We start from the raw sequence: 55,387 nt of genomic DNA, 5'->3' as shown, positions 1-55,387 counted from the left end.
CAGCCGCTCAAAAACAGCTTCATCCACACGGGCCATGGAGACACCAACCCGCAGCAGTGCTGGGGGTTTCCCGATAAAATCGACGAGTAAGAACCSCGCCGCCTTCTCCGCGTCCCCCCGCGGCTGCGCCCGCCCGCTATCCCCCCTCGCCTCCTCTCGCTAACGGGGCCGCAGGGCCGCGCTCGAGCGAGGCCGTCGCGCTCCTGCGAGCCTCTCCGGCCGCCGCCGCGGGCTTTTGGCGCGGGAGAGCGGCCCCCGGGCTCGTCCTCAGGGTGCACCGAGGCCCCTGCGCTGACTCCTCGGCTCGCGGACCGGGGTGGTGGTGGGGAGCCGGGGCGCAGCCTGGCCGCCTGCTTTTAATTGCCTGTGTCCTTTTAGAAAGCCAAAACAAATCAAATCCTGCAGAAAGAACCTTTCCGCCCCCCCCAACCCTGCGCTCCACGCGTTTGGGGTAGGAGGGCTGTTTTGGGGGTGGGAGAACACGATTTCAAAGCCTGGAAAGACCCCGTTGGGCAGAGCCAGCACCTCCGCCCAGCTCGGAGGGTCCCTTGGGACATAGATCCGCTTGGGACCCCAGCCCTGGGGTGTCCCCCCAGCTCTGCCAGTGCCCTTGGTCCCAGCCTGCCCCCCCCCCCATGGATCCCCCTGGCATCCTGTGCTGTGGGCTGTCTCCTCCCCGCCCCGGGGCGGCTGTGCCCACGGCCCTGGGCGCGCTTGCCGAGCCGCCGCGCGCACGGAGCCGGCTCGTGCCCCGGCAGGCCTCCCCGCGCCCCGCTGCGTGGGCACGGGCCCCGGGTACGTGCCGTGCGGGCCGGGGAGAACGCACCGAGCTCGGCACGTGCCCAGGCCCCGGGGCCGCCACGGCCCCCGTCAGCTCCCCATCTCGCCTCGGCGGGCTTGCGACGGCTCGCCCGGGCCTCCCGCCGCGCTGCGCCCCGGCACCGCTCCCCGGCCGCGGCGCGGAGCACCGGGGTGCCGTACCCCGGGCACGGCGTCCTGGCCCAGCGCCCGGGGTGTTGCACCCCAATGCAGCGCCCCGGCGCAGCGCTCTGGGTACGGCACGCAGGGCACGGCCCTGCGCTGGACCTGGAGCAGGGCCGGGGGATGCCGGGGCAGCCCCAGGGTCCGCACAGCAGAGCCCCGACGGCGGAAGGCCCCTGGGGCGCAGCGCCCCGTCCCCTGGAGCCCACCAGTCCCGGGGTCGGTGCTCGCCGCGGGTTGTGCCTCCTCTTGCCCCCGCCTGGGCCTGCCCACCGGGCCTGTGGTGCTTGGCAGAGGGATCTCTGGGGCCTTCTGCGCCTCATCCTTTGCCCCATCCCATGGGTGAGGGGCCAGGACACGGTTCTCCCGGGAGCCGTCTGCCGGAGGCAGCGGCAAGCGGCCCGTGGGTGTGAGCGCGCGTTGGGCGTCCGGGGGCAAGGGGGCCGTGCACAGTGCTGGTGCCCAGCCTGTCTCTCCTCTCCGCCGGCAGGCTGTACCTGGGAAATCCCATGGACCCTCCCGACGTTCTAGGTGTGGACTTGACTGCTGCCAGACCCACTCAGCTTCCAGGAAGGGCTAAAAGTAAGTGATTTTCTCYCCCTTCGTCTCTAGCCCACTAGCTACACGGGGCTGCGCTAAGCTCAGTCTCCTCTCTGCACCAGGGGCTGTGCCATGATGCCTGGGTGAGGGGCAGGACTAGCCTGCACTGATTTGCTGTCCCATCTGTCCTTTCTGCTCTGTCTCTTGCTGCCACTCGCTTTTYGGAGACCCGGGGGCACGGGCTTTTGGAGGGGCTGGGGTGCCGGGGTGCCGGCAGGACTGGCTGTGCTGTCACCCAGCCTAGCAGCRTCCCCCAGCTCGGGCCCCTCGCGGGCTTGGCCAGCGCAGCAACCTCCACCTCGTTGTCACTCGTAGCGCTGGGACAGGCCCCTCGTCCCCTCCAAGCCTCCCTGGTGAGGGCTCCCCATCACGGGGGACCTCAGCTAACCAGCGCGSTCAGAGCCGCAGGCTCCCAGGGAGGACAAGGAGTTTAGACACCACAGATGTGCTTCCAGCCCCCAAACACGCAAAMCGGGGGGCTGCCAACAGCATCTGCCCCACGCCCACGTCTCCCACCAGGCCCCCGCAGCCGAGGCCGGTGGAGGGACGAAGCATGCGCCGCTCTCACACTAAGCGCCTTGGCTCCTCGCTTGCTTCGCGCACTAACCCCGCGTCTCCCCTCCTCTCGGGCTCTCTCTTCTCCYGCAGGGCAGCCGCCTCCGCGCCCGCCTCAGCCTGCCATCCTGCTTACGAGTAAGTGGGGCTGTTCTGGGAGCCGCCAGCCCTGCTCGTGCCCCCTCTGTTCTCTCTTAGCTCCTTTCTTCCAAGGTACTCGGGGTGTGCTGTGTGCTTCTCGCCCGGGGCGGCCCGCTCCCCGCTCCGCTCCGCTCGGCACCGCGCGGGAGACGTGGCCAGGCCCCCGACGGATGATGGCACCATCTTGCTCTCCCTAGGGACATGTCCGCTGCCGAGTGCCAAACCCAGGGCAAGGCCCAAGTGAGGTGGTCCCTTCATTAGGTTTGGCCTCAGGGAGATGGTGCCACCCTTGCTACATGCCAAATCTCACTGCAGACATATCCAAGCTCTTGGCCCTCCTCAAACATCTCCCGTGGAGGGACCGATGGGGACTAACTGCTCCAAGGTGTTACCTGCTGCCGGTACTAACCCAGGTGCCATGTGGGGCTGAGTTGCCCCTAGGCCMGGGCATGGCTGTGGCATGAGCATGCACCGAGGGCGAGGGGGCAATCAGTGGCTGTGTGTGATGTGGATGGAGAGGCGTGGAGCCGAGCTAAGTGGGGGCCTGGGTCCCCCAAGCCGTGGCACGAAAGGTAGAGGTAGCCCTGGGGCAGATCCTGCCCCAGGAGCAGCAGGGCAGGAAGGTGGCAGCCTTACAGCCAAGGGGGCGAAGATGAGAGCAGAGCAAGGAGATGCCCAGGTGGACGTGCTGTGGGGCTGGACGAGTGTTCTGCTTGCTTTAAAGATTGTAATCGGGGTCTTGGGGGCGGAGATGCTCCCCCACACCCATCATGCCCCCAGTGCTAGAGTCACCTCTGAGGAGGACYGTGCCCTCCTGCCACTTCAAGGGAGGCAGGGCACATGGGATGGGGATCCTGAGGGGTTACAGGGCCTGGCGGCACTCTCACCASGCTCTCTGTCACGTCCTAGAGCCCTCCTACGACCCCGTCAGCGAGGAAGACGACGGGCTGTCCGCAGGCCTCCGGAAGCTCTGCCTGAAGAAGCCGGGCCCAGGGAAGGGACTGCGGCTGGCGAAGCCCTCRGCCCGAGTGTCGGGCACCAAGGTGGGCGAGCGACAGCCCGGCCAGCCACCGAGCGAGGGTCCGGCAGGCGGCGAGGTGACGCTGATTGACTTCGGGGAGGAGGTACCCCCGCTGAGCCCCTCGCCCGTGGGGGAGCTCACCGCTCCCTCGCTCGCCAAGCTGGCCATGGAGGCCTTCTCACTGCTGGACAAGACCCCACCGCAGAGTCCCACGCGGGCCCTGCCCCGGCCCCTCCACCCCACACCCGTGGTGGACTGGGATGCTCGGCCTTTGCCCCCGCCGCCGGCCTACGATGAYGTGGCGCAGGATGAGGATGACTTTGAGGTGTGCTCCATCAACAGCCCCCCGGGGCGGCGAGGCAGCCGTGCAGGACTGTCCAAAGCTCGGGAGCGAGGCGAGACCAACTACGGCTTTGTAGACGAGGGCGAGAGGGCTGTGGTGCTGGAGGACAACCTSTTTCTGCCCCCTAAGGAGGTCAAGCAGCCCAGCCTGACACAGACCACTGARATCTTTGAGGAGCTGCAGCAGGAGTGCATGAAGAGGCTGAACGTGCCCCTGGGGCCAGCTGCCTTTGCCCCCGCAGCCCCTGCTGAAGACAAGCCCCARATCCCACCTCGCGTCCCCATCCCGCCCCGGCCCCTCCGCAGGAATGAGCCTGGGCGCTGGTCAGGGGAGCTGTCGCCAGCTTCAGGAGGCGAGGAGGATCGGCCACCCCAGATCCCACCCCGGGACCCGCTGTCGCAGCCCACCTCCCGGACGCCCAGCCCCATGGCTCTGCAGGTGGGCTCTCCCCAGCAGCGTGCCACGCTCTGCTCCTACCTCTCCACCTCGCCAGGGAAGCCCATGCCTACCACGCAGAGCTTTGCCCTTGACCCCAAATATGCCACCCCCAAGGTCATCCAGGCACAGGGCAAGGACTGCCCCAAGGGGCCCTGTATCCTGCCCATTGTGAAGGATGGGCAGAAAGTCAGCAGCACCCATTACTACCTGCTGCCTGAGCGCCCTGCCTACCTGGACAAGTATGAAAAGTTTTTCAAGGAGGCCAAAAGCCCCGAGGATGTGCCAGCATCCCGCGTGGTCACCACGGCCACTGTCCGGCCCATGGTGCAGCAGCAGCCAGACTACAAGGCCAACTTCTCCTCTAACAACAGCAATCCTGGCCCCAAGTGCCTGGTGAAAGCTTCCTGCAGCCTCCAGAAGATTGTGTACGATGGGCCAGATGGCTACCGCCCCTCCGAGAAGATCCGTCTGGTAAGCGGCTTCCCTGGGGCTCCCCTGGTCATGTGGGGCAGGGTAGGTTCTGTCCAGGTGGCATAAGTCTACAGTCATGCTTATGCCGCAGACTCACTGCACTGCCTTGGCCAGAGCTGTCCCCACTCTGTGCCTCAACTTTCCCCTCATCTGACACCAAGGGGMACTGACTACAAGAGCTCTGCAAAGAGACCACGGTGCAGACGTGTCACTGCAATGCCCAGATGGGGATCGGACACCCTTTTAATCTGTGTTAGCCCTGCCCCAGAGCAGGCTGTGAGCCATGGCCCCAGCTCCAGGCTGATRCAGAAGGCTGGCCACCACAGCCAGCCTCAGGGCAGTGGCTGTGGTCCCCTTGGGCTTAGAGGRTGAACAGTGCTGGGTTTGTCCCAGGTTGAGGCAGGAGGGGTTGAAGACCATGGGGACGAGGAGGGCAGGGGGTGGGGGCAGCTCCAGCTGGGCTGCAGAGAGGACAAGAGCTCGCCCCTGTCCCAGGCARGACAGGCACACTGGGATGTGCTGGAGAGGGCAAGAGGGTAGGGCCAAAGGCATGGGGGGGACCCCAGAGTCCTGCACTGACCCCCTGCTTCAGCCATGAGGTCTTTGCTGCCTTGGGCAGCTGAGTGTGCTGGTGGGGCAGTGGGTGCCCTGGCTACATGCCAGCGCGGTCATGGCCTATGRTGACATGAGCCTTGTGCAGGTGCAGGACATGGTGCATGGTGTGACAACAGAGGAGTGCCAGACGGCCCTGCAGAACCACGGCTGGAACGTCCAGCGTGCCATCCAGTACCTGAAGGTATGCACCATGGCACCCACCCCCACCACCCTGGAGAGGGCTGGGCAGCCCCTGCCAGCCCACAGTCTCTCATCTGTGCTCTGCCATGTCCTCTTGCAGGTGGAGCAACTCTTTTGCCTGGGGCTGAAGTCCCGCGTTGAGTGCCACCGGGTGCTKGAGATGTTTGACTGGAACCTGGCACAGGCCAGCTCCCACCTCCTGGATCCCTACAGCATGGCCCGGCAAAAGTAGGTGTCCAGTCCCAGGAGGTGCCGGGAGCAAGGCGAATGTTTTGGGGAGGGTCTGTCATCCCAGCAAGGTGTGGTGGCCTGGAGCCGCTCTTGGGCAGCCAGCTCCATCACCCCTCCAGAGCTCACATCCTGTCCTCTCCTTGCAGGCGGTGACAGCAGGGCCTGGGTAAGCTACGTCGGATCTGGAGCGGGCACCTCGCCATGGGACCACTGCGTGCTGTGGCCACCCCTATCTACACAACTTGCTGCTGGACTCTCGCTTGGGGGACAGGGGTCCTCCAAAATAGAGCCTGTGTAGGGCTCGGGACTTGCAGTGACCCCCATGCCAGGGTGACCCTGCCCTGGCTTTGGAGATGCTCTCTGTCCCTCAGCCCATTGTTGAATTGTTTTTGTAAAGAGAAATGTAATTTTAATATATACATTATATATATATATATATATATATATATATGAAATATATATATATAAAAATATATAAAAAATATTCTATGGAGAGGAGGAGGATGCCTGTGCCCATCTCCTGCGTTCGTCTCTGCCAGCACGTGGAGATGTGAGAGTCCCGAGTCCCCACAGCTCCTAGTGCCAGGCCACCACAGATTGTGGCTTCATCYGCACTGGCTCTCATGTGCATGTGTYCAGGRCCATCTTTCTGGTGCCTTGGGGCTTCCTTCTTCCTAGGAGGATGCAASTCTGCGGGACCTGGCAGAGGGATACAGAGACGATAAGAACAGCATTTCCCAGCCTCAGCTAAGTCCTGGCCCGGTGATCAGGTACCTGCACCCGTCAGCCCCCTGCACACTGTGGTCCTCTCGCGTCCCATGGCTGAGGGGCAGCACCCCAGGGCGGGCAGCAGGACTTGGGCACCTGCTGGTGAGCCTTGGGGGAGGTATAGCCAAGGGGCAGTCCTCCGTCCCACCCCACCTGGCAGGGCAGCCAGGGTCCCGGGGGTGCAGCGAGCTCCCGGCTGCCGCAGGGGTCGGCAGAGCCCATGCCATTGCACGGCGGGAGCCCTCTCGCCGGGCGAAGACGTGCCCCGGGGGAGCCCCGTTGCGGCGCTGGCTGCGAGGGAGGGGATGCCCGGGGGTCGCCGCGTGCCTGGCGGGTTGAGTGCTGCCCAGCCAAGCCCCGGGCTCGCGTGATGCCCTGCGGGCAGCTGAATTGCCATGAGCGCCCGACCCTCGCGCTCGCTTTGATGGCTCCGTCGCGGCCCAAGTGTCTCCCACTCTGGGGCTGCTTGAATTTGTTGCACGCTGTGTCGCAGACCCAGGACCGAGGCCTGGACACCCTTGTACCCCCTGCCAGCAGCCCTCGCTTGGCCCCAGCTGTGCCCCCTTGCAGGGCAGACGTCCCGGCACAGCCCCGGCGCCTCCCCCCGCGCGCGCGGGGTTCCTGCCCGGGACGAGGCGCCCCAACGCCCCGCGGCAGACGGGGCTGGAGCCGCCGCGTGACTCATGCCCRGGCAGGGAGTGGCGAGACCTGCATCTCGCCGCCACCCACGCGCGTGGCAGAGTTGTGCAACCGGATACCACCGCGAAGCCGGAGCCAGGCGCCCGCGGCGGGAGCGGCCGGGCGGTGGGGGCCGGCACCCGGCGGGAGGCACCGTGCGAGGCGGCAGCCATAGCGCAGCCAAAGCGGSGTTCAAACCCCCTTCACCACGCTGGGCCGAGGGCCTGGCCTGCGGTCTGGCTCCCCGAGGTGCCACCTTTCGGGGTCGCCACGCAGGTGGCCTCTGTGCAAGGGAAAAAGGACCTTGGTACCCAAACTCGCTGGGCCCAGAAGTCCCTAAATCCAGCAGGCTCCAGGGCTGCATGTTCACCCAAGCAGAGCAAGCTGCAGTACGCTGCAGAGAGCCTGCAGGACCCGTGTGGTCTCCATGAGGGGCTGGCATATCTCCAGATGCCAGGCAAAAACTAGCGTTGCTGGGGAGCGATCCCAGACGGGTCGGGAATGTCAGCTGGGGCTGGAGCATGGCGGCAGCCGTGTAGCACCATGAGATCCGTTGCTGAGCTGCTGGGCCTGGGCACGCCGGTGTCGCTGGGGCGGCATCAGCGAAAGCACCCCGGGCTTTGCCCCAGGCTCCGCCGTTTCCAGCCATCCCCGTGCCCCAGGCACATGCGGAGGCTGAAGCCTCGGAGGAGAGGCTGCCACGCGGGGGGCTCCAGTGCGTGCGCACGGTAAGTCACCCGGCGAGCAGGGCTACCCAGTCTCCATGGCGCGTCCCTCCCCGTGGCTGATCGCAGCCCGGAGTCGGCGCCAGCTGCTCGTGGCCACGTCACCCGCGTGCCGTGCACACCCGGAGCGCTGTGCAGCTCCCGTCTCCAGGCCCCCCTCCCTGGGGAGGGTAGTAAGTCCTTTATGAGCCCAGGGACGGGGAGGTTTGGTGGTGCTGCCATGGGCATGGCTGTGCTTGGAGTCTGGTAGGGTACTTAGGCTCTCCTGGGATGCCTCAGCGCTCCCTGCCTCGGTTTCCCCATGCACGGTGCAGCWGTCGTGACAGTCGCCTCTGTCAGGTGGCTGCCAGGCAGGATGGCTGTAGCCAGAGCAAGGAAGATGCAACGCTTTAAGTGACTTTTCCCACCTCCMCTTAAAGCGACCCTGGAGCTGGAGAAGCAAACATTGGCTTGCCAGAACTGCTCCGGGAGGGCCTTTGAGCACCAYGGTGAGTCTCTCCATCCTTTCCCCTTTTTAAGGTGACCTGCAAAGCAGAGGAAGGCCCAGCCCCCAGGTGCCTGTGTAAGAACAACGTGTGCACGCGCACGCACACACACCCTCCGCCTGGACTGGCGTGGGCGTTTGCAATGGGACGCACTCCGATGGCGCAGATAACCCCCCCCCAAGCCCGCACGAAATGGCTCCACCAAGGTGATCAGCTGTTAATGCAACGATGTCTGCAGCGCGCTCCGGGAAGCGCTGTCGGGGCAGAGCCGAACACGGCGACGTCTCTGCACCACCCGGGCCGAGATGCCCCTGAGGACGGGAAAGGTTAAGCCCAAGGACCCCGAGCCCCTCCCCAGGGACCCCGAGGCGGCAGGGAGCGAAGCGGGAGCRTTGCTCGCTTCCTTGTTCCTCCTTGGCGGCGGGCCCGCCGGGGCCGGGGGTTATCAGCCGCGCGGCCGTGCGTGGCCGGGACCCGTGGGCGTTGGGGCTGGCGCCCGAGCCCGGGGCCGGGCTGATCCACCTCCTCCCGGAGATGCTGGGGACCCGGGACCCCGCTGGCCGTCGCGCCTGCAGCCTCTGCGGCAGGGAGCTTTACACCACCCCCCCCCCCCGCGCCCCCGGTACGGAAAAGGGGGTTATCGTCGCTGAAGACGAACCCCRACCTCAGGGTGCTGAGCGCGGGGTCCCTGCGGAGGGGCTCGGTGACGGCAGGGGGGTCCGTCCTCGACCGCATCCCCCCCCCGCACGGCTGGGGCTCGCGGCCCCGACCTCCAGCGCGGTGCGAGCAGGGCCAGCAGGACCCCGGCACCGCGGTGCACCGGCAGCACCGAGCTCCCGCCGGCGGGCGGGCGGGCGCTCCGCGCRCTCGGGGCTTGTGCTCCTTGGCGCGGAAAACCTGGAAACCCGGCAATTTGGGAAAGGCCCAAAACCGCCAGGGGCGAAAGCGGTCGCAAGGCAACGGCGGCGGCTCCCGGCAGCGAGGGGTGCGAGGAGCGGCCAGGCCGGGGGGCAGCGTCCCCGCGGGTCCCCCGGGGGCTCGGGCACCCTCGCGAGGGACGCGCGGCACGAGGCGTCCCCTGCGGGGCGGCCGCCGCCGGAGGAGAAGGAGGAGGAGGAGGAGGAGGAGGAGGAGGTCCTGGGGAGGGGAGTGTTTCGGCGCAGGTAGCCCGCTTTGCCTCGCCTCACCTCGCCGGACCGGCAGAGCCGCCAGCCTCGTCGCGGCGGCCGGAGGAGGCACCGTCGACGACGCCGGGAGCCCCTCGGCACCATGCGACGCCGGGTCCCGCCGTGGGGCTGGCTGCTCTGGGGGCTCTGGGCGCTGCCGGGTAAGTGCCAGGGCGGTTACGGGCGACGGGCTGCGATCCTCCCCCCCGGCCGCCGCCGGGGCCGTCGTTTCGGTGACGGGTTGCCAGAGCAGCAAACAGAGGCGCCGGCCGGCCCCGCTCCCTCCCGGCACCCAGGGCTCTCCCCGCAGCAGCCCCGCGCTCCCGCCGTGCCGGGGGCATCGGCACGGGGCGCAGAGAGCCAGCTGGGGGGCACGGGCACGGGCACGGGCACGGGCACGGGAACGGGGACGGGGACACGGACGGCCGCCCCTGCGCTCGCCCTGCCTCGAGGCGCCCCGGGGCGCTGTGTGGCAGGGACGGCCCCAGGGCTCGGGGACGCGTCCCGCTCCCCGCGGGCGGGCAGGCCCCGGGCGGCCCGGCGGCGGTCGGGGAAGGAGGGCAGCCCGCCGGAGAGGGGCACGAGGGGCGGCCGCGTCTCGGCCGAGCGGGGAGCGCTTCCCCGGAGGCGCTGCCTCTGTCCCGGCTCGTCGCCGGACGCGGCGGCGGCAACGGCGGCTTCTCCCTGCTTGGCCCTCGCTAACGTGCCCCGGCAGCAGCCCCCGTCTCCGCGGGGCCAGCGGGGGGTCCGGGCAGCCCCTCCGCCAGCGGGTCGGCAGAGCAGCCCCTGGCACAGCCCGGYGGCCTCTCCCCGGCGGCCGAAGGCGCCAGCGCCGAGCTACGTCCAGACGCGTCCCCCGCCAYGGCCAAACTGGGAATATGCGAGGCGTTCCCCGAGGCAGCGGTGATCCAGCCCGGGCAGCCGCCTCCCTCCAGCCGGACCAGCTCTGGAGGTGGCCGGGGCTCAGGTGACGCCGCCCCCRTCCCAGGTAACGCCAGCTCGGGGCTGGCGGCAGGTTCGTCCCTGCCCACCGGGGACACGGCTGSTGTTACTCCAGGAAGGGTGATCCTGTCTCTCCTCGCAGGTGACKTGGTGGCGCAGGGTGCAGGAGCGGCGGTCCCAGCTGGGACCAGCAAGGCGGAGAAGGTGCCTCCCAGTACAGCGGCAGCCCCTGGGCTCGCTGAGGGTAGGGCAGCACGAGACAGCCCCCAGGCAAGCGCAGGGGTTTCCTCTGCGAGTGCCGCCAGCCCCCCGACCGGCGTCCCTGCGGCTCCCACCACCACTCGGCACGGGCGCCCTCCGTCCCCTGCGCCGACGGGGCACACGTCAGCTCCTGCCGTGGGGAGCAGCGGTGCCGGGCCGGCCACAGCCATGTCATCGCCAGGTCTAGGCATCCCCTCTGAAGAGCGGACGGGCACACTGCCACCCTCGAACAGCGGCACTGATCTTGAGCAGGCCCCGGAGGCACCTAGAGCAGCTCTGGGGAGCGTGGCTGGAGTGCAGGCCCCGGCGACAGCTGTCCGTATGCTAGAGGGAATCATAGTGAAGCCAAGYGCAGGTGCTACAGGCCCACTGAAAGGGGCCTTCCCAAAACCAGGTGGAGGCACRTCCCCCCCGATTGCACAAACCCTCRTCGWTGACCCAGTGCTGGGGTCAAAAGCGTCTTCCTTGGTCCCTGGCGAAGTCTCCGATGCCAATGGTTTGGTCCAGCTGGGTGATGTTATCGCTATGGAAGGGGCACTGGGGACAACGCAGACCACGGCACTGTCTCATATCAAATCAGGCATGGGGTTTTCACCTTCTGCTATCAGCAGGAGCGCTGCAGCATCCCACACAGCTGCTGAGCTCCTGTCCCAGGAGATCGCTTCGGAGCTGGACAAGGGCGCCTCCCCTCCCACCGCAGGGGCCGGCGTCTCGCTTGCTTCCTCTCTGTACACGGGCATTGCCGTGGGGCCAACTGCAGGCCCACCTGGTGGTGCTGCTAACCCCCCGACGCCAGCAGCCCCCGTCGCATCCCCTCATGCWGTGGCAGGAGGAGTAGAGGGGGTGACGCCACCATTTCCAGACCCTCTAAGTGCTCCCTCAGTGAGGGCCGCCTTCTCTCCTGTCAGCAGGACTACAAAGCCAGGGACAACTGCCTTACCTGCAGCCGACCGTGATGCCTCCCAGAAGTTCCCGACACACCCCACTCAGCCACCTCCAGCCATTTCTCCTGCAAGCCTTGGTGGTGCCACAGTGGAGCKGGTAGCAAGTGCCTCCCCTGTCCCATCAACCACGGAGTCAAGCRAAGGAGCGCCATCACCTGCCAGCARTGACACAGACCCTGGCCAAGGGACAACGCACTCATACTCACATGGGACAAATGTAACTGCTGGAGACAGGCCACCTAGAGCCAGCACCCCGCTCTGTGCCACTACACCAACTCTGGACACAGCAGCCACAGCCACTGGTGGGCACCTCATTGACTCAGCTGTCAACTTCTCTTCCTCCAGTGTGGAAGTAACTACTGTAAAGCATGTCCCTACTGGGTCATTTCCAGCCCCAGAAAAGGCTGCCACTGAGCTGGTCTCCAGTACAAGTAAGCCCATCTCCAGAGCAGCAACAGGCACTGCTTCCCTGAGGACCGCAAATACCCCAATGGGGATGGGCATGGCACCACTTCCCAGCACCGCTGGAAGTGCCCCGGCTACTGGTGCAGCATTTCCCAGTGATCCCAGTACCATCACTGGGCCGATGAGCATCCTCTCCACTGAGCCACATGGTGGTCCCTCTCCTGGGCCCTTCACAGGCATGGCGTCCTCCCTCGGAGACCCTGTTGGGGATCTGCCCACCACAATGGCCTTTACAGGCCCCGGTGCCACCTCAGTGGAAGCAGCTGCAGGTGAATCCTCTTCGGCAAGACTCAGCACAGMGACATCCTTGCTCCTCGCTGGAAACAGTGCTGGAAAAGCACAGATAGATGTGTCCTCTGAAGCCACTGCAGCACCATCTTCCCTCAGCAGGTACGGCAAGAAGACCAGCCCAGCTACAGACCTGTCCTCCTTCATTACCACGAGTCCAATCAGTGAAGTAGGTCCAGCCTTTGGAAATACCCCTGCTGAGGAAGGTCTGAGTGCATCTCCCGAAGCGGCGAGACATTCCCCTGGACCAGACACTGCRATGCCCTGGGATGCCAGCCCCATGCCTGCTCTGCATGACACATCTCCCGGCCTTGACAGTGGCCACCTGGAGCCAGCTGTGGGATCACCACTGCCAGCAGTCAGCATCRCGCGTGACCCTGCACCATCCAAAGTGCCCAGAAATGGACCTGTGAGTGAATCAGCACTCCATGGGCCTTCGCTGCTCCTCACGCCATCCTCAGGCACGACTGCTCTCATTTTAGTCACCAGCAGCAGCAACCCAGACCTAGGCTCTTCTCCAGCCAAAACCAAGGTCTCCGTCGGACTCTCCTCCCCACCCAGAGATGTCACTTTTAACCCACCCACAGCCACAGCTGCTCTGGGTATGGACGCTGTGATGCCACAGGTGCCTCAACATTTCTCAGCCCCAAATGCAGATGTTACCAGCGAGCCAGTTCCATACGCATACATGCAACACCGCAATGCCACCAGCCCTCCACCCACCTCCAGTAGTTCCACTGTCCCCACCGGTGGGGAGACCTGGTCACGCCTGGCTGAAGAAGACCTGGCAGGGGAGTCCCAAGGTCTGAGCACAGATGAACCAGGTGCAGGAGCTGCTGCCCCAGTCCCCAGCCCTGGGAAGCAACATGATCCCACGGTGTCCCCTCCAGCCTCCAGCAGTATTGTTCCCACCACCATTCTGCAAACAACAGCAACAGTTTCTGAACCCACGGAAGGCATAACTGCAGCAGCAACAACCATCGACCTTGTGGGAGCAGTCAGCATGCTGGAGACAGCCAGACCCAGTAGTGCAGCTGCAGCATCACGTGCAGGTGACCTCCGTCTCCTGAATGACAGTCCCACCACAGGGCCACCCCTGGAGGTGTCCCCATCCAGCATCGCTGTGAGGACAGCAACAGCCTCATCACTGCCAGCACGTGGCAATCCAGCCACCCTGCAGCCAGCGCTGGGTAGCGATGCCCACCAAGCCCTGCACAGCGTCTCCCCCAGCCCCAGCAGCAGCGTCACTGCAGCACCGCATGCCAAGTCCCCTGATGTGGGCCTGGAAGGTGACCTGGGGRCTGGCATGACCCACCTCCCACCCCGCACTGCCCTGACGCAGAGAGCAGCTGGCTCCCTGTCCCTGAGCTCTGGAAGTGCCGTGACTGAGCTGGCCATGGGCCCTTCTGCTCACGCAGTCACAGCCACCCCAGAAACAGGTTGGGATTCAACCTCAGCCAAGAGAAGGTTGTTTCTCATCACCAACGACTACGTCACCCACCTGAGTATGAGCCAGGAGGCATCTCTCCAGGGCCACCTTGGGGCTGAGCCGACTCCAGATGTGCCAGCTATTGCCCATGGTACCTGGCCAGCTTCCAGACATGCACTCACCAGTACTGAACCACCACCAGAGCCATCCACCGAGGGGGATGATGCTCCCCCAACCAGGTCGCCAACAAGCTTTCGTCTCCTGGCTCCCAGAGGCAGTCGTGCTGCTCTGCCATCCTCGTTAGATGCCGGCCCAGCATCAGACACAGCCAGTCTCCTCCTCGGCACCACTGCTGCTCAGACACCCCCGCTCGCATCGCTGCCTGTCACCAAAAATGCAGCTGCAGAGGGAACCAGGAGCAGATCACAGCCAGCAGGAGACGGCAGCACCATGCAGACAGCTGTGGGCTCAAACCCAGTTGAAAATGCAACAGCAGACGCCTGGACGAGCAGGACAGACAGCGTAAACACCTCTCCTGGGCCAGCTCTGCACGCATCGAACCCCTCCAGAGCCAGCRTCACCCCTCAGCCACGCACAGCCTTGTCAGACCAGAGTGACAGCACTGCTGAGCCGACAGCGGACACGTCCTCCCCGGCCACCAGGGATGGGGCGGTGGGGCCAGCCCCAGGACAGCCCCCATCCATCACTGCTGGGGCTGAGCTAGGTGCCCACCACACGCCTCCGGCGGTACCATCTGCCCCGGGCAGCAAGAGCATCAYGGCAGGGGCCACGGTGGGTCCGTCCTCACCAGTGGTGCCCAGCTCCACCCCGGAACTGGCCAGAGCATCTTCCCCAGTGCTCGGTCCCAGTACGGCTGAGCTGGGGGGCGGCACATCCTCTCCCGTTCCTGGCAGCACCAGGCCAGTGGCGACGGCATTCTCTGGCATTGCCAGTGACAGCATCACCGGGACGGCAGCGGGGGTAAGCAATAGTGGTCTCAGCATGGCCGCATCCTCCTCTGCTGCCCTGGCTCCTGCCCTGCGTCTCAGCAGCAGGGCCAGTGCAGAGCTTATCACGGCAGCAACCTCCTCGCACGGCCSCCATGGCACCTCTCAGCCACCGACAGAGCCCATCAAAAGCACCAGTGAACCCTCCACAAGGTCTTCCAGCCCAGGCACCGACCGAGCCCAGCACAAGCCCTTGGCCAGGGTGTCCTTTCCAAGTGCGGTTAGCACACGTGCAGGAGAAAGCACAGCCACGTCCTGGGCAGGTGCCAGCAGTACCACGGCCCCAATGGAGACTGCCGYGTCCTCCCCGGGCCCCTCCGAGAGCAGGGCTGCTGGTGCAGCATCCCCCTCCAGCAGCAAGGACATCGCTGTGCCCATCACCGGCACCTCTGACACAGAGAGGAAGAGCAGCACRACACCCCCATCAGCTGATGACGCAGCCCCCATGCCAGCCACCGGTGTGCCCCTCACAGCCCCCGAGCGCACCGCCACGCTTCCACTGACCGACACCGCGCTCCCGCTCCGCAGCCCGTCGCCAAACCTCAGCACAGTGCCGCCGGAGCAAACGCCTTCCCTGCTCGCCCCTGACTTTACTGCTTGGCCAGCAAGGGGCACGGCAGCCCCTGGGGAGTCACCGTCACGCACGGTGCCATCGAGCACCGGCTCKATGGCCACTGGGGCAACTGCAGGCGCAACTGTGCTGGCCACGGCTAGCAGCGCAGCCCAGCCAGCACTGGRCACCTCGTCCCCGCTTACGAACAGGTTAACGTCCGCAACAAGCGCCACGACCTGGAGTTATGCTCCTATGGAGGACGCAGCTGGTCCGTCCTCTCCAGGGACTGGCAGTCTCCCAGCTGGACCACTGCAACAGCTGACGACCCCCGCAAACAGTGTCTCTGAGGCCGATCGAGCAGGTGGCACCTCACCCACCCGACCCACCACCACCAGGCTGCCACTGGGCACAGTCCCCTCCAGTCACACTGTCATACCAATCGGCCCACCCAGAGGGGAGATGTCCACGGCTACCGCAGCCAGCAGGACAGCTGAGACATCAACTGCCAGAGCAGGGTTTGCCATGGCAAAGGCTGCCAGCACCAGCAATGCCCTGTCCCCTGCTTCAGAGCAACCCGTCACAAATAACCAGGCAGATGGTCATGCACTATCCAGCCCTGGTGGTGTTGACATAGGGGACGAAGGTGTGAGCCCAACTCCCGTGGCTGTCAGTGGGCTCACTGCTTCCCCAGCTGCACGTGGTGCTGCTGAGAAGGAGACAACTATGAAGGTGCCTGACGATACAGCAGTTGGGAACAGCACAGGCCTGGCGCCTGCTCCACTCACACGCACAGCTATAGCCAAGCCCACCACCACCATGCTTGCAACAGTCGGTGAAGACACCACAACTGCATCACAGACCGCCCCGGCTTTGCCTGTCTTCACCCCCTCACTGAGTGAAGCAACCACAACCAAATCAGCGTTAATCACAGACAGCGTCCCAGCTCCAACAGCTGCCAGGGCGGCCCCTGGGAGGAATGAGGTGGCAGCCAGCCTGCCTTCCTCGGTCACCAGCAGCACCCCAGTGCCAGAGGGGCCAGTCCCAGGCCAGACTACAGCCGAGCCAGCGACTGCAGCAGTGGGAGCAAGAGACGTAACTGCAACCATCTCCCGAGCCTCCAGCACTGCACCAGCAGCTGAAACACTACTGGCCGCTCTCAGTGGGACAGCAGCAAGCCCCCACCTCAGTCCCAGCACGACTAGCAGTGGATTGGGATCGTCTGTCTTATCTCCCGCTATGCGCACTACAACGAGGCCAACCAATGGGTCCTTGGAGGTGCCTGGCCCCAGCCACGCCATCACGGTGCCCAGGATGCCTTTCCCCAGCAAGCGCAATGCAACAGAGGAGCCGACGACTGGGCCATCTTCCATACTGAATAACGGYGCAACCGCGGGGTCAGCAGCCTCCCTGGCAGTCAGATATGCTACATCCGAGACAGCAACAGGCACCTCCTCTCCCACAGCCTTCAGCAACCCTGCAGCAGGACAGGCACCAAGCACGTCGCCTCCCATTGCCCAGACATCCCTGRGGCAACCTATCTTGGAGGAGAAAACAGCTGAACCTTCCAGGAGCAGCCCAACCATCATCGTTCACGATGTCCCAGGCAGGCCAACAAGCCRCATTTCCTCTCCTGCGTTCACCACCATGACCAGCCCCACAGACACACAACTGGGAAATGTCACGGCTCTACCCAGCTCTCCCAGTGTCCTGGCTGAGCTGGCACTAATACCGACTTCCCCTGGGCATGGRACAATAGATAGCACCAGCACGAGTCCCCTTCATGTCCCCAGTGATGACACAGCCAACGAGCTGACCGCAGCGACCTCCCCCACAGTCCTAGACAGCAATGCAGTGGGGGCAGCTAAGGYTGAACCCCAATCTGGGGTGCTTCCCACACTTGCAAGAGGCCTCACCACCCTGCAGGAAGGTTTGGGGCCTTTCTCTGTCTTTGGCACCCATACAGCTGTGCCTGTCCTTGCAGCAGGTGGCCAGGCTGGATTGCAGCCTGCCTTTGCCTCCACGTCCATCCCTCCTGCCTCTGCCACCAGCCCAGAGCCAGGCACCACGGACAAAACCAGCCCCTCACCGTTTCTGCTCGTGTCAGCAGGATCTGGAAATGGAGTGGCCAAAACAGGGCTTGCAGAAAATGTCMCCCCAGCGGCTCGCACCACCATGGCCGCCTCACCACGCAGCAGGCTGCCCATCCCACTTGCGAGCCCAGCCCAGCCAACCGTGACACAGGCCAGCCCAGCTGAGGAGGGAGGAGGCCTCCTGGGAGGTGGCACTGCCACGGCACCAGGGAACCCACCGGCAGCCACCAGCCCCACTGCCACCACAGCTCCGACTTCTGGGACACAGAAAGAACCAGCCACAGCACCAAGAGCTTCTACCCACGCTATCTCTAGCCACAGAAATCCCATGCTTACACCTTTGCCTGAGCCCCGACCCACCCCAGGGCTTAGCAGTAAGTAGATTTTCTTCTTTCCTCCTAAGGCAGTGAACACGAAGGAGGTTGCTGGCCCAGCTGAGCTGCTGTGATTGCAGAGCTGGGGATGGCTCATCTGCGACAGGGGTCAGGCTGGGGGATTAACGGGAAAAGGTGAAATAGGGAACGTGAGAGCAGGTCATCTTACCCAACTCGTACGTGGAGCATGCCGCTTCCCCGTGGCTGGACAGCTCAAGTGCCCGGCGGGAGGGACCCCTTCGAATCTCGCAGATCAGCAGGGAAGAGCAGGAATCCTTGGCAGGGGGTTGCACACACACACACCCCTGGCTGCATATAAAGCCCCTCCCAAGCCGAGGTCTCCTCTCCCTCCGTGCTCAGCACAGTCCATGTGCTCACAGCCAGTCAAACCTAAAACCCCGCGGCCAGGTTTGTTGCCCCATCTCTCCCGTGTGTGTATTTTTGTCTTACCTTTCACAGCTCAGGTGAGGAAAATCATTTAAGTACCTGCCCGCAGCTTTGCCCGAATCCTGAATCGGGAAGGCAGGTTTCTTTGTAGGACGAGTGTCCGGAGGCAAAGACAATCTCCCTGCGCTATGGTGACGCTAGACGTGGTGGGACTGTGCCAGGACTGTCTCGCCCTCCCTGCAGGCAGYGGCACAAAAAGGCAAACCTGCCTTGGAGGTGCAAAAGGTGGAGCAGATTTAATTATTTTTTATTTTCTATTAATCACCTGCTTGTGTTAGTTCCAGCTGTGTCGCTATACCCATACGGCRCAGAGGAAAACGACAGAGGATACGTCGAAAGGAAGGTGGATTTTAATTCCCCRCTGTTCAAACCAGAGATCGGATTCCCTTTTGGGAAAACACTCCATGACTCTCTCTACGTGAGTTTCCGTGGCTGCAGCGAACACACATGATAGATAGTTTGTGCGGGAGAAAAAAAAAACAGCAAAATTGGAACAGAAGCCTAATGTAATACGGAGGTTAATTTTTCACAGTTTAAAATGGCTGGTTTCTGCCCATCCATGTGCAGGGTATAAATAAAAGCCATATTGCTGGGCAAGCACCACCTGGGGAGGCTGGTGGCAAGAAATAATGAATTATTTTGTTTAGTTTACAGATAATGGACAAATCATTTTCCCGCCTACGGAAAACTATGTCCCCTCCAACCCTAACCCACCTCCCCAGGGGTTCAGTGGCCATGAGAGTTTGCCGATGGTGGCTGCGTTTTGGGAYGATGCAGATTTTTCCCAGGGTGACGGCACCACGTGGTACCAGGTAGGGGCYGTTAGTGACCTCCCCAGGAGAGCTCGCCTCCGACCTCCAAAGCAATCCCCTCCTTTCTAAACTCCTTCTCTTCAAAACTCGCAGGAATACCTCACCCTTGGATCTACCCGAAATGCCCTCGTCCATGATGTGGAAGTGAAGATCGAGAGATACGTGAAAATTTCATACACAGCGAAATGGACCCTGAAGGTGACCTGGGAGGAGGCTCCAGCATACCCATCCCAGCAGGACGACAGTCAAGTGAGAGAAGGGGGTCAGGCTGGAGGGGCCACGACCGTGGGGATCCTACCAGTTGGGGGGGGGTCCTGACTGCACCCAGTCAGGGCAGGCTGACAGGGCACTGCGGGTTTCTCTAGACAAACACATATCAAGTGGTCCTCACCACCGATGGGAACCAGGCCTTCGCCCTGCTCCTGTACCAAGACGGTGGCATGCGGTGGGATTACACCAAGCTCGCAGCAAGGAACGTGCTCATCGGCTTTTCCAGGTGCCATGTGTGTGCACACATATGTGTGCATGCACGTGTGTCTGCACATGTGGGCATGCATGTGTGTGCATGTGAGCACACGTGTGTGTTCACTGCTGGGTGTGAGTAGAGGTGCCTGTCACTCGTAGCTCGGAGTTACACTCTCTAGACTGTTCCTCTTGCTTTCAACCATGGCCCTGTGGTCTGTTATGGTTCTGTGGGCTAGCAAGAAGGATCYATGCTGGGCTGTAGCACCATCCCCTTTCCCCTTCATGCTCAACGGGGAGATGCAGCCCATGGGGTGAAGAAAGGAGGGAAAGAGATGTAGGGCTGTGTCAGGAGCATAATCTAAGACTTCCTCTCTTCACACAGTGGTGATGGATATGCCCAAAATAATGAGCTGACTGAAAAGCCACCAGCTGTTAAATACCGTCCTGACCAGTACAGAGGCTACGACATTGGTACGGCACAGTGGAGGGAGGCCCTTGGTCCAGTGCTGGGTGGGCTGGAGAGGAKATGCATGCCCACAGGTGTCTGCCCAGGAGCATTCCCCCGGCACGTTTCCCTGCAGGGCGATGGACAGCAAAGCCTGTGCAAAGAAATAGCAGATGAGAGCAAGTTAGATCTGAAAGCGGAGATGAGCAGATACAACTGCAGAGCGCAGGTCCCTGCTTTCCTTCGGCCGAGGCTTTCCACTGCTGCCCCAGTGCAGGCAGCGTGGGCTCTAGAGGGAGCCTGGAGATCTCCCGTGAGAGCTTAATGGCAGGGGACAGTCTTCCAGGCCAAGTGCCCAGTCCCTCCTCTCCGGAAGGCGCACCGCCTCAGCCGGCTGAGGCTGCAGGGTTTTGCCAGTTGCTGTAGGACGTTGTCTACGTTGTTCACCATTGGCTGTGTTATTTGCTGGTTGCTTCCCCAGATCTGCGTGGGCTCTGGATCTACAAGCTGGACAGTCATCCCCGRGTGAACTACAGGCTGCGCTGCCTTGCGTGGTTGGTGACACAGCCAGATCCAGCCAGCTGGAACAGAGACCTGCCACCCTGCCCCTGCTCRCGGCCCCAGGCAGAGCTGGACCCCCGCTACCGGCGGAGCAGAGGTGCTGAGTACCCCTGCTTGGGGAGAGGAGGGTCAGGGAAGAGGCAACCAGAAACCTGGAAGAGGGAGATCCTAACCCACCATTGCATGGACTGCATCCCTCTGGTCAAGCCACTGTAGTGTCCCAACCCCTACGAGCTCAAAGGCACCCAGCACCTTCCCARATTAGGCCCCTTCGCCCATCACTTCACTGCCCTTCCAGCCCATCTGGGGAGGGCTGAGGCCAGTGGATGAATGCCGTGGTGTGGGATAGGGCTGGGGCTCTCCTCCYGCTCTCAGGGCCCTGGATCAGCTCCCAGGGCAGCTGGTGACACCTCAAACCCTTTCAGGCCTGGTAGATGCCTCTGTGACCATGCTGCGCACCTCGTCCCCAAACCAGGCTGGAGCTGGGGTCCGGTGTCTCTACCGGGATGACAGTTTGCTCGAAGGTTGGCAGGAGAGGGTATGGAGCCTTCCCCTCCACCCCACCACCRGTAAGTGAGCACTGTGGCTCTCTTTCCTCAAAATACGACGAGCCATGAGAGCGGCTGCAGCCCCCAGCACACTCCTGGCAGTGAGGCCCATGTCTGTGGCAGGCCCTGTGTCCGAGAGCACCAGCAGCACCAGCAGCACCCAGCCACCTTCCTCTGCAGATGAAGAGCTGGAGGCCTTCGACTGGTGCTGCCAGCAAGTGGAGAAACCCTCGTTCTGCACCAGGTTTGCCGAGAAGAGACCAAGGGCCAGCTGTGAGGGATATGTGCCACCCACCCCTGGTGAGTCCCTAGGGCTGCCTGCACTGTCTCCTTGCTGTACCAGGACTGTTCCTGGCCCCAACCTCACTAGGCCAGGAACACTGGTGCCGTACGAGTGACACGGCTGTGCAAAGTCCCCACCGCGACCCCAGCTTTCCATGCTCAGCTCAGGACCACGGTCTGCTCTTCTCTGTTCAATGATGCCAGTAATTGCTTTTCTTCCTCCCTGAAAAATTACTTCATCCCCTTGCAACCTCAGCCAGCGCCTTCGGAGACCCCCACATTACCACCCTGGATGGGCTCACATACACCTTCAATGGGCTTGGCGACTTTGTCCTCCTGCTGGCCAGTGATGCCCGGACCAGTTTTACCTTGCAAGGGCGCACCGCCCAGACTGGCACAGCCCCGGCCACCAACTTTGTGGCTTTCGCTGCCCAGTATGTCTCCACCACCAACACAACAGTGAGTAGCAGCCACCCGCCCATACGTTCGAGCACCTAACGGGAGAAACCCAGCAGACAGATTGGATAGTGCATCTGCACCACCTAGAAATGACTGGGGCCCGCAAAGCACCCCCTCTCCTCTTTGTGCCACCTCCCATGAGRAGCCCCAGCAACATGCTAAGTGCAGGGCTAGAAAGAAGAAAAAAGCTGACTCTAGCTCCTCGTGCCTGCTGTCAAGCCTTGGCCTGTAGCTCTACAGAAACACTATTTGCTTTCATTGCATAATCTTCACCCTGAACTCCAGTCTCCTCTGTGCTATTTGCACAGTTGCATACTCTCCCTTTCTTTGCTCCTCACATCTAGAGGATGTCAGTAAGTCAAATCCCCTGGTGTCATAAGAAGTAGCCCTGAGCAATTGAAGGATAGGGCTCAGACCCTGGAGCCCRCCATGGCAGCTACCCACGCTGCCATGTCCAGCACAGCAAGCACGACCTCCAGGGCTGAGCTCCTCTGCAGGGTTCAAGGAAGACAGGGTCCAGCATGCATGTCCCCTGCAACATCTGGGGATGGGATGTCTCAGAGAGGATGAGTAGATGGCCCGACTGGGATATCCTCTGTGGTTTGCAGGTCGAGTGGACCCTGGGAAGGCAAGGCAACATCCAAGTCCTGCTGAACCATGAGATCATCCAGTTTTCCTACTCCAGAGGTGAGCAGGGCATAGTGTCCTCTACCAACCAACTGTACTGCCCACGTCCTGCAAGTGGATCTCTCAGGGCAGCCTGGGGCCCTTTCTGTTAGAAACAGTGTGACTGCGCAAGGAGCTGAGGGCAGCCCTCAGCAGAGTCCACATGGGAGCTGGGGCCAGGTTGATCTCTGCAGGGGGCAGAGCTTTCTGCCTGCAAGGGGACTGTGTCTGTGCACGAGAAATGACATCTCCATTACTGAGTGGGCTCTGCTCACTCCCGCAGGCACAAGAATATCCCCAGCAGCAGCTGGGCCCCCAGGCCCTTCTCCATCTATCTTGGGCTAGCAAGTGGCTGGAGCGGGGGCTCAGTGAGGACGAAGGGTGTCACTATCCCCTAGAAATCAGSCCTATCCTTAGCACAAAAGGAAACACCTTGAGCCCCATCAAATCCCTCCTGCCTGTACACTGTCGCTGACTTGGCTAAGGTGGATGAGGAGTCCTCTGCTCCCCAAATTCCAAGGTTTGTTTCAGGCCCCCGACTCCAGCCCTCACCTTGCGTGGTCTTTCCTCTCTGTGTTCATCTTTACTTGCAGACATGGATGCTGAGGTGTATTACAGCCCGGGAGTCCTGGTGGTCAATTCTTCCTCCATCACAGCCRTCTTTGACAAGGCCGTCGCCGTCTCCATCTCGGCCACCTCTGGGATCCTCAGTGTGGTCTGCAGCCTRCCCAATGAGTACCTCAACAGCACCAAGGGCCTGCTGGGTGAGGGGTCTGACTGGCACTCGTGCAAAGGCTGCAGGGTGAGGTCGGTGCTGTACAGGCCRGGGACCAGCCCATCCCCAAGGCTCGGGGCTGCCTGCCCAGGGCATAGTTACCTCAAGCTAGTGACCCTGTTTCCTATCAGGAGGGGTGACAGGGAGGTATCAGGGGCTGGAGGAGCCTGGAGCATTGCCCAGGCCTGGGCTTGGGAAGCTGCAGAAATCCAAGGAGAACCAAGCCTTGCTCAGAGCTAGGAGCCAGCTGGGCTGTCACCTCTCTGGCCCTGGCTCTCTCCAATGGTGAGCCAGGGAGCCACATCCCCTTCATACCTCAAAGCACGCTGGCCAATGCCAGAGGATGTGCTTATGAGGGCAGAGAGGTAGGACCCATCTGGGCCTCCCCAGAAGGCTAAACTAAACCCCGGACTGTGCTGGAGGGGGCAGTCAGCCAAGGTGTGGGAGACGCCAATCCTCCTGCGATGCTCTGCCAGGTGTGTGGGACCACAACCCAGCAGATGACTTCCAGATGCCGAATGGCACCAGCATCCCTGGGAACAGCAGCGAGGAGGAAATATTCAGCTATGGGATGACGTGTAAGTCTGGGCTCAGGATCCATCCTGCCAATCCCCTGCTTCAGCACCTTCAGGCCTCATTTTGCCTGAAGAAATTTAAACACTTGCTTGAGCAAAACTGRTGCCAAGGATTCACATTGGTCTCTTTACTGTGGAAACCAGCACTAAAAATATGCAGCCTTAAAATCCCTTGGCCCATCCTGTGGTGTGCTCTCTTTTGCAGGGGCTGTTGGAGAGCACAGCCTGTTTGCTGAGCCACTGGCAGCTCTGGTAACGAACTTCACGCCTGTCTTCTTGTCTCGACTGCGGCAGGAGAATGAAAGCCAGTATGAGCTGGCAGCCTTGCAGTGCCGCGGGAGCAGGGAGTGCATCTACGACACACTGAGCACTGGGGATGTGGCCCTGGGCTTGGCCACCCAGAGCCTTGCAGCCGATTTCCAGCAGAAGAAGACAGCTCTAAGTAAGTTGAGCAGATGGTCACCTCCAAGAGGGCATGGGTTTGGCTCCCTGGGGATTGCCTTTCTTACTGCTCGGAGCTTCCTGCTCCATGTGGAGGCAGGAGAGATGCCAGCCGAGGTCTCTGAGCTGTACTGCCCATCTGGCTGATCCCCAGGGACTGGAGACACCACAGTGCAGTGCAACATGAGGGCTTCTTTGGTGGGTGGCCATGGCCACTTCTGTTTGGGGTCCTGTGCTTGCCAGGAAGGGTGCAGAGCCGTGGGGCACCGTCGCCACATGACAAACACCCGGGCTGCTCTTTCCTCAGACGCTTTCCCTCCCATCATCACCGGTGATGCTTCGCTCACAGCCTACAGGATGGAAAGGGTGATGAGGCAGTACCGAGCGGAGGGGACAGGCGCGCGGTTCGTCCCCCACGTCTCGCCAGAGCTCAACATAACGGGTAGGGCAGGCGTAACGGTAGGGCCCGCTCTGCCCCTTTCCCTGCGCCTTGCCACTCTCTCCTGCCACCTCCTCTCCTTCCCGGGTCTCTCCCCACGCAGAGMACGGCACCCTCACCTGGGAACCCACCAGCACGGCCCCGTTCAYGGTCAGCCTGGAGGCCATCGGAGCCAACAACCTCTCCGCCATCCTTCTGCTCAGCTTCACCCTTTGCAACTGCAGCAGGAGCCACCAGTGCGACTACAGCGACACCACCACCGTCAGCAGCTCTTCCCTGCAGGTAGTGGGGTTCGCGCAGTGCCGCGTCCCCAGGCCACGCGCCAGCCCGGAAAGCTCCTCCGTGCCCTGTTGTCCATCTGTGAGATGTCCCTAAGCCGGCGTCACCGTCCCCTTGTACAGCTCGCAGCCTGCAGGTGTGACGACGGCTACTCAGGTCCCTTCTGCCAGCACCCGCCGGACCCCTGCGCCCAGGGCTGCTTCCCCGGCGTGAGCTGCCACCCGCGCGCCGGCTGCGGCCCCTGCCCCGCCGGCCTCACCGGCGACGGGACGCACTGCGCAGGTGAGGGGCGCGGAGCCCGGCTCGCCCCGGCGGCCGCCGGCGGCCGAGCCCGGCTCTCGCTCGGTGCCACGGGGGTCTCGCCCCGGCAGATGTGGACGAGTGCGCGCGGGGGACGGCGTGCCCGGCGAACGCCACCTGCACCAACACCGCGGGCGGCTACGCCTGCGCCTGCGCGCCCGGCGAGGCTGGTGAGTGCCCCCCGCGCACGGGCAGCCCCTCCGCTCCTCCTCGGGATTAAAACCAGCCAGAGAGGAGGGGAGAGGGCCTGGGGATGGGGGAGCTCGGCACCCGAGCCCCGCTTACCATCCCCGTCCCGCTCCCCGCAGCGCTCGCAGGCGCGGGGCCGGGCTGCGCGGCCGCGTGCGGGTCCCGCGCCTGCCCCCCGGGCTACTGCAGCAACGGGGGACGCTGCCGCCTGGAGCCCGGCACCTGCATGCCCTCCTGCCTGTGCCCCCCCGCCTTCAYCGACCGGCGCTGCCTGGTGGCAGGCGGCGATTTTCAGCCCCCGGCTAGCCCAGGTGGGTGCCCGCGGCCCGCGCCGGGTGCCCCCCACGGCGCCAGCCCGGGCGGCGGCAGGCGGGAGCGACCGCGGCACCTTCCTCCCCGCAGAGCTGCCCCGGCGGAGCGTGCAGCTGCGGGTCCGGACGCTGCAGAACGTCACCGCTGGGGACGTCGACGGCACCGTACGTGGYGCTGGGCCGGGTGCCCGGGGAGCCCCGTGGCTGGCGGCGTGATGACGGCGGGGTGCTGCTCGGGGAGGCGTTTTTGGGGGGGGACTCTGTGCCTCCAGCACCCGCTGCGGCACCCTCCCGCCGGCCGGGACCCGGGGAGGTGGCACCAGCCCGCGGGGTCCCGGCCAAGCACCGCGGGCAGCGCCCGTGGCCGCTCGCCGGGTCGCCCATGCGTGAACGGAAGGGCAGAGCAGCCCTCGGGGCTCGGGCGCGTCGCCCTCCGCCGCCGTCCCGCCCTCCTCCGACGCCGCCTCCCGCTCGCCCTGGCGCAGGTCGCGGCCGTCCTGGCGTCCCTGGAGGTGAAGGCTTTCCAGAGCAACACCAACGTCACCCGCACGTGAGCGAGCCGGCGGCGGGCTTCGCGCGGGGAGCGGACGGGGCGCCAGGCGGCCGGGTTGGGGATGCGAAGGGTGTCTGTCCCCCTGGGGCCTGTCTTTTCAGCCCCACGGCTGATAAACACCCAGAAAGGGGCGTTTAGGGGGAAAAATGGGGAAACCGGGACGTAGCAAGGCTCGGCCGCTCTGGCAAAGGGGCAGCGGATCCGCCCGCAAACCCGGGCTGCCGCTTCCTTTCGCCGCAGGGACGACCGTGGCGGCTTCACGTTCGCGGTGGTGTCCGAATTTGCCTACAACAGCACCGGCACTGTGATCCGCTTCCTGAACGAGGAGCTGCGAGGGGCCATCACAGCCGCCTTCAACGGGCCGCCCGGGCGCGGGCGGCGGGCGGCGGGCGCGCGCGTCGTCTTCCAGCGCCTGCACGCGGATAACGTCACCGACCTGGTGAAGCGTGAGTCGCCCTCCCCGGGGGCCACAGGGAGGACCCAGCAGTCCCCCCCGCGCCCCGTGGCTGGGTAACGTTGCGACGGACGCGGGTCGGTGGCAATTCCCTATCCAACGTGCAGCTCCCGCAGGGGGGGGAAAGCCCTGGGATGGGGGGGGAGGGAGCGATGCTGCTCCCGAATCCAGCGACGCCGTCCAAGGCGGGATCGCGCGGACGAACCCCCGCTCCCGCCGTGCCTGCCTCTCCCCGCAGTGACGGTGTCGGAGCTGAGGCGCTATTTCCCCTGCGGCCTCTCCGGCTACCGAGGCTACCAGCTAGACTACGTGGCGAGCGTCGGCTTCCTCTGCGTGTCCCCCTGCAACACGGGCTACTGCCGGCACGGCGGCCGGTGCCAGCACCTGCCGGACGGGCCCACGTGCAGGTAGCAGCGCCAGACGGGGCGGGCAGGGGAGGACGTGGCCAGCTCCCGCCGCGGCACGTTGGCCACCTCTCCCCAGGGGTTTCATGCCCCCTCTGTCCCCCTGCGCAGCTGCATCCCCTTCTCCATCTTCTCCCCCACCGGTGAGCGCTGCGACCAGCTCGCCGTCAGCCTCGGCGCCTTCATCGGCATCTTGCTGGGGGCGCTGGCTCTGCTGTCCCTCCTGATCGCCTCCGCCTGCCTGGTGGCACGGCTCTGCCGCCGGCACACAGGCACCGAGGGGTAAGCGGCGCCCCGCGGCCCCCCGCAGCGGCCAGGAAGCTGCTCGCGGCCGGACCCATGCAGGGATGGGGGCTGGTCGAGGGGCTGTCAGGCTCTGGGTAGAGCGGAGGATTGAGTTTGGGTGTCAGGAAGAGCATTACYCACTCCAAAAAATGGGTGGCAAATTCATCATTGGAGGGTGACTAGCTGGTCAGACACATTTCCCCATGCAGAGGGTAGTGGGGTGAGCCTGCCTCAGGTAAGCGGTTGAGCTGGATGATCTTCCAGCCCCTTTTCCAGTTACCTGCTGCTCAAGGCTCCAGTTGCTTCAGTGAGTTGAAAACTAGATTCTTTTCTTCCCCATTTCAGAGAATATTTGCATTTCTTCCTCAAACCACCCAGACAGTATTTGGTTACAGAATGGATTTCTGTTTAATTTTAATTTGAATAAAGCCCACGTAATTTCCACTGGAACTCCTGCTTCCCTGGGAAGAGTTGGTTTGCAGCAGGAAAAGACTATTGCAGGAGTGACCCTTGCGTTTCTGCACAGAAGGGAGTTAGCAGATGGCTGATGAAGTGCAAGGCGGGGGGGAAATGCCAGCACCTTCCTCCTTCCTCTCCAGCCCTTGGTCCCAGGCCAGAGGGCTTTTCCGTGTTAGCAGGAAGCTCAGTGCCCTGAGTCCCTTGCGCTGGCCAAGGAGGTGCTAGAGCAGGTCAGAGCAGGACTGGGGCCGTTCCCTGTGCTCGTGTGGGCGCTGCGCTGTGGCCTGCACCCACCTCAAGCTCCTCCATTGCCCAGGGGCAGGGGCTCAGGCAGAGACTCACCACGCCAGCAGGGAAGTGCCTCTATTTATTTGCATTTGTGTCAAGCGAGAAAGTCTGTGCACGCAGCAGTTGGGGCTGTCCTCCTCTGTTGTCTCCCTCCCCCAAATCCCTGTCTCCAGCCCCTCTCCCCAGCCCCACACCTTCCTGCTCCCGGAGTTCGATCACTGCTCGCCGCTCCGGTCAGACYCGGGCGCCAGTTCAAGGCAGGGGCTCTCCCAATGCGCTCTGACACATTGTCTTGTTTCTGCTCCCCTCGTTTTAGGGCCAAGGAGTCCTTCTGGAGACCACGGCCGTTCTCCTGTGAGTATATCCAAGCAAAAACGTCCCCTGACACTGCTTCACTCCCTTTAACTGGCCTCAAGCCAGGCTTCAGCCACTCGTCTCTGAGTCGAAGCAGGTTTTGGGGGGAGCATTGGCTGGTGGATCTCCCCTCTCCCTACTTGCTGAGCCGCCCCCGGCTCAGCCTGCCCTCCCAGGACTTCCCCCAGCTCTGCTCATGTTCCCACTCCAGCTCTCACCAAGGCAGAAGATGGAGCAGAAACCACCCCCTCTGAGGCCTCCGAGTGGTACTGGGCACAGCAACTCCAAGCCATCGACCCGTCACTTCAGGTCTGCCTAGGGTTTATTTCCCAGCTGCCCAAGGCCAGCTGTGAGTATTGGGGTGGCGTGCTCAGGCTAGTGCTCACCTGCCTGTGGGCCAAGTCTGGCTGCCTCAGGGCTCCAAGTCCACCTTGGAGCTGCTGGTGCTGTGCCTTGTCCCAGAGCAGTGGACATCTCCATGCTGCTCTCAGGGGCTGAAACGGCGCAGGGAGCCTCAGCTCTCTACATGGCCACGTTTTGGCTGAGGTGTTCCTTGTACAGCCATCAGCAGGCAGCCAGCCTGCGACAGGGTCAGTAGGAGGACGAGGACCATGCAAGAGGAGCATGTGTTCCTCCTATGGGCTCAGCCTCAAGTTGAGGCCTTATATCAGCCCTCGCATGTCTGAAGGTCTTTGCAGGATTTTTCGCTAGCGTTCGGGTCTGARCTGCGCTGCCACTTGAGCTCATAGCGAAGGCCAGGCCTGCTGCAAAGCTCTTGCACAGAGTCACTCAGCTATAGCACCGCTTTGTTTGTTATTTACAGATAAGGATCATGAGACCTCATATTCGGCCTCTAAGCCAACCAGCTCAACAACCGTAGCATGCTGCAGTCTCCAAGGCAGCTGACTGCGGCTGTTCCGTCTTTGACACCTCCGGCTGCGTGTGGGGAGTGAGCTGCCTGCTGGGTTGGATGCTGTTGCCACCACGGGTGCCTCTGCTCTCAAGATTTCAATCATCATTATGTGTGCAGAGCAGGGAACAACAGTCTGCGCTTTGGGWTCTGGTTGCAGGAATGGGACTTTGGGGAACAGTTTATCTGGGAGTGATGGCAGTGGAAGGAGACGTCTTTGCTGTAGTTCATGTTGGAAGAGATGCTACTTTTGATGGAAAACATGTATTTTTAGGGTGGGTGATCAAAGTGAGGGGATTCTACCTTCCACTGACAGTCGGGGTAGTCCTTGAGTGGGTGAGTAAGGAGGTAGTCCCTTGTGCAACGTAACTAGACCCAGCACAGCCCACTGAGAGCAGTCAAGTGGGACAATGCAGTGATTATAACCCCTCAATGAGCAAAATAGAATTAAATACATATATACATATATATATGGCACTTTGCTAAGTAAGTTACATGCACTGTGCAGTGCCTGTGCACTGACCCCACTTCCCATTTCCAAGCCCTGGAGCACCTAGTGGTGGATTGTACCTATGGCATCAAACTAAAGATGCTCGTAGTTAGTGTTGCTCCATACCAGTTCCCACCCCCAAGAAGCAGGTCTCACCTGGAGCTAGCTCAAATCATAGCTCCAGGAGCCTGTGACCACATCCTTGCAAACACTCTGCTGCTCTTCACCCATGTTGGGCAAAGATGAGTCCTTGGTGCAGGACGTGCATCAGGCACAAGGCAAGAGCCAGCCCCGGTCCCTAGTCCTCCTTTCCTTGAGGCTGGCAGGGGMCAGAGCCCAGCTGCAAACATCCCACCCAGCTCACCATACCACTGCTGTGCACCTGCCCCCATCCCTCGGCACAGCAGGAGACATGGTTGCCATAGGATCAGAGATGCTTATGCCCCTCAGACACTTTATTGAACGAACCGTATTTGACAAAGATTTTTTTTTCTTAAGAAATAGAGATGCCCTCTCACACGCAAAAAAAAATTTTCTACCACCCTTTCTGATTGTGGGGGTGAATTTTGCCCTTACATATCCAGTAGAGACATCAGTCTAATTCTGGACTAGTCCTGTGAGTTGCTCCTTCTCTGGGAAGCAGGAGCCTCTGCACTGCCCGAGAGGAAAGGCTCAGGACAGGAGTGGGATGCAGGACACCTAGATACCACGAGCCAAAAGGACCATCTCAATGGGCCACCAGAGGCAGTGACACGCTCAGGGGTTTGGCTTCATCCAGCCCATACGAGGTGCAGAAACCCTTTCCCACTTGCTGGGACACAACCATCCCTCCCCTCCTGCCTCTCCTGAGATGCAGGGAAGAGGAGACAGTTGACTGACACAGCTCAGAAATACTTGCCCGCCTCCCCAAAGGCGGGGAGGGACCTGGTTCGTTGGAGCAGCCCGGCACAACAGGTACCCACAGGGCTGCAGCCAGGATAGGGTGAATAAAGCAACCAGCTCCCTGTGACTTATCTGGGAAAGAAATGTGAACTTCTACCAGCAAATGCAACTGCAAGCACCCTGCACTGAGGGTACGGGATGATTGTGGCTACAGCGAGCAGGGCAAACAGGGTCACGCAGGTTTCCTGCGTGGGAATGGGAGCAAAACGCTTGTTGGAGGATCAGCCATGGCACAGATCATGGTGGACGAGGAATGGTACGAGTGTCAAGTTATACAGCCTCCCCATCTGCAAGAAAGAAGCAGCAGTAAGTGCTCACTGCCTTGAATGGGGTCAGAGCCTCCCACCCTGGCTGTAGCCCCACACTTTTCCCCTGGGCCTGGGACAGGCTGGGCCCTGGGTGCTTTCTGCCTGCTGCGGCAGGGGTGGGAGCAAGCAGTCCTGCGTGCACTCACCTTACTGCTCGTCTGAGTAGCTGTCTGCCTCTTCCGACGACCGCCCTGTCATTCCCAAGAACGAAGACAAATCAGTTTATGCCAAAGAACCACATTGTCCATGTTTCTCCTCCCCTTTTGGTGTCATCATCCCCAGACTATACTGGTGCTCTCSCAGGTAGCCCACGTCCAGGCCTCCAGTGCTGGACACCACAGAAGGCGTTTGTGCTCCCATGTGTTGAACCCATCAGCTCCCCAGGGAGGAGATGTTTTGGATTGTGTCAGCAATGAGATATTTTGGGTTGTCAGCAAGGAGCCACCACCGTTGGCCACCCCATTTCCCAGGCTTGAAATATCACCTCTGGGATCTCTCAGGGAGTGAAGGGTTTCCTAATCTAGACCCTTGCTCCAAACCCTCCTCTTCCAGTCACCACTGAAGAAGCCTAATCCCAGGCGGACCAGACACACACCAAACGCAGCACTGGCCAGCCCATGCTTGGACCCCCTGAAACCCCTCCCACACCYGCTGTGGGCAGTCTTTGCATCAGCCACATGGAGACTGAGCGGGTCTCCCACCCCAGCACTCCACTGGCTGGAAACCCACCGGTGCTGCGTGGCTGGTATCCATCACAGCCAATCTTTGGTCTCTTCTCGCTGTACTTGGCACAGAGCTGGGCACTTCCCGCCTGGTTACAGCACCAGTCATGCAACTTCAGCTCCTGGTCTAGAGGCAGAAATTAGAGCAAGAGGAGGAAAGCAGGAAACACCAGCTCCAAGCAGGGCAGCGTCAGCTCGTACCGGCCGCAGCGCGTGGTGCAAAACACCATGTTTTGCAGGTATCAGATTATCCATGCTCCCTCCAAGGGCAACAGTATGTCAGGAAATAGATTTGCATGGAGATTAAAATGATTTAGAGGCTAYGGTGACGCCAACCTCAGCCACGCGACTTGGCATGGGGAACCCTCCCGCCATCCCAGCCCACCCCGGTGTCACAGAGGCAAAGGGCAGAGGAGAAATGGTTGAATTCACTCACCCACAGCACCAAGCCTGGTGAATCTGTGTGCATTTCAAAGCCCTTGATTTACTGGGGTAAAATCCCTTCTAGATGAATATCACACCTATCCTTTATAAACCGCAGTCTCATTTCACACCAATTTCATGCCTTGTCTGATTTCACACCGATTTCCCCTCCACAAGCTCCTGGATTTATTGCTGCCTTGACTCACCTCCTGCTGGCTGCAGGAGGCTGCAATTAGCTGGGCATTAGCGCAGTGCTGCTGCATTAGCTCGGCATTACTAAAGCCTTGGGACATGAGGATGCTACTCTCAGCCCTTTCTCCACCCTTTATCCTGCTGGGCTCCAGCTTCCCCAGATGATAGATACAAAATACAGCTAAGCCTACAGGTCAACCTGGGCTGAAAAGCCTGTGGGTGCAAGGCACAGTGCTGGAGAGGGAGCTGGTCCCTGCCACAGCGGTGAGCTCTGCAATGCCAGCGCYGCTGCAGCTGGCGAAGCCACACGCCAGAGACTGGCAGCAACCATGCCCTGGCCAGGTGGCCCACGAATATGCCCAAGCAGCTGGCAAGCTCCCCGCAGTGCCAGGCACCAAGCTGGAAAATACCACAACCCTTTGCTCGTCAGCCTCTGATTGCCACTGCCAGCCCAGCGCATGCCAGCCTTGTGCTGCTTGCCCTAACATCATGTCACCTCTCTCTTGGCACGAATTTAGCTCACGGCTAAAGATATCAGTGGCCTCTGCAGGAGGCTAATATTCCTGACCCGCGGAATAACGCTGCCGTGGGTTASGGTCGGGAGAGCCGGGCTGCCTGTGCTTACCACGGTAAGGGGACGCCAGCCTCAGGAAMCGCCAGTACCTCTCCTGCCGCCCCTCCACGAGCTGGCTCTGGCTGTCGTAGAGGCACCGGACCCCGGCGCCGTACTGGTTCGGAAAGGCGGAGTGCAGCATCGTCAAGCGGCCGCCCAGCCGGCCTGAAACGGGGCAGCGGTGAGCATCGCCGCGGTGCCTCCGGTCCGCGGCCCCGCGGAGAGGAGGGGGGCTTCCCTTCGCCATCGTCCATCGGTCCTGCCCCGAGGGGCAGCACTGCCTGCATCCCCCCTCCTCGCTCGCCCCGATGTCCCCTGCCTGGCACGCTAGCAGAGAGCCCAGCCACCCCGCGGGGGTCCTGGGGAGGGTCCGGAGAGCGGCGGCACCACTTGCCTGCCCGGGCGCTCCTGAAGCGATGGTCCCGCCGCCCTTGCTGCAGGGAGCAGGGGCACGCGGGCAGGCCCCGGCTCCACACCCGCGGCTCCTGCTGCTGCTCCGTCCACGCCAGGCACTTCAGCCTGTAGTTGATCCCCCYGCGGCTCCCCAGCTGGTATATCCACAGCCCACGGAGATCTGGGGAGAAGCAGGGAGAGAAACCAGCAGCTGACGCCTCCGGCCAAGGTTGCCTTTGGCTCAGTACGAGAGGTGACTATTGCTGATGCAGAAAGTTAACCCAGCACGGACCCYCAACCCCGAATATAACACTGCCAAACCATTGCCAGGGAAATGGGAAACAGATGCTTTTGCCAAGAAGAAATCCTGGACAGAGCCATTTCTAAAGAGCAGAGCAAAAAGTGCCCGTGAAGATGGTAGGGATATTTCAAGCACGTAGATCAACCTTAGGACACAGCTGGTACTTGAGGGGAAGTCTTGGCCTTGGTGACATCTTGTTGCCTCCAGCAGGCCAGATTTTGATGTCCCCGGGCTGCGCATCCCTACCTGTGTTGTAGCCCCTGAACTGGTCAGGGCGGTATTTAGCAGCTGGAGGTCTTTGAGTGAGGTCGTCGTTGTGGTAAAATCCATCCCCACTGTGTGCAGAAAGAAGAGAAATAAATAAGTAAAAAATCAGAGACTGCAATTCCTGGAGCGGGTCGGATTCTGCCCGGCCTCAGCCCATCCCTGGGCCACCCCTTCGCCCGCCTGGAGCTGCTCCCGGCCGGCCCCGTGCTCTCCGAGTTGCGGCGCAGTGGGCTGCTGGGCAGAGGCGCAAGCCGTGCCAGGCTCCGCGTCCCTTCCACGAGACGCTGCGAGTTTTGGTGCAGCTGAGGCTCGGGGCCCTCGGGAACTGGGGGTTGCGCTGTTTTCACAGCTGGGACGCAGCGTGTGAGCGCTCGCACACAAACGTGCGTGTGCACGCTGTGCTCCTCGCCCCGTGAGTCTCGTTTTAACCCAGCAGTGGAAAACCACTAATAACCGGATCCTGGAGACTGCCAGTCTGTGAAGCCCCAGCGCAGAGCGAGGGATAATGTAACCAGGGTCAGGAAGCGCCTGCTCGAGCCAAGCAACTGGAAATCCCTTCCGAGCAGCGCAAAGTTCATTAAACACAAGCTATTCCCCACAACTAATCCTCAAACTGCCAAGGCTCTGCCAGTCCCGGGCTACAGCGGGATGTGAAGATCTTATCGTCAGCATAGCCCAGCACATAAGGGTTTTGCGGTGCGATCCAACTAATGGGGCAAACACCCGTGTGTAGGGCTGTTAGGCCACACGGGTGAGCAGACCTCAGCTGGGCTGCCTCATCCGTCCAGTGCGCTTCGGTGGGGAAGGATTAAACCAGCCAGAGCCTGCAGCTCAGCTCAGCCCGGTGCTCGGAGAAGGCAGGGGGTAGGAAACCATCCGTACGGCCCCTCTGAGCCACGAACAACTACCTGGAATAGCCGATGAGCACATTCGTAGCAGCAAGTTGGGTGTAATCCCATTTCATGCCTCCGTCTTGGTACAGGATCAGGAGATAGGATTTGAAGCCATCAGTGGTGAGGACGGCTTGGTATGTGCTTGTCTGTGGAGATACAAGGCAGTCGGCTCAGAAACCAAGCAAAGCTGCTGGGTTTAAGATTAGGGGTACRGGTCCGCGCTTGCTGCGGATGGCGAGACAGAGGGGCTCAATTCCTAAAGCGCGAGGAAAATGCAAGTCTGGGTTGGTTTACGTTCTGCATGACAAGCATGACATTTTTACTTCGATGTGGTTTCATGAGAAGCCTCAAAGTCAGACAGTGTTTTGTAACTGAAAAAAAATAGCGTTTYTGGTACACAGTGAACTTGCCTCACATTAAAGAAAGATTTTAGAGAGCAGAGGGAGTTCAACTAACAATGTTCCCCCCAAAAACCTGTAAATCACCAAACATGGGTGTAGCCCATTGCCTTTTAGCACAAAGCTTACCAATACTGAGCTTTTGCACAAAATCAGTTTCTTATTTTCAGGCACAGGCGATGTGAGTGCCCGTGGGCCGGCAGAAATCTCCACAAAAGAAAGCACAAGCATCAGCCCGGGCTTGCAGCAGCTCTCGGTGCCGACACCAGAAACAAGGTGGACTCTGCACCAGCCCCAGGAGTTCACTGCTCAGTTTGTCCATCCCTACCTCTTAAACACTCCCAAGGATTTTCAGGAATCAGCTCAGCCCTCTGGCAGGAAAATCCAACCAGCATATCCAAACAGGGGACCAGTATCCTAACCCCCCCCACACACACACACAGAGCCCAATTTGATGGCAATCCCTTAAGCTCCAGCAGTCCCTCACCCTCCTGGTGTCAGTCTGCGCTGTGTGGGCAGGAGCCTTCTCCCAGGTGACCTTCAGAGTCCAGACCGCTGAGTACGAGGTTTTCATGTACCGCCGAATCTTGGCTTCCACATCGCGGACGAAGGGAGGTGTGGCAGAGTTCAGGGTGAGGAACTCCTGCGGGTTTGGTACATGCGTGTGGACGTTATCTCTCAACAAAGCAAAGACATATCTAAATTTGGCCCATGAAGGGAGCAGCAGTAGCCCAGATGCTCTATCCGAGAGGGCAGAGCCTTTCTGCTCTCAGGTCTGGCCCAGTCGTGGGAAGTGCCACTCATTGGCTCGGTTGATTATACATCGCAAGGGGCATCCAAAAAACATGTAATGAGTTTATTATCGAAAGGTGCTTAATGCAATAGTCCTCAGAGCAACCTAGTGTAGCACACAAGTGGCTTCACTGACCTGGTAAAACGTGGTGCCGACCCCTCTGGAGAAGTCTGCATCATCCCAAAACACGGCGATCATGGGAACCTTCTCATGGCCATTAAACCCACCRGGAGGTGGGTTGGGGTATTGGAAGACGTTGTTGTCTGAGGCTGGGAAAATGATTTGTCCGTTGTCTGTGAACTGAACACAGTGATCCATCCATCAGTTCCTACATCTGACGTGAAGTCAGGGCCGGCAGGACAAGCTGCTCAGACGTTTGTGGGCCAGGCTGATGCCCCTTGATGCCTGTTGGTTTGTGGCAGGCCCCGATGCCAGATGCAGCCTGGTGGGACCCCTGGGACCCCACGCTGACCTGACGGGGACTGAGAACAAAGCAGCAACCCGTGATGGTATAGCATGGAAACCATAGCATGGGGGAAATGATTAAAGCTTTTGGTTAACCTCTCTAACGGGCTCTACCAAATCAGACACTGGAAACCACGTTACAAAATAGGGATAGGAAGGGCCCCAGCATCTCTGTGGTGGCAATCAACAGATGTTTGAAATYTCTGAGAACCAAACCTGAGGAAGGCCACTGCCAGACCCCACTGAAACGGCCACAGAGTCACCTCCCACTGTGAACAGGCACTGAAAGCATCCTGCTTAATTCACCTCCCCAAGGCACCCATCCTACGTCCCCAGCATCCATTCTCTCCTACCAGGTTTTTGGGTGATGGCCATCTACGCACCAACAAGTCAAGCAAGTTAGACTCACATAGAGAGAATCAYGCAGGGTTTTCCCAAATGGGAATCCAATCTCAGGCTTGAAAAGTGGAGAATTAAAGTCCAGTCTCCTTACAACATACTCGCGGTCGTTTTCCCTTGCTCCATATCCATAGAGGGGCACCGCTGGAACTGAAACGAAACAGAGCAAGGGACTGCAGCAGGGAGACAGCAGTAAGTTAAACATCCCACGCCTGTTTCTAGAGACTTTTATAGCCTCCAGCTCCACTTTTATGTCTGTTAAATAAAGTATTTGGAGGGGATTTTTTCTGTACGATAACAGGCAAAAAGGTCTGCTCAGCCCAATGGAAGAGCCAGGCTCCTGCTGTGTGTACTCAGCATCCCATGCTCATCCAGACACCATGGGAGCTCCTAGCAGCACATCTCCCACCAGCATCCTGACCCCTGTCCAATCATCTCAGCTCTCCCTCCCCGTCTGCCCACTGCAYGGGTTGAACCCCACTGCTGCTCCCACCCCAAGTCATCCTCACACGCCTCCCCTACCTGTGGTCACAGACATCAGGGCTTCAGGCCTTCCCAGTGGAGCTGGAAGCGTGTTGGATGATGCCTGGGGGAGAGCAGCTGCCCCATTTACTCCTGGCCTGGGGATCACCTTTGCACCACCATGGAACAGGGCCAGTGGGGCCGGTCCAGCAGCTGTGGGGCTGCAGGATACGGTCGGGCGTGAAGTTGCTGGTGGCCCTCCCCAGGCTTCTCCCTGGCCTGGGAAGGCTGCAGAGACGCTCGATCCAGCAGCAGCAGAGCCCGCAGCGGCTGCACTGGTGAGTCCCGTGATTGCCTTGCTGCCTGAGGAGGGCTGCAGGGCCATGGGTGACGAACCGCCAGCAGATCCTAGTCCCGTGATTTTTGTTGTGGGGTTTCCAGCAGCAATCCTGATAGCAGCAAGGCCAGGGGACCCCCCTACTGCTGGACCTTGCACTAGTGAGGGTTGAGCAGGGGGCTTTGCAGGCGCTGCAGGAAGTGGCTGAGCTGCGACTCCTGGCCTCATTGCCACACTGGAGAGCCTGGGACTCAGCTTCCCTGGGCTATCGGCATCTCCTCTCCCTTCAGCAGAGAGAGGGCCAGACAGGATCCCAGGGCTTTTGGGCTGGGGAGGTGGCAGGAGCAGGGCAGATCCACCAGGAATTGCTGAGGCTACCCTAAGACCTCCCTTCTCCAGTGTAGATGGTCCTGCTGGCAAGTCACTTGCGGAAACTGGAGAAGAAAATCCAGAGCCAGCAGACAGACCCTCAGCAGCAGGAGGCACAGCTGGACCCACACTAGGAGACACAGGGGCAGCCAGGAGCTCTTCTCCCAAAGGTACTGGCATTCCTGAGGCTGTCTTGTCATCAGGAGACCAAGGAAGGGTACTTCCAGCATCAGCCAGTGGCCCACTGAGCACCTTTGCTGCGGCCAGCGGTATGCCTGCTGCCACTGAGCTGCTACCACTCTGGACACCGGAGGGAAAGGTGGGGGTTTCATTAGGCACCAGCCCTGAGCTTTCCCCCATGCCTCCCAAGGAGGCAGGCAACGCTCCAAGTCCATGCCCAGGGAGCAGCAGAGAAGAGCCCAGCAAGCCAGCAATACCAGCAGCGGCAACACCAGTGTCCGGAGCTGACGGGACCAGGATCTGCTTTTGCTGTGGGGAGGCAAGGGTAGATGATGCTATTTGTTTGATGGCTCCTGCCCCATCTCCTGAACTGGTACGAAGGGAAGCTTCATCACCAGCCGAGACTCCTGCTTCTCCTGCAGGCAGTTCCACCACATTGACCTGGCTCAGTTTTGCATCAGAAGGTCCAAGATCTGAACCACTCTGGATGCCAGGGGAAGACACAGGAGAGCCCTCGAGGCCTGAAGACCCTAGGCCAGAAGCAGCAGAATCTGTGTTCAAACCATCAGCTCCTCCAYTGGCATTGGGAAGGCCTGCTCCTGCCATAGTCATGCCAGCTGTCCCAAGTGATGAAGCCCCTTCAACAGACAGAGAGGAGGGTGCAGAGTGCTCCATAGCTCTTACTGCTCCATCAGGGGCTCCCAAAACAGATGTTCCTTCCACAGCAGGGCTCTGCAACTTCCCTGGGGACACTCCATCACCAGGAATGGCCTCAGCCAGTTTATCTGCTTCTCCTGTGGCAGGAGGGACCTCAGGCTGAGCACTTCCCAGGRTAGGTTGCAAAAAGCCAGGGGCACTGGGCTCCCCGAGGTTGCTCACACTGGCAGTTTCCAAAACCGCAACCACATCATTGGCAGAGGCAGGACTGGACAGAGACCCAGCACCAGGCAGCTGATTCATCCCAGCCACTGTCTCGCTGCCCAGAACGGAACTCAAAGACGGCTCACCCTTGCCTCTGCTGCCACCTTCTCCCAGYACCTGCTCTGCCATGCTGGTTTTGCTCCCCTCTGCTGCCAGCAGACCCGGGCCAGTGCCAGGCCAGTCCACGGGGACAGGTAACACAGGTCCCACCAGGCTGAAGGATGCTGAGCTGGGGGCATCTAGTGCTGAACTCAASCCAGGACCTTGTCCATCGTTTCCAGGGAGTCCTGCTCCCTCAGAAGTGCTGCCCACCAACCCCTGTAGCTCTGACCCTTCAAGAGGTGGGAACACAGGAGTATTGAGGTTTGGACTTGCTGGCATCTCTGCTCCATCTTCAGCCCCAGAAAGGGTGCCAGCTACAGCACCTGGGGCTGTCTGAGGAGAGTTGGCAGTGCTGAGGGTTTCAATGGGCAAATCCCCTTGTCCTGCAGCTGCCTCAAGGTCAGAYTCCAGGCCAGAACTGCCAGGAGCTGCAGGGCCTGGTGAGGACATTTCTCCCAGGGTTGTAGCCACTCCTGCTCCATTCCCAAGAGACGATGGATGGGACAGTTCAGCATCCGTCAGAACTCCTGCTTCTCCTGCTGACAGCTCTCCCAGGACTGCAGGATCCTGCTGTGGGCTGAAGGCTGGAAGACCGGTGTCCACATCAGGGCTCGAGCTCTCTGGATTTCCTGCCCCTGCCCCATTCCCTGTGCTCTCAGCCCCCAGATCTGCAGTGAGGTCTGGACCACCCTCGCTGTCCAGAGAGGCCCGGGAAGGGTWKTCAGGGCCAGGAGCTGCCTCTGGGAYGGGTCCTACTCCTTCAGTCTCCAAAACAGAGGATGCTGAAACCACATCATCAGGGGAGGCAAGACCAGATGGGGACCAGGCTTCAGGCAGCTGATCCATCCCAACTGCTGTCCCACTGCCCAAAGTGGAGCTCAGGGACGGCTCGCTCCCTGTCGTGATGCCACCTCCTCCCAGCACCTGCTCTGCTGTGCCAGCTTCACTCCCCTCTGCTTCTGGCAGCCCCGGGCCCAGGCCAGGCCAGCCCTCAGGGGCAGGTCCAAGGGCAGCTAAGCTGGGGATATCTAACGCTGGGTTCAAGCCAGTGCCTAACCCGTTGGCTGAGGGGAGCCCTGCTCCCTCAGAGATGCCAGCTGCTGTCCCCTCTGACTCTGCCCCCCTGAGGGATGGGGACACAGAAGCACTGAGCCTGGGGCTCGACAACATCTCTGCTCCATCATCAGCCCCAGAAAGGGTGCCAGCCACAGCATCTGGGACCAGCTGAGGAGAGTCAGCAGTGATGGGGGAGGCAAGGGAGGCCAAGGACCCAGCAGGGATGTCCRCAGGGGATGGCAGACCAACAGTGGCAGTGTCCCATGGAGCAGGGTACAGGGAAGACTCAGCTGGAGCCACGGTCCCCGCAGGCGGCCACACTGGGTGCTCCAGGAGCGGTGCGGCGACCAGGGAAGTGGCGGTGGTACTTTGCACATCGGTCTCTGCAGGTGCTGCGAGAGCCCCACTAGCTGCAGGAGATGGGGCTGAATTAGGGCTGTCCAAATACACCTCTGGAGACCTCTGCTCATCCCTGTTGGGTCCTGGTAAAGCATCAGGGCTCAGTTCTGTCTCGCCAGCAAAGCGGGAGGTTTCATCCGGCTTTCCTGCTGCTCCCAACACCATCCCATTCCCTGGAGCGGAATGGGACAAGTCAGATGTGCCAAAAGCACCATCAATTGCATCTCCTGCAATTCCAGCCTCTAAAGGAGTGGGACCTTCCTCAGCAGCCGGGGCTGTTTCTCTTGATGGCTCCCAGATGAGGCCCGTGGTCTCACTGGCGTGCTCGTCCTGCTGTGTTGCAAGCAACTCTCCAGCTCCGGGGTTTGGAGTCAAGGAGGGGGCACTCGCTCCGCTTCGGAAATCCACAGCGAGGGTTACACCTTCCTCACTCATACCCACCGTGGCTGTATCCAGCCCTCTGCTTGGTGGTGTGGTGATGCCAAGACCCAAGGGGCTGCTGACAGCCTGGTCCCCAGTTGTCCCGGGGATCAGCTGCACCCCCGCATCTGATGGGGAAGGGAAATTTGGGATGGATGCAGTGACAGCAGAAGGCTCCAAGTCCTCTGCTCCCTCTCTTGCCACAGACGCTGAGAAGTTGTTGGTGGGGTCCACAAAGACCAGGGAGGCTGGGGTAACCCCGAGGGATGTGTCAGGAGCAGCTTCTGTTACATTAGGCTCAGCATTTGGGGAGGAAAGGGGCTCACGTGTGGAAAATGAGGCAGCATCTGCAGCTGGAGCATCCAAATCCCGTTCATTTTCTTGAGACACATTAAGGGACTTGGTCACATTTGTCAAAGCTTGGGGGTCTCCAGCAGGCACCTGTGTTTCTTCKGGCCCTGAAGGCGATGGACTGGCCTCAGCATTGCTCCCTGCCACTGAGCGGGGGCCGTATTCGTTCGCAGCTGTCACCAAATTGCTCAGCTCTGCCCCGGTGGGGAAGGGTGGGCTCGTGGGGCCTCCAACAAGGAGGCTATCTGCCAGCGAGGGGGCGATTTCAGCRTTGGTTGTGGTGCGTGGCAGCAGAGCCGCTGCGGTGCTCGTCTCTGCGGTCCCCGGCACCAGGGCGCGGGGCAGTGAGCTGTCTGCGGTGGAGGSAGAAGCCGTGTCCACCCCAAACGGCCCCTCCGTGGTGACAGGGACCGCGACAGCAGCCCCGAGCCCTGCAGAGAAACACAAATCAGAGCCAGGTTAAGGAGCATCCTCCTGCCACGCTGAGCACCGCACACGGCCCCAGCTGTGCAGCCCCGGGCACTGCACCAGGCCCTGCCCCGGGGGAAGGAGGGCAGGGGTGCTGGCAAGGAGGAAGGGTGTCCCACGTGCCGGCTTGGGGTCGGCCTAACTGCTATCACATCCTTCACACAGTCCAAAAGCAACCAGGTGGCAGCCGTAACCCAAGCTGGGCTTCGCTGTGGAAATGCATGGGGAGGCAGGGGGGAAGGGACTGGGGGGCAGAGGGAAGGGACAGCTTTGGGATGAGCAGAGGCACGGGTGGGGGGGTGGCYAAGCTGAGAAAGAGCACGGCATGGTAGGGATGAGTGAGGGGGAGCAGGGTTTGTGTGTACATGAAAGGGGACTTTAGAGAAACGCCTGAAGGTGATTTTGTTCCTGTGTTTCATGATAGGGGGCTGAGCTCTTTAATCACGAGCACCTGGCCACAATTTCTGCAGCAACATTATCTCTGAGCATCCTCCCACAGAGCTGTTAAACCACAGGGCTGGGCCACAGCCAGGGCAGGTTATTTGCACCCTGCTGCATTCCCCAGCAGACCCTGTTAGGTGAGCTGCAGCCCGGGCCTGTCCCTTCCTGGGAGGGCTGGGGAAGACAGCTAACGTGCCCATGGAGCTGCTAAAAAGCAGGGAGCTTTTCTAAGCCCTGTTTTCTCTTGCTGCTGCCTTACAATGCACCATCTGAYTGAAGATACAAGAAGCGCAATCCAGGCCATCGTGTACGCAGCAGGTTGGAGATGGCACGGCAGCTCTGCAACGTCTTGCATCCCACTGCGTTAGCAGCAGTTGACTGACGCAGGACACGGTTCGTTCCAGGTCAGGGAGAAATGCTTGCGTATGCACAGGCACAAGGGGCTACGGCTGCTCAATACCACAGGATGCTGCAGCCCAACCCAGATAACGCTGTGAAGGGACGGCATTGCCTGGCAGTTGCCTCAGAAGAGCTGGGGACCAATAAATCTAGTTCATACCCCCAAGAGCATTTCAAAGTGCAATCTTAGGACAGCCCTTAGCACTCTCTCCTCTTTGCAGAGCCACCCCAGAGCATACTTATTTCTGCAGAACCTCTCTGGTTCTTACGTTTTTCACCTGTTGGGTGTCTGGGATGCATTAAAATACACATTCTTTAAAGTTTTTTGACAGGTGAGGAGTTGCAGCTTAGTAAAGTATTTATTAATTGCACATGACTTTTGATTCATTGCAATTAAGCCAGGTTCATTAATCYTTTCCTGGGGTCAGAGCCTGTGCTCTCCTGCTCAGTTCCCACATACCCCATGAGGTGGGCTAACACTTAAAGCTGTCAGTGGAAACTGAGGGGTTTGGTACCCTTGGAAGAAATACTGAGCAGCTCCTAGTCTCCTTTTAGGATGSGGATGCAGTTTCTGGAGAGGCCAAGATATCTCTGCCAGCTCTAGGAGTGGCCTGGAGGATCTGCTGACACTTGSCTTTAGGCAGCTGTAATTAGGGGAAACAAAGTCCACCCTGAGGGTGAGATGATCCCCTCAGCACCATTCCTACAGCCCAAGCCTGTTCCTCATCCTGGTGCTCCAGCTCAACAGGTTCCCCCTGTGACTTAGGCAGATCCCCCAAGCAACGGGGATGCCTCTGCCCTCGCTGCCAGCCCAGCTCGTTAGCACACTGATAGCTTTGTGGCAAAGTCATTAATGAAAATTATCTCCTATCCCAGAACAATCCTCAAGGGATCCGTCCCCCTCCAGCCCCCTGTTTCCCTTTCCGCCAGGCCATTTCCTCTCCTTACCCCTCCTGCCCTTCTCCCATCTTGGCTTGCTGAGCTAAGGCTTTTGCAACAACCAACACTTTCCTATCAACCAGAGATCAGCTGCTTCTCTTCTTGTCTCAAAGAAAAGAAAGTGAGTCAGTCAAGTCCCCCCAGGTAAGTCTGACAGGCTCCACCTCCGCGTTTTATCTTAACTCTTCCATGTACAGCAGGAAATGCCATCCACCCTGCAGGCCAGCAACCTGAGCTGCAGATTCACAGGAAGCTTGTGCGAGAGGAGCTTTGCACCACAGCTTGCCCTTCCCCAGGTAGGGGAGGGACAGGAGCACCTCTGGTGTCTTGCAGACCCAATTTGTCAGGTAGCCATTTGGTTTGCTTGCTGGAGGGGTGCATGGTGGCATGCTGTCTCCCCAGTTTTGGTCCTTCTCTCTCCCACAGGATGTGAAGACTGCAACTGGCCCCGCAGCTGCTGCAGCTCACTGCCAAGCCACGGTGATGCCTCTGCATGAAACACCTCCCTAGCTTTTTGGCTGCAAGGTACTGCAAGTACTGGTCATAGGAAAAGCTTCCAGTGTAGCCAGAAAGAAACAGCAGCTCAGCACCTTACYTGCTGGGTCAGGGAGCACTAGAGGTTTGGTGCTAGCAGGGAAACAGAGRACGTACCGTGCAAAATCCACACGCAGCATCCCACGAAGGTCCGCAGCATCCATCCCCTGGCCCCCATGCCACRAGGCCTCCTCTGGGGCTGGGAAGGCTCGTCCCTGCCTGCCTCTCCTGCCAGAGCCGGAGTCCCACAGGTGTAATCCTGTTCCCAGGCCCTCCTATTTATAGGGATGACTAAAGGAGGCAGGTTGCACCCGCTGTCCCCTCCCTCCCCGCTGTGCTTTCCCTCCACGTCCCTGTCACCGTTCCCTGTCTGCAAAGTCCTGCTCCCCCCTCCCCGAGGGCTGGCAGGGGCACACCGTGCTTCCCCACGAAACCCCGCTCCCTCCSCGGGAGCCAGGAGGGCGCTGGGGAAGAGCAGCCCCCTCCCGCCGRGTTTGCCCACGCGCTGCCAGCGGGCGCACAAGAGCATCGCGGGGGACCTGCCGCGCGGCGAAGTGCCGCGGAGCAGCCGGCCGGGGCAGCCGGAGCCAGCGCGGCTGGAAGGTGCCGCCCGTGCCATGGTGCCCACGGGGACACCGTGGGCTTCGAGATCAGCTACCGAGCGGGGTCCTGTCCCGGCGCAAGGCAGGATTCAAGTTCCTGCTCGGCTCAGAGCTGCCCCGGGGCCTCGGGAGGGTTTGCGCAGCTGGAGAGGCAGGGCTGGGGGCAGGCCCTGGGGCACCAGACGAGCCCCCCACCCCTCAGCTGAGGTCCCACTGGGGGTCCCAGTGCAGACAGCCAGCACAGTCCAGCGGCATTGAACACCTCAGCCCCAGATGGGTGCAGCAGTGCAGGAGGGTTGGGGGTGCCAGGAGAGGGGGAACTGGCCAGTGAAGCTMCACTACAAGGTGGGACCAGCTTTCCCAGTTATTAGAGCAGGAAAAGGCCCAGTCCTGGCTACTCTTCCCCTGCTGCTGGCTCAGCTCGTGGCTCACCTCACCCCTATTCCTCGATGTCCCCCCCTTTCCCCAGCTATAGCAATTCCTGCTCCCTGCCTGCAAAGTCCTTTGAGCTCCCCCAGTGAAAAGCATTATGCAAACACCCACCATTACATGTTTTTGTAATCAATTAAATGCTTCTTAAGCAGAAATGCCCCAAGCGACGCCTGCAAAGTGTTATTGGAGGTGTTGCAACCCCGGAGCTGGGCAGCACACGATGTCCTGCCGGAGCCAGCCTTTACTAAGCGGCCACCAAGCGACAYGTCCCCCCGCCAGCCACCCCCAGCCAGGCAGCCTTCCTGGGGGAAACGCCAAGGGAAGCCAAGTCACGGCCGACGAAAGCCTGTCGTATAAACCCACGCATTTCCCCCCCGCCGTGACCAGCGCAGCAGCCCGGGAACAGGGCAGAGCATAAATCAGAGGAGAGAGCGGCGCTCGCCCGGAACGAACGCCCACCAGGAACGCCAAAGCGGTGGCAAGGCAAGGGAGGACGGCGCGGCAGGGGCCCGAGCAGCGGGCGCTGCTGACCACGGGGCCATACGGAGCGAGTGACCATCCAGGCAGCTGCCACACCTGGGCCGGCAGACGCTAAGAGGGATCCAAACCCTCTGGTACTGCCGTATCTTCAGCCAGGGCTGAGGATGCTGTGTTGCTTTGGAAAGCCCTGTGSCAGCCCAGTTGTGGAATATGTGCTTGTGTCAGGAGAGTGGCTCCAGCAAGTGTTTGAGGTGCACAGCGCAGTGGGAACCACACGCATCATCGCAAAYGCTCTGCTTGGCGCGGGGTGAAATAGCTCAGTTGACACGAGGCACTTCCAACCCACCTTGCTCTCAGACCTCTTCTAAGCTGCTGCCTTGCAGCCTGACACCCAGCCCAAGGCTTGCCCATGGCTCCCCATGCCCTGGGCTCTGCTGCAGAGCGGTCAGTCCCTCCTGACTGTGGAGATCCCTGGGCCATCGTGGCACTGCTAGTGCTCCCGTGGATCATCCGCAGCCTGGGGTTTTGCCACCTGTTGGGGCCTTGCTGCCACATCTCCCTTCAGAGCATCAATACCTGGCTCAGCTGGTCACTTTGGGAAGAGGTTGCCAAGTTAGAGATGGCAATGGCAACAGTCACCCCCTGTGGTGCACTGGGACCCACACCGTCAGGAGTCCCTCACATCTGCTTCTCCAGACAGTGCTACCCTCCAAAAACTCCGTCTTCCTGATGCTCCTCTAGCTTTGGTCAGTCCTCAGAGTGTGTACACAGACTGGGTAATGAACCGACTCATCCCTGTACACTGGTTCTGCTAGGAAAGCCCACAGCCCAATGATAGCAGGGCTGATCATCCTTCATCATGAGGCTGGTGCTCCAGTCCCACTCTGGAAAGGGTCTTTCCATCGATCCCTCTGTGATGCCTGAAATGGAGGTCCCCAGCAAGCCAGTGGCTCCTGCAAGAATGGTTAACTGTGGTCCAGGGCTGGCCRAAGTGCCTGCCCCATGGCAGCAATGTGATGGGGACACATTTTCCCAGGCCCACTCTACAGGATGCCAGCTGGCAACTGCATGAGAATCTGCTCCAGAGGGCTCAGCACGGAATGGACACTGGAGCCAGGAAAGAGGGGAGAGAGGAGGCTTGAGCTCTGCAGAAAGCCTGATTTCTGAGTTGGTGTCAGCAGAGTCCTTTCAGACCAAAACCAGCCAGGAAAACAAGCCAGGGAAAGGTTGGTTTGGGGAGCAGACACTCTCCCTCAGCAATCCAGATCTGGGGAGCAGCAAGGTGGCGGATCCCAGCACACAACATCCTGCTGGGCCCAACGCAGCAGCCCCAGGAGGTGCAGGAGGTGGGCAGCCCCCGCATGCAGTGCCTTATCGGCATTCCTGAGTTTAATGGGCTGGTTGTTCCAGCCCCACGGAGGTTTCGGCATCTCTCACCGGGACTGCTCCRGTGTCCCAGCAAGGGCATTTCGAGAAGGGGGGACCAGGTTATCCATCAACCCTGCTGGTTCTGGATCACTTGGTACACCCRGTGCATTGCAATGTTCCCCCATCGCAAGCTGGGCTGATGCTTAGCCATAGCCACTGGCGGGGGGGAAGGGGAGGGTGACGCTGAAAGGGACACCTGAGTCACAAGGGGCCAGCAATTTGGCAAGCGGCCCCGTGACGCCACACCAGCCACACTTCTAGGTGCTCTGAAGGCAGTTTACCCTCTGGGCACAACGGAACCAGAAGCACCATAGGGGAGCAGGGCTGCTCCCAGGAATGGCGCTGCTATGTGAGTGACAGCACAGAGGCTGAGAAATGATTTAAGGRTTGGAAAAGCCCCTGGCTGTGAGGGACCTCCCTGGCTCAGTCTGCTTAATTCATCACAGAGACCTGATTACAGCCAAAGCCTRTCTTCCTGGGGAGGCACGGGCGGCCTCCCTTAACGTGGAGGAAAAGACCCGAAAAGACATCCATGCTTGGAYGCAGAGGCCAGAGCAATCCAAACTTGTACCAGCTGTGCAGTGCAACTGGCAGCAGCTCACCAGGGAAAGGCACCAAGGGCACCCATAGCTCCCCATCACCAGGGGCTCCCAGCCAGGAGTGGGGTCTCCAAGAGGGGTGCACCTTTACTGGGCAATTCYTGTGCTCAGGACTGCAACAGTACTTGGATCCAAGTCCTGAAGGAGCCAGGTGCCCATGGAAAGTGAGAGGCAAGCAGCCGTGGGGCACATAGGTGCCCAGCCCCACTGGGATGGCCAGCACAGAGACCATGGGCATTTGACCATGCTGGGTAGGGGTTGGCTGGAGCACTGTCCAGCACCCTGTCAAAGTCACGTCCCTGTTCTCCATCCCAGGCCCAGGGGTGGAAGGACCCATGGAGACAGGGGTATCTCCTGTCCCGTCACCCCCACATCACTGCAGCGGTGGAAGGAGGCCATGGCAGCCAGGGATAGTAAGTAAGTGCCCCAGTCACCTTTTCATCCCAGCACTTCAGGACCTTTTCCTCCCTTTGTGACGCACTTTGGATCCATTATCCCAGCCCTGGCCCTGTTCCATGTCCTGGGGTCTGAAGTTATGGATTCAGCAGCCGGAGAAATCAGCCCGGTGGGACTTGGCGTGGGAGGACTCTTGGCCTCACTCCACAGCGTAGGCTGATYACGAGGATCATTTCCCAGTACCCCACCAGGCGTCCGCTCCAGGCACCCCTTCTAGCAGCCTTTTCCCTGGCTGCCCGGGCACCACAGTTGAGCGCACCAGGATCTCAGGGACCTGTTGTGCCTTGGTGCTGACGGCCGCAGCAACAGCTTGAAAAAGCCAGAGTCCTAGAATAATGGCACGCATCCGGGATGTGGGGCTGGCCGTGCTTTGTGCCTTTCCTGAGGGGGAGGTGGATGCATCTCCCGGAACTGGCTACATTCCTGAGGAACAAGCCTTACACTATGCCCCACAAAGATTCAGGGGCTGGCGGCAAGCAACGTGTCTACACATGACCCCCCAAGGCAGCCTACAGACGGATCTGAGCACTATCCCCCYGCTAGCGATAACAGGGAGGAATAAGCTGATCTCTCACCTAGGGGATGGGCTGGCCATGAGGAAAAGGATGTGGCATGCCAGCAGCAAGGTCCCTAAGTGACCACGGGAGGATATGCCCTTATATCTCCACACACACACACACAGAGCCTTGCCCCGCATGGGGACCTGCGGACTGGTGCTGCAGCTCATACGGACCGAAGAGCAGGAGGTCCAGCGGCAGGATGGAGAAGCAAATCCTGCTGAAATCAGAGCATCGGGATGAGATGTCTGGGCTCAGCCCCCTCCTCCAGGCCCAGCTGAGCCTCTCCTGGCTTGTCCGGGCCTCCAGGAGTCAGCAGAAGGTGGGATGGTTTCAAAGCACCTTTTCCCATCCTGTCTCACTGTTGGCCCTGTTCCTGGATGGATAATAACTCAAGGGGACTCAAGCAGTTCCTGAGTTTGGCTTCCCCTCATCACCCTCCTGCAGCCCCCCACACACAGCATCCCAGCTGGGATTGGCACCCTCTCACCTGCCCTTGCCACCAGYCCTTTCCTTTTCCAAGGCATCATAGACTGTGAGCCAGAATCAGGGCTGCAGAAAGGGATCAGCCAAAAATAACCCCTAAGAACAACATAGCTATTTTGTTCATCATTTTAGTTTTCAATCTCCCCACAAGGTGACTTGCTTAGGCTAATAATTGCTTCAGTTTGATTTTACTTGCCCAATTAACCAGTTAATAAATGACTTTGCTGCAGGGGGACAGATACTACAGCCGTCTCCTTAGCTGGAGACTGGAAAAAAACAAGGAAGGACCACAGCCCATAGCGTTTCCATGGCCCCACTGTGCACACAGCCGCACCAGCGGTAGGAGGGGCGTAATGGGCCAGAGAGCAGCAAAGCAGGGAGTGCCACAAGCCCCCAGGCTGTTCGGATGCTGGATGTTCAAGGCTGGGCTCCAGCTGTGTGGAAAGGCTTTTCCTTTTCCCACCTTCACTCTATCTGATCTGCAGCCAGACAGGTTTCCCCAGCCCACCAGTCCTCCCCCAGCTCCCTGAACGCATTTGCGTTCTGCAATTGGGTGATAAAACCACCTGCTCCACCTGGGGGAACTGCAAAAKCAAATCTCCCAGTCCATCATTTATTTCAGAGAAGGAAGCATATAAATAAATGTCCAGCTGTGCAGGCACTCATCCTAGCTGGTGGCCACTGCTGGTTCCTAAGGTGTAATCAGATCCACTTGGTCCCCAGTTGAATCCAGGTGGTTTTCCTCCACAGTATCTCTGCTAGAGAGTGAAGCCAAAAATACAAGAAGGTAATTTGGAAAAAAAAAGAAGACATCATCTTTGCCATGAAAAATGCGGGATTTCTCTTTACTGCCTGCCTGCGTTGGTGTGGGTGCGCTGCTCCAATACCAATATCACAGGCAGGCCCAGGRGGGAGACCTGATGGGCTTCAGTTTCATTCATGCTCCATGCTGAGAGCTGAAGAGCACGGCTGTACCCAGAACTGTACTCAGATGGAAAATGGGGGTTCATTTCCTCTTCTGTTTCATTCCCAGAGCCACCCCTGGACTCCATCCTGGCCCTGCTCTGAACACAAAGCAGCCCTCTGGCTTTTTCCCATCTAGCAGCAGCTCTCCAAGGGTTCTGATRTTGCAATATCTCCAGACTGCAAAGCCTTGGAGGTTACTAGTACCAACAGACTAAGCTCTGGACATAGAGACCTGCCACCTACCAGTGTTAACTAGCCCAGGAGCAGGGTCTCCAGATCTCCTTTCTCTTATTTATCAGCTCCATAAAAGGGTTGATATGGCCCATATTCATAAAATCAGCCATCCCTCATTGCCATCCCAACCATGAAAGCCCTTGTAGGGGCTCACGGGCAGCCTGTCTCTCCATCCAGCTGCCCAGAAGAACCAGGGGACAGCAGAAGGTCCAAAATGTGGACATTGGGACTGGTACAAGGCCATAGGAGAGCTTGAGCAAGATGCACGGGGCAAGATGCATACAGACTGCAGAAAGTGACAGGGACAACCCCAGCCCGGGAGAACAGGGTGCAGGGTGCTTTGGTGGTCATTGGCATYGGGGTGTAATGTTGGATGGGGGAGTCTGGGTTCAACAGGAGCTGCACAGGTCACCCTAGAGAGCCACACYATCGTGGAATAAGGAATCGAGAGCAGAATGCTTGCAAATTTACTCAGTTCCCTGCCCTGCAGGTCCTCAGGCTGGGAGGAGAGCATTCAGGTCCTCCTCTTCCCTCTCCACTCCACCATGAAGCCAGCACACGGGAACGCAGTCTGCAGATCCCCACGGAGCTGGAGGAAGAGGACAGTCATGAAACCCACATAGTATTTAAAAACAGTTCAGGAGGGGCTCCCTGATATCCATTTCCCACCAGGAGCCTGGACTAGCCCAGGAGAAGGAAAATTTTTTCCACTTGAAAGGGCTGAGGGTAAAATTCAATGCAGGGTACAGGGTACAGGAGGGAGTCATTCTCCCCACTTTAGCTATCTGACTCCCTCCACAGTTTACTGGACCTCAGCTGGCAAATGCAAACCAGCRTCCCCTCTTCAGTGCACTTCTAGGAGGCCTCACCTTGGACAAAATCAGCTCCTGGGCCACAGAGCTTTCAAGGTCCAGGGGAACGGTTAGGCGCAGTGACAGAAAGAGGTGAGATGATGCACCTAGGAACAGAAAACATGGCTCTTGTTATCCCTGCTGACCCTTCAGTTGCATTGTGGCAGGATCCGGAGCCCTCTCCCTGGGCACCCTCGTTGCAGATCTGTGTCAGCTCATAGGAGACAGCCTCTGCCCCCACCTGGGATTTCTTACCATCCATATTGTACAGGGAAGCACAGAGAGATGAAATGGCTTGTCCGAGGCTATGCAACAAAGCACCTGAGAGAGCAGAGGGAGGTACGGAGACAGATGCCAGCTCCCTAGTCCAGCACTGTCAGTGAGAGACACAGGACCTTCTCTCAGATCACAGCTTGGTCATGTCACGGACCCTTACACTGGCAGGTGAATAACCCTCCTTGTGTACMGAAAACACAGCTGCTGCTCTCCACCTACAACACAGCTGGGAAAACATGCGTTGCTCTCACTTTGACCATCTCCACTGGCAGCAGGAAAGAACCTGAGACACGCATGTGGAGGGAGGGGATATGGAAAAGGTCTCCCTTCCCCGGTTCAGGGCTGGCAGGTCTTTTCAAACCTGCTTTTCAGGCTGCTGCCCACCTTGCGTGTTCCCAAGAGACCACCACACATCTCACTGACTGCCAGTGTCCCCATATCAAGAACACAGCAAAGGCACTGGGCTCCCAGGGCAGATGGCTTTCCTCAGCTCCGCAGGCCAGCCTGGGGACCACCACACCAGCTGCCAGGAAGCCCAAAAGCTACTGCAGTGCCAGGGTGGTGGCAATGCCCATGGTGCAGCAGGGCATGCACAACTCTTGTCAGCCCATCTGGAGGAGGGTTTGGAGCCCCAGGAGGTGAGAAGGGGCTGCACTTACTGGTGTTAGTCACGGCGCTGGGGCAAACAAGCGGTGTCACTGGCTCGTCTGCAGTGGTGCTGATGGTAACCTCTGGACTCTGGGTTGAGTCAGTGGCAGGGGATGAGGGCTCCGTTGATGGGTAAAGTGAGGTTACATYAGCAGTGCCTGCAGAGATGTAAGATGTTTCTACAGCTGGGAAAGGACTAGCCAAAATATARGGCCTCCCCTGCTGCCAGCTCCCCGTTTCCTGAAATGCTGGCATTGCTCTGAGGCCTGGGACTGTGMAAAGACAGCGGCTGGTCCCCCTGGGGAAGAGCCAACGACTGCTCTCAACACTCGGAGGAGTTAACTCCAGTGGGGCAGGCTATGCTCTGGGGTGGAAGCAGCTGAGTCCAGCTCCTCCTGGCAGAGTATTTATAGGAATACAAGCAAATCTGTTCCCACAGCTTTCCAGCCACAAATCCACAWGTCACTGCTGCAATAAGTCTGACGGCCTCAGTACAAATGGGTCAGGAGACAAACTGGAGCATGCTGCCCATACATGCTGTGTCTCATAGCCTGGTGTGAGGATGATTTTTAAATCCACACCACAGCTCCCAAGTTCTTCCTTCACACCTAGKCTGCACCTCCCACACCTGGGGCTACAGATTCCGCCCTGCAGAGGGGAAATCGCTGGCTGTAGCAAAGCATTAATTTTCCCAGCTGATGGCTGCTTCTATTGCAATAAGATCACACAGATTTTTCTGCAGGACTTTTGTAAGCCTGCATTTCCACAGGAATCTGTAGCAGAGACTCTGGCATCCTACACCTACCAGATATACGGTACCATTACTTGTCTGCCGTGTACCAGCATGCAGTGCATGATCCACTCAAACTGGGGAACTGTAGCACCTGAGTTGTACCAGGACTCTTCAGTTAGCCCAGATGCTAACAGAGATGTGGTAAATACTTCAGGGCTAGCAGTAGGGGACAGGGGTGCAGACTGCATCTGCCTCAGGCAGAGACACARTAAGTATGGCCCAGGATGAGGTAATTGGGTACCCACCAGGAACAGGATTGGAGATCCTGAAGGGCTTCATCCAACCCTGAGTGCATCCCCAGTCTCTGAACACCACCTCAATGGTACTCACTTGTTGCTGCACTTGAGGTTTGAGGCACWCTTGTCGTGTCCAGGGCTGTCCCTGAGGTCGAGGAGGAGATAGCAGGGGTGGTCCCAGCTGTGGTCTCTGGCTGGGTGGCAGTGAGAGTGCTCTCTGAGACAGCCGTGCTGGTGACAAAGGCACTTGTGGTGCCTTCCAGCAATGTCGAGGACCCAGCCAGAGTGGCTGTCTCTTCTGTCGTGATGGGAGGAGTCATTGTAGATGAAGATGTACTGCTGGTCTCCTGGGATGTGCTGCAAAGTGGTGAGGTCATGGCTGGCTCTAAACTGGTGCTCGTGGCAAGTGTGGTGCCCTCCATGGTGGAAGTAAGAAGGGGAGAGGTCGAAGGAGGCACCATGCTTGTGTCGCCTCTGGTCAGACTGATGCCTGGAGCTGTGCTGGTCCCCATGGGTGTGCTGGCTGTCGTCTCAGTACAGGTGGATGTCAGGGTTGCAGTGGTTGGAGACTGGGCATCAGTGGTGGTCCCCTTTCCTGTGGTGATGGAGACTACCTGGAATGTGGTAGTGCCAGCAGGCAAACTGGCAGAGCTSTGGGTTGTGCTGCCCCTCTCAGACAGCACAGTGATATTAGAGGCTGCAGGGCTGCTGCCCCAAGTAGTTGCAGTGCTGGCTGTGAAGATGTACGGTGGCGTGCTGGACTTCTCCTCTGGGGTGGTCCCTCTTTCCACTTCAGGGCTGGAGGGAGGAGTGGTGGCTGTGCTGGTGGAGGTAGTGGTGGGCAGAAGTGCTGAGGTCTCCCTAGGTCTCGAGAAGGCAGATAAAGCTGGGGACACTGTCACTGTCACATCTGTGTCTGTGGTCCCTGCAAAGAGGTTAGCGAGTGAAGCATGCAAATGCTTGTCATGAAAGGCTAAAGCCACAGCTGTGCCAGGCACGGCCCAGCATTGCCACCACACTTAAGCTCCCTAAGGGACTCAGAGCCACCAAGAGTCAGGAGCCGGGATTCCCCGTCCCGCGTCAAGCATGGGGATCAGGCACGTCACCTCGAATAGCGACCTGCTCGTCAGTGTGGAAGGATGAGTAAATCTCACAGCCTGACAAGCCCGGAACAACCCATGGACATCTCTAGGTTTCGGGGCAGAAACTCCTTTTGGCCTCAGAGATAAGTCACATTCCACCACCTTCGACCATCCCTGGAGGAAGTCGAACAAACCCGTCCGACAGGAAGAGCAGCTGTTCAGGAACTGGTTACCATGAGACATGCTGGTATCTCATCAGGAGCTTATACAAACATCTCTGATGCAGATATTCAGGAACTGATAACATGAGGCATAAATAATGTGAGCAGGGGAAAACCAGCCCCACTGAACCGGAGTAAAACACGAACAAATCCCAGCTTGCAAGCTCGGGGGCGAGTCGCGAGAGACGTGCTGCGATCCCCGCGAGCCCTGCGCTCTGCCGGGGGCTGCGAGGGACGCGGCGCGCCGGGGCCGGCGGCCATGCCGAGGGGCGGCGCGACCCACGCCGGAGACTTCCCAGGTGGCAGCGACCCGGCAGAGGAGCCCGGCGGCTTTTAGGGAAATAAGCACCRCTCCTGCTTTGTTTGCAGAGCAAATATTAGCACAAGCGCGGCGCGCCCAGCGCTCCGTCCCCTTCAGCGCCGAGGAGCCACCGGTTGCCTCGGGCCGGCCCGGCCGCCGCTGCCTCCCCGCGCCACCGCCGCCSCTCGCCCTCTGAGAAATATCAGCCCTCGGCCGGCCAAAGCGCCCCGGCGAGAGGGGCCRAGGTGCCGCCGACCGCAGCCCTCGCCCGGCTGGGTCGCCGCTCCCAGGGGCCCCGTCCGCCGCGGCG

General features: G+C 60.2%; 4 protein-coding genes across 4 annotated transcripts in view; 2 read left to right on the top strand and 2 right to left on the bottom strand.

Annotated features, from left to right (window-relative positions):
• TNK2 (tyrosine kinase non receptor 2) overlaps nucleotides 1-6,074 on the top strand; it is a 14,371-nt gene extending 8,297 nt beyond the window's left edge. Inside the window, exons 10-16 of the mRNA XM_085325109.1 lie at nucleotides 4-86; nucleotides 1,472-1,563; nucleotides 2,230-2,274; nucleotides 3,187-4,550; nucleotides 5,251-5,346; nucleotides 5,446-5,573; nucleotides 5,723-6,074. Of these exons, the coding sequence (XP_085181235.1) occupies nucleotides 4-86; nucleotides 1,472-1,563; nucleotides 2,230-2,274; nucleotides 3,187-4,550; nucleotides 5,251-5,346; nucleotides 5,446-5,573; nucleotides 5,723-5,729 (1,815 nt within the window). The 3' untranslated portion in view covers nucleotides 5,730-6,074. The remainder of the gene's footprint in view (nucleotides 1-3; nucleotides 87-1,471; nucleotides 1,564-2,229; nucleotides 2,275-3,186; nucleotides 4,551-5,250; nucleotides 5,347-5,445; nucleotides 5,574-5,722) is intronic.
• Nucleotides 6,075-12,131: 6,057 nt separating this feature from the next.
• On the top strand, nucleotides 12,132-29,965 carry LOC146584256 (uncharacterized). The gene is made up of 27 exons (XM_085325107.1): nucleotides 12,132-17,751; nucleotides 18,477-18,616; nucleotides 18,846-19,010; nucleotides 19,104-19,259; nucleotides 19,376-19,506; nucleotides 19,858-19,946; nucleotides 20,402-20,578; nucleotides 20,907-21,050; nucleotides 21,210-21,329; nucleotides 21,568-21,770; nucleotides 22,379-22,457; nucleotides 23,030-23,200; nucleotides 23,688-23,789; nucleotides 23,992-24,228; nucleotides 24,535-24,669; nucleotides 24,770-24,948; nucleotides 25,068-25,227; nucleotides 25,317-25,415; nucleotides 25,563-25,745; nucleotides 25,837-25,910; nucleotides 26,231-26,295; nucleotides 26,539-26,744; nucleotides 26,991-27,159; nucleotides 27,268-27,438; nucleotides 28,505-28,542; nucleotides 28,754-28,851; nucleotides 29,366-29,965. Exons 1-27 carry the CDS (start codon nucleotides 12,132-12,134, stop codon nucleotides 29,420-29,422), a joined length of 9,168 nt encoding a protein of 3,055 aa, XP_085181233.1. The 3' UTR covers nucleotides 29,423-29,965.
• Nucleotides 29,966-30,389: 424 nt separating this feature from the next.
• On the bottom strand, nucleotides 30,390-44,667 carry LOC146584255 (uncharacterized). Its single transcript, XM_085325115.1, has 12 exons — nucleotides 44,547-44,667; nucleotides 37,574-42,079; nucleotides 37,062-37,201; nucleotides 36,323-36,487; nucleotides 35,882-36,037; nucleotides 35,012-35,142; nucleotides 34,083-34,171; nucleotides 33,537-33,716; nucleotides 33,155-33,307; nucleotides 31,922-32,041; nucleotides 31,339-31,383; nucleotides 30,390-31,171 (listed from the first exon to the last, which is right to left on the bottom strand). The coding sequence occupies exons 1-11, from the start codon at nucleotides 44,605-44,607 to the stop codon at nucleotides 31,340-31,342; spliced, it is 5,745 nt and encodes a 1,914-aa protein (XP_085181241.1). The 5' UTR covers nucleotides 44,608-44,667; the 3' UTR covers nucleotides 30,390-31,171; nucleotide 31,339.
• A 5,401-nt stretch (nucleotides 44,668-50,068) lies between these two features.
• On the bottom strand, nucleotides 50,069-54,798 carry LOC146584254 (uncharacterized). Its single transcript, XM_085325106.1, has 5 exons — nucleotides 54,708-54,798; nucleotides 53,568-54,398; nucleotides 52,456-52,602; nucleotides 51,539-51,627; nucleotides 50,069-51,258 (listed from the first exon to the last, which is right to left on the bottom strand). Exons 1-5 carry the CDS (start codon nucleotides 54,796-54,798, stop codon nucleotides 51,184-51,186), a joined length of 1,233 nt encoding a protein of 410 aa, XP_085181232.1. The 3' UTR covers nucleotides 50,069-51,183.
• Between the last annotated feature and the right edge of the window lie 589 nt (nucleotides 54,799-55,387).

Source organism: Rhea americana, unplaced genomic scaffold, assembly GCF_003343005.1.
Source record: "Rhea americana isolate MKP2758 unplaced genomic scaffold, rheAme1 scaffold_96, whole genome shotgun sequence".
Classification (NCBI taxonomy): Eukaryota; Metazoa; Chordata; class Aves; order Rheiformes; family Rheidae; genus Rhea; species Rhea americana.
Note: the sequence above shows the minus strand (reverse complement) of the source record. Positions and strands in the feature narration are given on the sequence as shown.